General features: G+C 65.8%; 2 long non-coding RNA genes across 6 annotated transcripts; both read left to right on the top strand.

Moving 5' to 3' along the window:
• The first annotated feature begins 23849 nt into the window (after window positions 1-23849).
• Window positions 23850-26715, top strand: LOC138846235 (uncharacterized). 4 transcript variants are annotated; one of them, XR_016212196.1, is made up of 4 exons: window positions 23850-24373; window positions 25451-25629; window positions 26201-26307; window positions 26482-26715. It is a non-coding gene; the product is annotated as an uncharacterized LOC138846235 (long non-coding RNA). The 4 variants fall into 4 exon arrangements; XR_011383706.2 differs by having other exon boundaries at window positions 23852-24373; window positions 25451-26307; XR_016212195.1 differs by having other exon boundaries at window positions 23853-24150; window positions 25451-26307.
• Window positions 26716-47535: 20820 nt separating this feature from the next.
• Window positions 47536-51065, top strand: LOC149128241 (uncharacterized). 2 transcript variants are annotated; one of them, XR_016212194.1, is made up of 3 exons: window positions 47536-47639; window positions 50084-50129; window positions 50921-51065. It is a non-coding gene; the product is annotated as an uncharacterized LOC149128241 (long non-coding RNA). The 2 variants fall into 2 exon arrangements; XR_016212193.1 differs by having other exon boundaries at window positions 50896-51065.
• The last annotated feature ends 17337 nt before the right edge of the window (window positions 51066-68402 follow it).

The raw sequence follows: 68402 nt of genomic DNA, 5'->3' as shown, positions 1-68402 counted from the left end.
TCGGCTGGTCTAGGGTTGGTGAAGCCCCGAACCCAAGGGCCAAGGATGCCCCCAGAAGCTCGCTCGGGCTGGGCAGGAAGTGACAAGGCCTGCTTGCTCTCACGCCTGCCCAGCTCCACGGCTGGAGAAGGGGTGCGAACCAGCGGCAGGACTCAGACCCGCAGCCGGGAAGGGGAGGGCAGGGCGGAGACGGGGGCCGCACTGCCTGGTTGAGGGCTTTGGGTGCGGATCTTGGCTGCCCCTAGAGACTCTGCCCCTAAAGGCCATGGACCAGGCATGGCTGAGTCCCTGCGGCCTGGGGTGACCATCAGGCCCAGTGGCTGGGGAGTGGGGTGCGGAAGACCGGAGACGGGGGTGCAGGACCTGCTACCCCGTCAAGGATCACCGAGGCTGGTTTGATGGATGGACGGCTCGATGGACACGTGGAATGACAGAAGGATCCCAGGTGTGGATGGACGAAGAAAGGGTGGGTGAGGGGATGGGTGGGTGGGTGGATGGGTGCAGAGATGGACGGATGGGTGGACGGACTGACGGACTGGTGGGTGAGGGGATGGGTGGGTGGGTGCTGAGTTGGTAGACAGTGGCAGAAGCTCCAGCGTCCGTCTCGCGTGTCGGGGGGGCGTGCAGTGTGAAGGGATGGTAGGAGAGAATTTCGGGGGTCCAGCAGGAGCTCACGGGTGGGATCTCGGCGTGCACGGCCCCACGCCCGTGTCCCACACCAGCTGAGAGGCCGGGGATCCAGGCCGGGACCAGGCACTCGGCCCTTTTTCGATTCAGCTTTTTGAACGCCTTCACCTTGGCCGGTGCTCTCCGGCCCAGGCCTCCTGCTCCCTGCTGGGGCAGGCAGATTGCTGGGGGGGCCAGGCCTCTCAGGAAGGCATGCGGGGGCTCCAGGGCCCGGCCCCTCCCCCGGCTCCCCTCCCCCTTCCCCTCCCCCCAGTCCCAGGTTCTGTCTGGCACCTACCATGCTCCCCCATCCCCGCCATTTTCCAAACCTGTGGGCACAAAGCCAGCTAGGGGGCTGGGCTTGGGGAGGGGACCTGGCCTTGCCCCAGGGAGGGCAGCCTGGGGGGCTGCTGCAGCCAGACACCCCCCCCCCAGGCTCCAGCTGAGTCACCTTGTGTCACCACCGTCACTTCCTGCCACCTCCCGGGAGCTCTCGGGCAGCCTGCCGTGGCTGGGGACGGAGCTTGGGCGCGGGTCCCTGGCGGAGACAGAGGGCAAAGCTGGACTGAGCAAACTTCCCCTCCAGCAGAGCCTCCTCCCGCCCCAGAGCCGGTCACCCCTGGCTGAGAGGGGCCGGTCCTGCCTCTGAGAGGCCCCTGAGCTGCTCTATCGGACTTGGGGACCCGAGGGACCCCTTACTTTCTGGGACTCATGAGAGCAAAGAGCAATGACCCGCCCATCCCTGCCCACGCCCTCACTGTCCCCGCCCCTGCAGGCTCTGCCTGTCCCCAGGGACCAGGCCGGCGTGAGATGGGCGTCCCTGGGCCTGTCTGTCCCTGTGGCTCCCTGCTGAGCGGTGAAGGGGCAGGCCATGCCCAGCTCCAAGCCCACAATGTCCCCAGGCTCTGACCGGGACCCATTTATGCACTGCCGCCCTGGGCTGTGTGAGCACCTTGGCCCCCTGGCCCTCCTGGGACCCGGGGGTGGCCCACAACTCTGTCACCTGCCCGTGTCACCTGTGGGAGGAGCCAGGCCCCAGTGCAGGTGCAGCCGGGGGACAGCACTGGCCCTGGGTGGTGAGCACCCCCAAGCTGTGCTGGGGTCACTCCTCCCTTCCTGTAGCTTCCCCGCCACGCTCCTGCCTGGCACCGAGACCCAGCCGTCCTACGCTCTGTGCCGCGCAAGCAGCCCTCCCGCCCCAGCGCCGGCTCCCACCGGGGCGACCGTTCTTCCCTGTTTGAAACTCCACTGCTTTTTCCCTGGCTTTGCATTAATGATTCCTCTTTGCACATCAAAGGCGCCACCGGCAGTTTCTGTTCCTAGCAGTTTGGTACCGGGAGGCCGCCGATGGTTAGCCCACGGCTCCGATGACAGGCTGTGCTCCGTTCGGATTCCCAAGATTACACGAGGAAATTCGGCTAATTATAGTGCAATCGAAATTACGGGGCCGCCCGCTCCTGACGGACCCGGCCGTGTTCTGTGATGAACGTGCACCTCGCCGCAGATGGAACTCCTCGTGAGTCCCTCTCCCACGGAGGCCCCGCTGGGTGCCGGGAGGAGCCGGGGCGAGGGTGGGCAGGCAGGAGCCGGAGCAGAGCCTGCTGTGTGGCAGCCAGGAGCGGCCGTGTGGTCTTCGGCACTGCCCTGGTCTCTCCGGCCTTTGCAAGGGCTCCAGGGCTGTGGCACAGTGGGCTGCGCCTCTGCCTGCAGGGCCGGCATCCATATGGGCGCTGGTTCGTGTCTGGGCTGGCCCTCTTCCAACCCAGCTCTCTGCTGTGGCCTGGGAAAGCAGTGGAGGATGGCCCAAGTGCTTGGGCCCCTGCACCCGCGTGGGAGACCTGGAAGAAGCTCCTGGCTCCTGGCTTCAGATCGACCCAGCCCTGGCCGTTGCAGCCACTTGGGGGAGTGAACCAGCGGATGGAAGACTCCTCTCTCTGTCTCTCTCCCTGTCTCTCCGTCTGTAACTCTGCCTCTCAAAAAAAAAAAAAAAAAAGAGCGAGGTTCTGGGCTGTGATGTGAGGACTGGCTGCCTGCTGGGAAGGTGGCCCCTTGCCCACAGCTCCCTGGAGAGGCGGGATCTGCCAGGGTCAGGGGCCCGGCTCACAGATGGGGAAACCGGGACTTGCTTGGGGTCACGCGGGCGGCAGGAGGCCCACGAGGGGTCCAGAATTTCTCCTCTGGACGGCGCTGCTCCACGGATGTGGGACGTGGGGGCTGCAGGGGTCGCCGAGGCCTTCTGGCCCTCGTACGGTCAGGGCACTGGGCCCAGCGGGCTGCACTGGCATGGAGAGCGGGCCAGCGGCGGGCGAGGATCAGGGGCCGCTCCCACCTTTCCTGAGTCTGAAACCGCCCCGGCCCACGGGGGGCTCCCTCAGGGGCTCTGCAACCCCTACCTTCCCGCCACGACACCACATGGCCGCAGCCCTGCCTCCAGCCCACCCTCTCGTGCTGGGTGGCACTGCACGGCCAACTCGTGGGGTCGGCGCAGGAGAGGGCGAGCCGGGGACCCGTCCGTGCAGCGTGCTGGCTGAGGGGCTGCCGCCTGTCCCACCTCTCCCCTGCCACTGCTCGGTCTCAGCACGGATCTGCAGGCTGGCCGCCCACCGCCCACCGCCCACCGCCCAGCTCCCAGTCTGCCTGTGACTTGTCGAGACTGGGGGCGGGGCGGGAAAGACCAGTATGAGAGGGAGGGTCTGGTCCAGCCCTGAGCCTGGGACGAGGGTCTTGGGGAGGCGGAGGCTGAAACCAGGCCTTGGGACAGGGGCATCCAGGCTGCGAGACGGCCAAGAGACCCCGCCCAGGGTCTCTGCGCTGGGGCACCGTCAGCTCCGAGGCCAGGCGTATGGGTGTGGGGACCGTGGCCCGAAGGACGGAGCTGAGTGCCGCCGCGCGCTGGCCCCGGCACCCCCATCGTGTCCCTCCGCGGCTCAGAGACGCTTGGTCACTCGCCCGAGGCCACTCGGCAAGGAAGGCTGAATCCCGGGCCGAGCAGAGCGGCCGAGCTGTGAGGGGCGACCTCGCTCGGCTGTGGCCCTGGGGCCGGCCCCGCCTTCCTGACCCCACACCCTCGCGAGCCCAGCCGTGGGGCGTCCTGCCCGTTGCTGCCCCGAGCGCCATCACGGCCATTTCACAGCAGGGGGCAGGGAGGCCAAGCAAGTCCATGGACATCCAGGACTGGAACCCAAGCCCGCTGTGTCCCAGGCGTCTCCAAGCCCCCTGCCCCGGGGGACCGCAGCCCACACCCTCTGCGTCTCTGCCTGTGCCAGCTCAAGGCTGCACCGTACACGGTCCCCGCACCGTACAGGGTCCCCACGCTGCCATCGCTCCCTGCCCAGGAGTCCCCACAGAAAAGCCGTGGCCAGCTCTGGGGCGTGAGGTGCGAGGCGGCGGCCCTGCTGGGTTCTGGACCCAGGCCGCCTGCAGGCCCCTGCCCCCGCCCAGCACCTGCGCTGCCGCACGCGGAGAAAGTGGGCGCCGACAACTCCACCTTCCCCAGTGCGTTTCTTCCAGGAACCTGAGCGGGGAGGCCTTGACAGTGACTGAGGGCCTACTACGTGCCTGTCAATTGCACACCATCACATTGAGGGCCTACTATGCGCCTGTCACTCTCACGTCACCATGTGGAGGGCCTACTATGCCACTGCCAATCACACACCGTTACTCTGCAAATGGAATCTTTTAGAAGCTGTGTATTTATTGAAGACACATGAGAGAGAGAGAGAGAGAGAGAGAGAGAGAGAGAGAGTTCGTCCATGGTTGAGTTCCCAAATGCCTGCCATGGCTGGGATCGGCCCGGGGCTGCAGCTAGGAGCCAGGAACTCCACGCTGGCTTCCCACGCCCGTGGCAGGAGGCCGGCTGCCTCCCGGAGCGAGTGTCCCAGTGGGAAGTGCAGTCGGAGCCAGATCAGGACGGGCTCCACTGCGAAGTGAATTTTGCTAATCGCGTTTTACCGGCAAGGAAGTGAGACCCAGAAGGCAACACGCTCGCTCCTGGTCACCCAGTGGGCGGGGCTGGGGGCCGGGGGTCGGGGAGCGAGACCACCCCCAGCCCGGGACCCCGGGGGCCCAGGGGAAGACGCCCAGGCCTGGCCTGCAGGGGGTGACCGCCCCTCCCTCCCTCCCTCCGGGTGAAGGCTTTCCTAGTCGCTGTCAGGAGAAAACAGCGGAGGAAGGAAACGCGCGATTAGGAGCTTGGGAGCCTGCGAACACGCGGAAGGGGCGGACGCGCGCCCCCTGCCCGCTTCCTGCGGGGCCCCAGCACCCAGGGGAGTCGGGGGGCCGCCGCTCTGGGACGCGGGGGTGCCGGGGGCCGTGGGGAGCGCCCGTTCCCAGGAGAAGTCTCTGCGGCAGAGTGTGCCGCCTCACGGGAAGGAAATATTACCATTGCAATTAGAATTCCGTTTATTTAATTAAGTTATTAACCAGGCCCAGCCTGGGGAAGAGGCAAAAAGGAAAAAAAGAGGCCGGGAGTTTCGTTCTAATTGCTTCTCCCAGGCTGTAATTAGGGCCTTCGAGAAGGGCTCGCGGCCAGCAGCCGTGGGGCTCTGCCAGGCCTGGGGGCCGGGCCAGGGGTGCGGGCTCTGGGGGGGCAGGGGCCCCAGTCGGAGGCTGTGCTCCAGGGACGTGGCCTCTGTCTGTGTGCCCAGGCGCAGCGCATAGTAAGTGCTCAAGAAACCGCCGTGGAAGTGTTGTCGGGCCAGCGCCGAGCGGGCTGGAGTGTGACCCTCGGCTCCCTAACGGGCTCTGCAGATGGTTTTTCTACCGGGGTGCGGCACCCTCACTCTGGCCGCCCTGGAGGCTGACCCCGGCCTCCGCGCTGCTCATGGCCGACCTCGCCCAGCCCAGGGCAGACCCTGACCTCCGCCCCTACCTTTAGGCTCTGCCTGGCCCCAGGGCTTGGCCAGTGAACCCCAGCAGCCCCCAGACTCTGGGGGTCCCCTGATCGCCAGGCCCCCTGATGGGACGGGAGCTTCGGGGCCCCTGAAGGCTCAGGGAGCCAAAGCCCCCGCCGCGGCCCCCTGGCCCCCGAGTCGGGCCGGCAGGACCTCTCCCGAGGGCGCCCAGGAAGGCCGCAGATCCGGCTCTGCGCCCCCGAGCGACAGCTGCCCGCAGGCTCCGTGCAGAAGCGCCCGTCAGACGGGAAGCGGCTCGTTCCAGCTGGCACGGCCTTATCGAACAGTCTGGGCTTTGTGAGTGCGGACAGCTGCGGGGACGGGCGCTGGCTCCGCGTGGGGGCAGGGGCCACGTGGGGGCTGCGTTTAGGAAGCTGGGTGGCGGGGGGAGGCCAGAGCGGGCGGCCTCTGCAAAGGGGAGTGAGGAGGACAGAGGTTTGGTTCAACCGGACGGCGGGTGGGGCCGTGACCGGCAGGGAGCCGGGGGTGGGGTGGTCTTGCTTGTCTCTGGAGCAGCAAGGGGTCATCTGTGTATGCGTTACTCCGAGACGGCCTTGGAATTAACTACTTCTGGGGGATGGGACAGTGTGGGGGCATTTTCCTACAACACCAACCTATCCATCATCCGTCGTCCATCCATCCACCATTCCATCAGTTAGTCAATCGATCCATCCATCATCCATCACCCACCATCCATCATCTATCATCCATCCATCATCCATAATACATCACCCATCATCTATCATCCATCCATCATCTCATCAGTCAACTGATCCATCCGTCATCCATCTATCCACCCATCCATCCATCCATCCATCCACCATTCCATCAATTAGTCAATTGATCTATCCATCATCCACTCATCATTCCATCCATCATGCATCACCATCCATCCCTCCACCCATCCACCCATCATCTACACATCCATCCACCAACTACCCACCCACCTGTCTAACCATCCACCCACTCCCCTATCGTCATCCATCTGTCCACTCATCCATCCGTCCATCCATCCTTCCGCCCACTCAACACTCACAGGAGGCTACACTAGGCCACCTGCTCCTCTGGACTCCAGGAATCCAGAAAACAGCCCAACTCCTCCTGCCCTGGCCGCGCTCCTAGTGTGTGCTCAGGAAGGCAGGAGACAAGCGCCCCCACCCCCGGCAGCTCGGGGACATTCTGGAACCGGCGAGGTGTAGAGAAAGCTGGGGTGGCCCCGTGACTCAGCCTGAGCCCCCGCTGCTCGCTTGGGAGTGGGAACGAGGTGGTGCAGTGCCGACTTGCTAAGGTGTCAGCAAGAGACACAGGGCACTCAACGCAGTGCCTGGCCCGGGGGAGCCCGGTTACTGGCCCGGGGCAGCCTGGTGACTGGCTCAGGGGCAACCTGGTGACTGGCCCGAGGGGAGCCCGGTGACTGGCCCGGGGACTACCAGCTGCCCCGTCGCTGTGAGTCTGTCTGGGGTGGGAGGGGCAGCGTGGGGCGTGCAGGGTAGCCGAGGCTGGGTGTTGGAGGGTGAGCAGGAGTCGCCGGGCTCCAGGCCGGCACTCCCACGAGCGTCCTGCGTTCACTCGGCACCCACTGCGGCCTCTGCACCCACCTCTCCCTGCTCATCTCCTCCCAGGGCCCTCCTGTGGGCTCCAGCTCCAGCCCTGACTCCTCCAGGGAGCCTTTGGGGGAGCAGAGGGGACGGGGGCACGAGGCAGACGGCACAGCCTGGTCATCTCAGGGCCCCAGCACCCTCCGCCTGCGGACGTCCAGGTCGGGGGACGGGAGGGTGTGTGGGTGTCCGTGTGTGTGGCCGGAGGAGTGGAAGGATGGATGGACAGATAACGGGCAGAGGGGAGATGTGGGTGGACAGACGGGTGTGCATGCGTCCATGCGTGTGGCTGAATGAGTAGAAGGATCAGTGAGTGAGGCGTGGGTGCATGGAGAGGTAACAGGCAGATGGGTGATGGACAGGATGGGCGGGTGATGGCTGGGTGGATGGCTGGGTGGGTGACGGACAGGAGGACGGGGTGCAGGGTGGGTGATGGACAGGATGGGCGGGTGATGGCTGGGTGGATGGCTGGGTGGGTGACGGACAGGAGGACGGGGTGCAGGGTGGGTGGTTGCATGGCTGGGTGGGTGATGGACGGGTGAGTGATGAAGTCGAAAGTTAAGCCGTAGAGCCGGAATCTGGGACCAGCATGAACCAGTGCGCCCGATCAGTGTTCCTGAGGGATACCACAGGGGAAGGACACAGCCCGGGGCCTGGGCTCTCAGAGCCTGGGAGTGACGGCTGCTTGACCAGGCGACGGATTGGGTGTGAGTGGCGCGTCAGCGGCAGCGGGCAGGGAAAGACCCGAGGAGGGGCCCGTTGGAGCTGAGAGCTGAATGGCGAGAACTCAGCTCTAGGAAGCCCTCGAGGAGACGCAGCAGGTGCCAGGGTCCGGGGCAGGAACACGGGAATTTAAAGAGGCCCAGGTACTTGGGGGAGAACAAGGAGGGCGCGTGTGTCTCGGGGTGGTGAGGAGGCAGGAGTGGGGGACCGTCCGGGGCTCTCGCCGCAGCCAGAGCCGTGGGTTTTGTTCTCAGCGGGCCGGGGACCCAGGGTGGCTGCCGACAGCACGGTGACCGGTCTGAGTGGGGTCTGTCACAGACTCTCCTGGCGGCCTCGGGGGGCTCCGGCAGCCGGCAACAGGGGTCTCAGCCTCTGACCCTGCCCCAGGGCCACTCTGGGCACAGGGAGGGGTAGGGGCTTGAGTCCCACGCTCCCCGAGTCTCCCAGTGTGAGTGCACCCATCCTCGCCAGGGGTCTCCCCCAGCGCAAGCCCCCCGCCCTAGGAGGGCCCACGGGAATGGCCACTCCTCCCCTGCCTCCTGCAGGCAGGGCCACAAGCTCCAGGCAGGGCCCCTCCCCCATTCGCGGAGTCTGGGGCTGGTGTCCCGCCCACCTGGACCCCTCATCCGAGCCTTCCGAAGCCAGCGTTTCCGATGACGTCTCCCAGCGTGGGCTTCTGTACCTTTGGGCACACGTTGGTAGCGGCTGCTTTGCGAGCTCCGTCTGGGTCTGGAGCCCCCACACGGCCTCCCCGTGCCCCCCCCAGGTCCCACCCTGCCAGTCCCAGGTGCCTCAGCCACCCCCAGCCCTCGACCCTGCCCCTCTGACTGTGGGCCAGCTGGGACCCCCACTCCCTGCACTGTGGGGGACGTCTCCCCCAGCCTGTGTCCCTCTCCCTGGGGGGCGGCTGTCCTGCGATGCTGGCCTCGATTTCTGTCCTGGGTGTCAGCTGCCTGGGCTGGGGCCGACCCAGTCCCAGGTCCTCTGCCGGCACCAGAAACGAGACGCTCACTCCCTCGCCCCAAACCGCGCCCTGCCGGGGCCTGAGCCTGGCGCCCTCTCCATCGCCCCTAGGGGCGCTCAGGGGCAAGACGCTCCGCCGAGGTTCTCTGGGGTCTGCCAGTCTCCCCTGCCCTGGTCCGAGCCATCGTCCGTTCTCCCCGGGACCCCGGGGAGGAGCAGGACCTCCTGCCAGTCCTGCTCCGATCCGCCCGTTGCTGGTCCGCAGCCGGCGAGCCCCTCCCAGACCTGTCCTCTGACCTCAGCACTGCCTCAAGCAAACCCTGCCTTGCCTGAGCTGGGACAATTCTCACGGGCGCTCCCACGTCGTCCACACCCTGTCACGGCCCCTCCCCTGCTGCCTGCCTCAGGGGTCCGTGTGCAGCCCCTGCAGGGTGTCAGGCCCGGTGTGCTGTCCCCAGGTATCCGGTCCAGCAACCCGTCACATCCTTGCTCATTGTCGCCGCCTCCGAGGAGCCTGCCGAGACTAAACAAGATGTTTTCCTCCCGCGTAAGCACAGTCCCCCCCCCGCCCCCCCCCCCCCCCGCAGGCCTGGAGGACACGCCCCTGCCCGCGCCAAGGACGCATCCCTCCCAGAGCTCCCGGGGCCGGGAAGGTGGAGCCTAGCATTCCCTCCCCAGCAGTGCGGCCCCGTTCTGGGCGTCCCGCTGGTCCCCGGCGGGGGCAGACACAGGAGCTGCTTCCCGGAGCAGAGCGCGCAGCCTGGGCAGACGGAGGTGAGCAGGCGGGGCCGTGTGCGCACTGGCGCCCACTGAGTGCGTCCAGGAGCCCCGGGCCTGCCAGGCGGCCAGGGACAGGATGAGTGCCTGTGCCACCTGCCCACCGCCCACCCATCTTCATGCCTGCGGCTCCCCCCGCCCTGCCCGAGCTGCCCCATGCCACGGGGGGGGGCGTGATAACTCCACTTCCGGTGCCCTTTTACCTCTGACCTCAGGCACGCTGCACCCCCCCCCCCCACAAGCCCGGGATGTTTCCTCCTCACCAAGGTCCCCATTCGCGGGCCAGGCCCTCGCCCGGGGGCGTATCGCCTTCCCCCTGCAGGTGGGTTCCGGGGCAGAGCGGGGGTTGGAGAGGCTGTGGGTGGCCGGGGTCTTCGTCCCTCCAGACCCCCACTCTGCCTGCTCCCCCCCATGAGACTGACCCTGACCCCCGACCCCCGGGCTCCCCACGCTCGGGCTTCGGAGCCCTGGCGGGAGGCGGGGGGGGGAGACAGGTGAGCAGGGCGCGGCCTCCCACCCCGCTCACCCTGGCCAGGCGTGACCCTGGCGGGAGGGTCACGGCGCCTCTGTCCTCCCAGCTGTAGCCACCTCTTCCCTGGTGGAACCCTGACGGACAACCAGCCCCGCCCCGTATTCTGTGGCAGCCCGAGAGAGGCAGGAGGCTGAGAGGGGACTCCCCAGGCACCCCCGGGACCACTCAGCCTCGCTTCTGGAAAAGGGTGAAGGCCGCAGGCTGCCCGTCGCAGAGCCGGGCTCCGGCGGGCAGTGCTGGAGGCCAGCTCGGTGTGGTGTGGTGTCAGTGGGGAGCGAGTGGCTGGGGTCCTGCGTCCCCCGGTCCTCGCCCTTGACCATGGCCCTCCCTCTCTCTGCTCCGTCCCGAGCCCCTGGGGAAGACCCTGACCGCCCAGCCCCAGCCCGGCCCCCAGCGACCGTGCGGACGTGAGGGCTGGCCCTGCGTCCCTGGCCCGACCGCCCGGCCCAGTTGCTTCTGAGTCAAAGGCAGGGTCCCCAAGGTAGAAAGCGCGTCCCTGGGATCACTCCCTTGTCTGCTCCCAGAACCCGGCCACAGGCCTCTGCGTCCGCTCGGCCACCCCCGGGGACGTTCTAAAGCCGCGAGCAGGATGCTGGGTTAGGCCACGGAAAGCGGGCCCAGCCTGGCCGTCCAGAGAGGAGCCTGCCTGGAAAACCTGATTCCGCCATGCCTCTGCTCAGTGCCGGCTCCCGCTCCTCCGCCACCGTGCTGGACTGCCCGGGACGGGCGAACGATGTTTGTGCCGTTGCCATGGCAACGGTGCTGTTGATGGCCCTGAGCCTGGCAGTGCTGCCGGCTACGTTAGATGGTGCCGCAGGGAGGTGGTGGTGCCGGTAGGGAGGTGTGGTAGTGCCGGGTGGTGATGGCAGTGCAGGAGGTGAGGATGGAGGTGGAGGTGAGGACAGAGGTGGAGGTGAGGATGATGAGGTGGAGGTGAGGACGGAGGTGGAGGTGAGGATGGAGGTGGAGGTGAGGACGGAGGTGGAGGTGAGGATGATGGAGGTGGAGGTGAGGATGATGGAGGTGGAAGTGAGGACGGAGGTGGAGGTGAGGATGATGGAGGTGGAGGTGAGGATGGAGGTGGAGGTGAGGATGGAGGTGGAGGTGAGGATGGAGGTGGAGGCGAGGATGATGGTGGAGGTGAGGATGGAGGTGGAGGTGAGGATGGAGGTGGAGGTGAGGACGGAGGTGGAGGTGAGGATGGAGGTGGAGGTGAGGATGGAGGTGGAGGTGAGCACGGAGGTGGAGGTGAGGATGGAGGTGGAGGTGAGGATGATGGAGGTGGAAGTGAGGACGGAGGTGGAGGTGAGGATGATGGAGGTGGAGGTGAGGACGGAGGTGGAGGTGAGGATGGAGGTGGAGGTGAGGATGATGGGGGTGGAGGTGAGGATGATGGGGGTGGAGGTGAGGATGATGGAGGTGAGGATGGTGGAGGTGAGGGTGGAGGAGGTGAGGATGATGGAGGTGAGGGTGGAGGAGGTGAGGGTGGAGGAGGTGAGGATGATGGAGGTGAGGGTGGAGGAGGTGAGGATGGTGGAGGTGAGGGTGGAGGAGGTGAGGATGGTGGAGGTGAGGATGGTGGAGGTGAGATTGGCATTGACATCACTGGTGACTCTGACACGGTTGGTGTGAAGGTGGCAGCAATAGCGGTGATGACTGTGACAGTGACGGTGGAGGAGGTGAGGATGGTGGAACCGGTGGTGTGAATGTGGTGAGGGTGGGGATGGCGTGCTGGCCGGGGGACAGGCTCTCAGCGGTGCTGGCGACTCCTCACAACCCGAGCCCGAGGGAAGCTTTGGGTCGGGACCTACTCAGCCTGGCGACCTGGGTCCGAGCTCGTACCCCGGTTTTCCCATCAGTGAGGGACTGTCCCTCCCTGGACGGCTGGGGGCTGTGGTGGCACAGGCCTGTGACCGCCCGTGGCCATGCACCTGTGGTCGGAGCGGGTCTCCGAGGAGGGGCGGGGGCAGGGCCCGGGCACCTGGACACCTGAGCAGCTGGCAGCGCCTGCCTCCCTCCGAGGCTCCGCCCCCCCTTCCCCTGCCGCAGGGACACGCGTGTGGCACTGGCCCGGGGCGAGCGGCGTCCTCCCTGGGCCAGCAGGGGGTGCTGTCATTCGGCCCCAGGTGGCCGGAAGCCACTTGGCTTCCCCGGAGAGAGAGCCCTTGTCCGCTTTGCAGGGGGAGCAGAGACGGGGAGACCTGGAGGAAGAGGAGGGCGAGGGAGGCGGCAGAGGAGCCCGTGGCCTTGCCCGCACACCTGGGTCCCGCACCCGAGCCCCCACGCGGGGTCCTTCCCTGCACCTCTGACCTCCTTAGGCTCCCGGGACCCCAGCGCCTTCCCAGGAAGGCAGGGCTGACTTCCGAGTCTGGGAACGGAAGACCCTTGTCCTGCGAGACCCGAATCCGGGGAGCAGGCTGGGACTGACCCAGACCCGCCGCCCTCGCTCCCCACCCCCGTGGCCCCACGGTGCCCCCTACGGGGACCACTTCCAGGGATTCCATCAACCTGGGAGCTGATTCCGGTGACCTGGGGGTGCACGGAGGACCGAGTGACCACCCGCAAGAGTCCTGCCTGCCTCGGGGAATAAGCTGGGCGGGGGTGAGGGAGGCCGACACGTGCTCTGTGTCCAGGCAGCGGACACTGTTCTGGAACATTCTCTGACCCAGCTCTGGTGTGTTCTGGAATCTCTCGGAGCACAGCTCCCGGCACTGTTTCTGTGAACGTGCGGTGTAGACCACGACCTGGGTTGTTTCCACTCCTGGTGGTGTACACGGACCATCTCTGTCCTGAGCGCACGCACGTGCCCGGAGCTGGCACCTGTCCCCTCCTGCCCCTCTGTGGGGCAGATCCTTGGAAGGACAGAGGCAGAGTCGCGGCCCACTAGGCACGGGCTGTGTTCTGCTCGGTTCCCCGGGGTGTCGGGGCTGGCCGAGGAAGCCGGTGGCCAGCGCGGGGTTTGCTCACGGGGAGCTGTCGGGGAGAGAAGGCGGGGAGGGGGTCCCGTGTCCTCGGGGCTCAGTGCAGGCGCTGCCCCGTCCAGGAGGGACCAGGGAGGGGAGGAGAGAGCAGGTAGCTGGGTCTGGTGGCCCACCCTGCTGCCTTGTCCCTGACCGGCCCCCACCCCAGAAGCCTGGCCGCTTCCTGGTGGCTTCTGGGACCTGTGTCCCCGAGCCCCGGTGGCCCGGTTGGTACACCATGTGCCTGCCGCTGGGACAGCGGGTCCCGTGGGCTCTTCCCACGCCGGCTTCCGGGAAAGCGGCTGCTGGGAAGTGGCCAGGCCGAGTGCCCAGCAGGCTTGGCCTCTGGCTACCGGGGGCTGGCAGCACAGGCTGGCCCCGGTGCCCTGCGTCCCGGAACCCAGGCGAGCAGCTTGGTTCCCACGGAGCAGGCTCCGCTGGGCTCCACCTGGGGAGGCTGCTGGCCGCCCTGCCGAACCTGCTGTGCGACGCTATGGGCCAGGTCCCCCGTCCCCCACGACAGTGGCCGCTCCCTCCCCAAGCACGGCCCCGTGCACACCCCGGGGACACGGCGCCCTGTGGCCTGAGCACCCCCTGCGCCCTGGCCCCGGGACCTGTGGCTCCTCTCTGTGAGTCGGGGCGCCCGAGGCCGGCCCCCACCCTGAGACCAGACTCCAAGGAGGCTCCACCCCAGGGAGGCTGTCGGGGGGCTCTGTCCTCGTCCCTCCTTTCTGATCAATTGTGAATGTTTTTTATTTCAGTTACACTTTATTACATTAAACAGAAAAGCAATGAAATTTCCCCCTCCCCTCCCCTTCCCCCTCCCTTCCCCTCTCCCCTCCCCCTTCCCATTCCCTCCCCCTCTCTCCCTCCCCCCTTGCACCCGTTCCTGCACTGACAGGGATCTCCACAGCAGGAGTCTAAATACAGGTGGTGAGAGACGATGCCCCCCTCCCTGCCCCATTCCGTCTTTCGCTGTTGGCTACGATGGCGGCTGTGAGGTCTTTGGAAGACGCCCTCCTCCGACTCTCGGTTCGCTGAGACCTCTCCCTGGCAGTGGGTGCTGGATTTGGGGGCGGCTCTCTCGGCGTCGGGGCCCCGTCGGTGCTGGGCATGGTGTCTGCCCCCGCGTGCTAAGCCACCCTGCACTGCAGCGCGCGCGACGCCGGCGCCTGCGGCTCATTCTGCTTGGGCATCGCCAGGCTTGGCCGTGGGCAGCTCACTGAGACTTTTCCACGGGGAGCACCAGCCCCGGGCTTTCTCCCCGGGGGTGGGGTTTGTCTGGTTTGAGGTTAGGCGGCCCCTGCTCGATTGAGGACGGTGCACAAAGCCCCTTCCCTTCAGTGTTCTGAAAAGCTTAGGGGCACAGCGGCTCTGATTTCTCCCTTGGGAACGCGGCGTGGGTCACCAGGGAGACCCTGTGAGCCTGGAGCTCCTCCAGGGTCAGGTTTGCGCTTCTTCCGAGAATCCGGGACACTGTGGGTCATCTCCTTTTTGGGCGAGCCCCTCCGTTGATGTGGGTCTCTCGAGGAACCCGCCCACTGCAGCCAAGCGTAGAAGTGAGACTCGTCTTGCTTCCACCTTGCGCGGTCGCCCCGCCGCCCCCACCCCGGCTCTTACTTCTTACCTCGGTCATCGGCTCCTTTTCTCCGGCCGTGGGGCAGGACACAGGGTTCTCGGCTGTGTCTTCTGTCCTCTGCTTTATTGCCGTCCACCCCCACCTCCGTCACTTCCCTTCTTCTTCGCTCCCGTTCGGGGCTGCTCTCCTGGGTTCCCGGAGCGAGAGCTGCATCACGTGGGGCCGCCCGCACCGCATCTCCCGGGCTTTCCCGGCTACAGCTGCGTCTGCATAGAGTCCAGTCCTCTCCAGTGCACACCTCTGTCTTTTTTTTTTTTTTAATTTTTGAAGATTTATTTATTTATTTGAAAGTCAGAGTTACACAGAGAGAAGAGAGACAGAGAGAGAGAGAGAGAGAGAGAGAGAGAGAGAGAGAGAGGGGCTTCCGTCCGATGGTTCACTCCCCAACTGGCTGCAATGGTCGGAGCTGCGCCAATCTGAAGCCAGGAGCCCGGAGCTTCTTCCTGGTCTCCCACGAGGGTGCAGGGACCCAAGCACTTGGGGCATCCTCCACTGCTTTCCCAGGCCACAGCAGAGAGCCGGATCGGAAGTGGAGCAGCCGGGAGTAGAACCGGCACCCATATGGGATGCCGGCGCTTCAGGCCAGGGCGTTAGCCCGCTGTGCCACAGCGCAGGCCCCACACGGTCTGTCTACACCTTGGGCTACGGAGCAGGTCACTCAGTTCCCAAGTATCTGAGGATTTTTCCAGCTCGCTTTCTCTCATTGGTGCCTAACTGGACTCCGTTCTGGCCGGGGAGCACGCTGGGCTGGAATGCTTCCTGACACGCTGAGAAGCCTTGACGCCCCCGCACCCCCCCCCGGACACGGCCCGGATTCGGCAGCACTCGGTGTGTGCTTCAGAATGTGTGCTGTGCTGTTGCTGGGGGGAGGGGCAGTTCCGTCACCACGCCGGTGAGGTCACGCGGGTCGACGTGCGCAGGTCTGCCCAGAGCCAGTCACTGAGAGACGCTGCCGACATCCGTCACCGCGGGCACTGGCGCTGCGGCCACTTCCCACCCAGCTCTCGGCTGTGGCCTGGGAAGGCAGTGGACGATGCCCCGAGTGCTTGGGCCCTGCACCTGTGTGGGAGACCTGGGAGAAGCTCCTGGCTCCTGGCTTCAGTCTGGTCCAGCCCCAGCTGGTAGGACCATCTGGGAGGCCGGCACCGCGGCTCACTAGGCTAATCCTCTGCCTTGCGGCGCCGGCACACCGGGTTCTAGTCCCGGTCGGGGCGCCGGTTCTGTCCCGGTGCCCCTCTTCCAGGCCAGCTCTCTGCTGTGGCCAGGGAGTGCAGTGGAGGATGGCCCAGGTGCTTGGGCCCTGCACCCCATGGGAGACCAGGAGAAGCACCTGGCTCCTGCCATCGGATCAGCGTGGTGCGCCGGCCGCAGCGCGCTGGCCGCGGCGACCACTGGAGGGTGAACCAACGGCAAAGGAAGACCTTTCTCTCTGTCTCTCTCTCTCTCTCACTGTCCACTCTGCCTGTCAAAAAAAAAAAAAAAAAAGACCATCTGGGGAGTGAATCAGCGGATGGAAGATCTCTCTCTCTCTCTCTCTTTCTCTCTCTCTCTCTAACTACTTTTCAAATAAAATAAATCCTTAAAAATATTATACAATTTTTCTTCTTTTATTTTTTAAATATTTAATTTTTTATTTGAGACAGAGAGAGAGAGAGATAGAGATTTTCCATCTGCTGGTTCACTCCCCAGATGGCTGCAGCGGCCGGAGCTGAGCCCCCTGCCCGTGGCTGGCCCTCCCCAGGCACCCGCGCCAGGCAGATGCGGCTCTGGAGCGGCCTCGGGGCCTCTGGGGCGAGGGTCCGGGGACTGTACACAGGCTCGGGGATCAGCGAGGCGCGGTCTGCACTCTGGGCCCCGCGCTAGTGGGTGAGAAGGAGCCAGCCCGGCCGGCATCTGTGTAATGGGGATGCTGATGGACTGGTTCTGGGACAGCAGAGATGGACCAGAGCAGGAGACGCTGGCCAGGTCCCGGGGCAGGCAGGAAGCGTCCCCCACCCAGCCCTGGCCGGGCAGGGAGCCTCTGTCCGTCCAGCCTGCCCAGCCGTCCCCGGCCCTGAGGTCTGGGCTGCCAGGACACCGAGCGGTCTCAGTGTGGAGCCGGGGGCAGGTGTGTGCTGCGTGAGCCCACAAGTCGGGCAAGGGCAGGTGGCAGCTCCTGTCACTCAGCTGTCCACCCTGGGAGGCTGGAAGCCGAGTGAGGCGGGCAGGGGGTCAGTCCCCCAGGGAGACACCCCCAAGCCCTGCACGTCCCACACCCCTGCAGCAACCACGAAGTCAACTGCAGCTGACCCAGGCAAAAGGGGCGTTTGCTGGGTGGATCCAGAGTGGCTCGGCCGCAGCGGGGGATGGAGCTGGCTGCAGGTGCACGGGGGGGGGGGGCACCCAGGGGTCGCCAGGCCAGGCCACGCGAGCACTGCCCAGTTCTGTGACCCTTCGCCCTCCCACGCCCAGCCCAGCCGGCACCCTTGGGACCTCAGTGGTGAGAGTCCACTGCCACCCACAGGGATGCGCTCTGTGTGACAGAAGGTTCCGGACCGTCGGGAGCAGCTTTGGCTGATGGGCACGTGAGGCGGCTTCCTGTGGCTGCCGGGACACACGGGCACACACGTGTTGCATGATGTCATCAGTCCCCGTGCGTGGCGCTTCCCGCACCCAGGGGCCACCTGCCCTCCTTGGGCTGTGGCCCCGCCACCCTCTCCCCCACCCCGCACACACGCCGCTCCTGCTGCGGTGTCGCCACCTCTCTCTGACCCCCTTCTCTCTCTCTAAGCACTCGGTGATGGCCTGGGGTTGCCTCTGCCTTGTGGGGTCGCAGCCCCCCTGCTGGGCGTCGGCAGCCTTCCGCGGTCTGAGCCCCGCTGGGAGACTCACGGTGCACGTGGCTGGCTTCCTGTCGCGACTCCTCCCATGCTGGCCAAGCACACGCGGTGAGTCCCGTGTTCTCTCTGCGGCCAGGTGCCCACAGCTGGAGGCGGAAGCTCCTGTATCTTGGGACCGTGATGGGGGCGATGCAAGGATCAATGCCTGCGCCCCGGCTGCACAGATGTCCCAGTGGTCAGCCCCCCGTGGTCAGCCCACCATGGTCAGCCCCCCGTGGTCAGCCCCCATGGTCAGCTCACCATGGTCAGAACCCTGCGGTCAGTACCCCATGGTCAGCCCCCTGTGGTCAGCCCCCCATAGGTACAGGGAACGTAGGCAGAGCTTCCCCTGCCCCCTCCCTTCCCCTCCCTGCCTGTGAGGACCCAGGGCCAGGGGCACGACTGGAGGAGCCAGAGCTCAGTCCTGGAGGGTTTTTTTTGTTGTTGTTTTTGACGGGCAGATTTAGACAGTGAGAGAGACAGAGAGAGACAGAAATGTCTTCCTTTTCATTGGCTCACCCCCCAAATGGCCGCTAGGGCCGGCGCTGCACCGATCCGTAGTCAGGAGCCAGGTGCTTCTCCTGGTTTCCCATGCAGGTGCAGGGCCCAAGCACTTGCGCCATCCTCCACTGCCTTCCCGGGCCACAGCAGAGAGCTGGACCGGAAGAGGAGCAACCGGGACAGAATCCGGTGCCCCAACCGGGACTAGAACCCGGGGTGCCTAGGATTAGCCTAGTGAGCCGCGGCACCAGCCAGGCCTGGAGTTTGAAGGAAGGGCCCCGCTCCCTCCTCCGTCTCCCACCCTGCCCGACCCCATGGCTGTGGTCTGACTGTGCAAACGAAATCCCCTACGCCTGCCAGAGGGGCCGCGGGCATGAGGCTGTCCCCTCCGCGGTGGCCTCCGATGACATCAGAGAGCAAACTTATGGCAGAAGCGAATCCAGTGCCCCCTGCCCCCCTACCCCGTCTTGTTCTTCTGCCGTCGGCGTGGGCGCCACAGCCAGAGGCCCTCGCTGGGGCTTCTGGAATTCTGAGAACTGAATCTCCACTCTTTACCAGGCTGCACAGGACAAGCCGGGGACAGCCCCCAAGGAGGGGGAGACACGGAGCCCACACAGGCCGTGACCGAGCCCTCCCTCGCCAGTGCCCATGGGCTGGGCGCTGACCACCGCCCATCGGGTGTTGGGGGACAAGGTGGCCCCTCTGCCCGAGTGTCCAAGTGAAGCGTTGGGGGCTAGTGGGCGTGGCCAGGAGCAGCCTGTGCCTCCCTGCCGAGCCCACGGAACACAACCCCGAGGTTGTGGGCACCTAGGACGGGGCAGAGTTTGTCGCCACGCAGAGACCGTGGTTTCGGCTGGCCGCGCGGCTCTGCGGTCAGCGCCGGCTGCAGCCGCCTGCACCCAGGGATCCGGCCCGGTCTGGCCGAGCCCCAGAGAGAGGAGGGCTCGGAAGACCAGACACCAGGTTCATGCCAGGGCTTTGTAAAGGAAAAGCGGCCAGCTCCGCAGAGGGGAACTAGTACTCAGGGCGTGGTGTCCAGCTCAGCTCCGTGGGGGTCTGATCTGCCTCCAGTGAAGCCCTCAGGGCAGGCGGCAATCCACGCTCGGGTAATCACCACCTTCACCAAGACATCCGGCACTTCCAGAAGGTTCTCCCGGCAATCCATCAGCGCCCCACGCAACACTCGCAGGTAACACACCTGCAGCAGCGGGTGCGACGCCATCTTTCGCGCTCAGCGCCATGCTGGGGGCGTGGTGTGGGGGGTGGCGTGGGGGTGGGTGTGGAGGCGTGGTGTGGGGGGTGGTGTGGGGGGTGGTGTGGGGGTGGCGTGGGGGTGGGTGTGAGGGGTGGTGTGGGGCCGTGGGGCCGTGGTTTGCTCTCCCCCATTGCAGAGCCCTGGGCCGTCCACCCCCTCGCCTGTGTCCCCTCTCCTGCTGCCGTGGACGTGTTGGGTCTCTCAGGCACCACTCTTGGGAAACACTGAGGGGTGCGTTACGTAACAAAGTGCATTTAACGCGACATCCCATGTGGGCGCGGGTTCGAGTCCCAGCGGCTCCACTTCTGATGCAGCTCCCTGCTGTGGCCTGGGAAAGCGGTAGATGGCCCGAGTCCTTGGGCCCCTGCACCCGCGTGGGAGACCTGGAAGAAGCTCCTGGCTCCTGGCTTCAGCCCGGCCCCGCCCTGGCCTTTGAGACCATTTGGGGAGTGAACCAGCAGATGGAAGACCTCTCTCTCTCCTCTCTCTCTGTAAGTCCATCTTTCAAGTAAATAAATGAGTCCTTTTTTAAAACAAACCATTGTCGAATGATTGCTGGGTGGGGTGGCTATGCCCGGTGGCGTGGGATGTGGGTGCCCAGTGGTGTGGGGGTGTGGGTGCCTGGCAGTGTGGGGGTGTGGGTGCCAGCGGTGTGGGGTGTGGGTGCCCAGTGGTGTGGGGTGTGGGTGCCTGGCAGTGTAGGGGTGTGGGTGCCGGCAGTGTGGGGTGTGGATTTCTGGTGGTGTGGGGTGTGGGTGCCGGTGGTGTCAGGTGTGGGTGCCCAGTGGTGTGGGGTGTGGCTGCCTGGCAGTGTGGGGTGTGGCTGCCTGGCAGTGTGGGGTGTGGGTGCCGGCGGTGTGGGGTGTGGATTTCCAGCAGTGTGGGGTGTGGGTGCCCAGGGGTGTGGGGTGTGGGTGCCTGGCGTCCAGCCAGCACGTGGTGATGCTGCTGTAGTGGAGCCACCGGCTCGGGTGAAATCTCCCTGTGACGTGATGATAACGTGTGAGCGCGGTGAGCAGCAGCCCCTCACCGGCCGCCGAGGCGTCCCCAGGGGGCGTGTAGGGCCACGTTCGTGCCCTGTGCACAGCCGTGTTCGTGCCCAGGTATCCTCACATCCACGTCTGTGTGCACTCATGTCCATCCATGTACACTCGTGTCCATCCATGTGCACTCGTGTTTGTGTCCATATACACTCGTGTTCGTGTCCGTGTGCACTCGTGTCCATCCGTGTACATTCGTGTTTGTGTCCGTGTACACTCGTGTCCATCCGTGTACACTCGTGTTCGTGTCCGTGTACACTCGTGTCCATCCGTGTACATTCGTGTTTGTGTCCGTGTACACGCATGTCCATGCGTGTACACTCGTGTTCGTGTCCGTGTACACTCACGTTCATGCCTGTGTCCTCCACGTTGATATCCATGTACCTCACGTTGATATCCATGTACTCACATCCATGTCCGCGTGCGCCCGTGCCCATGTGCGTGTACACCCACATTCATGTTCATCCGTGCTCACGTCCACACCTCACTGCGTGTTTCCCCACGCCTGTGATCGGCTCACCGCTCTTGCTTCTCAGCCGTGGGCTACGTGTTACACAGGATGGCAGCACGCAAGTTCAAGGGTGGGCGTGTGTGCAACCCGGGGTCCCAGACAGGCAGGGCTGCAGCTCAGAGACCTGGGGGCCAGGCAGCTGGTAGTGTAGACGCTAACCCAGGTCTGCACAGTGTAGACTTACCCAGGTCTCAGCAGTGTAGACTTACCCAGTCTGGGCAGTGTAGACTTACCCAGGTCTCAGCAGTGTAGACTTACCCAGTCTGGGCAGTGTAGACTTACCCAGTCTGGGCAGTGTAGACTTACCCAGGTCCCAGCAGTGTAGACTCACCCAGGTCTCAGCAGTGTAGACTTACCCAGTCTGGGCAGTGTAGACTTACCCAGGTCCCAGCAGTGTAGACTTACCCAGGTCTCAGCAGTGTAGACTTACACAGTCTGGGCAGTGTAGACTTACCCAGGTTCCAGCAGTGTAGACTTACCCAGGTCTGGGCAGTGTAGACTTACCCAGGTCTGCAAGCTGAGGGCAGATTGGCCCCCGAGTGAGTTCACCCTCCTCTGTGCTTCTGTCTCTGAGCCCCCTGGGTGGCGGGGCGCCCTCTGCAGGCAGGGCCATTGGTTACCCGTGCACAGCCGCCCACAGCGGCCCGAGAAGCGGGGTGGAATCTGGGCCCCGGCCGGCTTCTGTCTCTGACAGCCACCTGCGAGAGGCCACTCAAGGGCAGGGGGCCCCGTGGCCACAGCCACTGACTCGGACGCCCGCCGTGCCACGGAGCAGCTGGGGGCCTGGGGCGGGCGACTGCGGGGAGGGGGCTGCTCTGCGGGTCGGCTCCGGGTCCTGATCTGGATCCCAGCTTCCGTTTAAATGAAGTGATCCTTACAAAGCCCTGCACACAGGGCCGAGCGACAGCTCCCGTGTGCCATCGCCGTTGGTGTTGGGGAGTCACGTTCTAATCGCCCCGACCACCTTCCCCCGGGAGACTTGGCACTTCCCCGAGGCCTGGGGTGCCCCTGGTCACTCAGCAGGACCCAGGGGGCTCTGGGGGCTGGCTCTGAGGCTGGGGGGCCCTGCCCCTCCCAGGCTGCCGGCCCAGGCCCCTGCAGCCTCAGCTTGGGTGTCCGTGGGCGGTAGGACGGCACCTCCCGGGCTGGCCTCTGCTGCCTCCCAGCCCCGTTTCTGCCCTCCTGAGTCTGTCTCCACGAGACCAGTGAGGACATAGAGCCCCGCCCCCATTCCATGCCCCGCCTACCCCACACCTGTCGAGACTCCCTTGGGGGAGTGCTTCTCGCCAGGGGCTCCCATCTGCCCACCCTGCCACGGCAGCCGTCGTGTGGTTGAGTGGGTTGTGCACTACACAACTCTAGGGGCCACGGCTCTTGGCGCCGTCTTGGTGTCCTGGGGCTCCCTGGGGCTCCTCCCCTGGTCACAGACCCCCCGCTCCCCCTCTGCTTCCCCAGCACTGGGTGGTAGCAAGCTTGCGGGGGACGAGGCAGAGCCTGGGCAGGTGCCTGGGGCCGCGGCTCCCGTGGGTACTCAGACACACGGATTTTGTGAGGGGTGCCACGTGGGGGGTGGTAAAGGCAGACGGGGCCCCCCACGTGACAGCCAGCTCGGCGTCATGAGCCGTGTGTGGCCCAGGCCTGGCTTCTGCCTCCCTCTGGGCCTTGATTTCTGCACCTGTGAAGTGGGAACGCAGAAACGCCTGCCTCCAGGGGCTTTGTGGGCTCGAGGTGGCCCAGGGTCAGGGAGGGGCCACCAGGGCTGCTCAGGGGCCACGAGGGCATCTGAGAGGGGCCGAAGGCCTCGGGGGCACATACCAGCTGCCACCCACACAGCCTGGCGTCCATGCCACCGGGCAGTGGGGCTAAGGTCACTTGGAACCGTGGAGGGGAGCGGGTGCTCCAGCGTGGGGCGGGAGCCTGTGTCAGCACAGAGGCCCTCGGGGACCCTGGGCTGCCCCACCCCTCCCGGGTCCCCAAGACTGCACCAGCCCCTGCCACAGGTGGGGAGGGGGCTGAGGGCTCTGTGGTGGCCCCAAGTGTGGGCAGATCTGCACAGCTGGCTGGGTCCCTGGGATCTGCACAGCTGCCTCCAGCTCCAGGCTCCGGGCTCCCGGGCTAAGCTGCTCACCTGGCCCAGGCCAGGTCCCAGGCCCTGCACCCTGGGTGCTGTGAGCCGGGGCCCCGGGGAGGCGGCCGGGCCTTCAGCCTCCGTGGGCGGGAGCAGGATCTGGAGGGGCCTGGCTGCGGAGTGGAGAAAGGCGGAGTCCCCAGCCTCACGCCTGCTGGGGCTGACAGCGGGCGGGCGAGCGGGCGATTAACTGACAGCGGGCGAGCGGGTGAGGGTCGCAGCACCGGGCTAAGGAGCCGGGGAAGCAGGTGCTCCCGCACTGCCCGGGATCTCGCATAAGTGGTCAGAGACGCACCCGCCAGGCTGGCCAGGGGCAGGACGGTGCTGGGGGTCCCGGCTCCTGCTGCCGCCTGTGCGGCCTTCCACGGCAAGAGCTTCCGATTGGGTCCACGTGGTGGGTGGGGCGGGGAGCGCGGTACGGGGAAGGCGCCGGCAGCTCCAGCTCCCGCGGCCTCGGCCAAACGGCGCTCGTGGCCGTGATGCTGCCAGGGAGGCGCCGTGTGGCTGTGAGGCATCTGCTCCTGCGCTGGCCGGGGTAGGGGCCGGGACTGTGCCGGGACCCCGGAGTCCTCCCTAGGCCACCTGGGAGACAGGATGCAGGGGCCCAGAGCACCCCACACCCAGGCTCCAGCCCTGCTGTCCCTGCCCTGGGCCCTGCACACTGGGCACACAGGACGGGCCACCCTGCTGGGCTGGACTGGGCCAGGAGCCCCCGTGCCCGTGTGGCCCAGCTCGGGGAGGTGACTCAGCAGTGGGCCTCCGTGGCTTCCCGGCCTCTGGCCCCGACCCGCTGGCCGGCTGGGCACTCGATAACCTGTTTTGAAAGAAAACAAACTCTTTGGAAACTGCGGCTGGGAGTACAGACAGGAAGTCTCACCCCCTCCCCAGGGGGCGGTGGACATGGGAGTGGGGGGTGGTCTCACGAGGCCACACCCCGCCCTCGTGGCCCTGCGTGGAGCCGAGGTCTAGGCTGGGGCAATGGGGAGCCACTGAAGGTTTGGGCGGGAGAGTGGCCTTCGGGGAGCCGGGCAGTGTGAGCTGTGCTGGGGAGGGCGGGGGCCGTAGCTGACCTGAAGGTTGAGCTGGGGCCAGGTGAGCAGGACAGAGGTGAGTGACACCTTCAAGCGGGAATCCGTGGCCACCTGGGTCCCGGGCCTCCCGGCCTGCTCAGCCTCAGGTTCTCATGGCAGGAGTTGGGGGCCCCAATTAGGGGGGCTCTGGGAACCCCAGCAGGGCAGAGGGTTTGCCCTGTGGAGTCTGCATGGTCAGGAAGCCTGGATCCCTGGTCGGGCACCGGAGGGGAGAGCTGACCCTGGCTTGGGCGTGCGCTGTGAGTAAGAGAGCAAGGGAAATCCCTCTGGGGCAGCCGGGTTGGGAGGGGGCTGCTGGCAGCCATGAGGGGCGGGGCGAGGGGCTGCAAGCCCAGTGGGACACGGCGGGAGCTGGAGACCCTGGGTGCAGCCGGCCAAGAGCCCCGACGCTGGCTGCGGGTCTGACTCGAGGCTTCGTCCAGCTCTCACACTGGCTACGGGCGCTCTAACCTCCAAGTTCCCATCGAGAGCACCCGAGCTGGGGACCCCAGGGTGCCCGGAAGAACCCAGCCCCAACCTGCCCATCCAGCCTCCAGGATGTCACCAAAGAGGTCGCACTGAGAATGAGGCCACGGTCACGGCCGCCGATCCCGAACACCGGGCGCAGCGTGACACGTTCCGCAGGGGACACAACGAGGCAGATTCTGGGGGAGAAGGAGGAGGGGGCGGGACCCGTGCGCGGGGGAGAAGGAGACAGAAACCGGGCTCCGGGGGGCTGGGGTCTTGGGGGGCTGGGGTCTTACGGAGCTGGCCGAAGGGGCTTCTGCTCAGCAGGTGCCTGCCGCCCCGGGAGCGCCGGCGGCCAGGTCCTGGAGGCCAGCTGGACCCCGTCCTGCCCAGCGCAAGGCTGCGCGCTGCACCCTGGAGGGGGAGGGTAGAGCTCTGCTTAAAAGTTCTCCCAAAAATCAGAAGGTCGCTAGACAAAGTAACAAAGTAACAGTTGCCAGGCAAGTGATCTCCGGGAAGACGGGTCGGGGCTGAGATCAGCAGGCTAATCCTCTGCTGGCGGAGCCAGTGCCCTGTACCAGCGCGCCAGATCCAGCCCTTGGCTGCTCCACGTCCCGTCCAGCCCCCTGCCCTGCCCGGCCCACACCCTGCTTCCCAGCCCTGCTCCCTGCACGCCCAGGCGCGGGCAATGCAGCTCCACTCTGTAGACACAACCCAACAGGTGCACCAGCCCGAGAGTCTATGAAAACCGCGCCAGGCCCACGGGGTGCACTGTGAGGGATCCGCCCGGCCCCGCGCCTGCCCTTCTCCTGACGCCCCGGGAGCTCCCTGCGAGGCCTGACCGCAAGCTCCCTGTCCCTCCACTGCAGGGGCGCGCGGCCACCGCGGAGGTCACGGCCACAGAGAGTCCGTGGGACACGCCTCGTGGCAGATCAGCCCGGAGAAGAATTAGGGGGAAGCCGGGTCTCTGGGGTGAGACCCCACCTCTGCGGTGGCCGGGCCTGGGGCTGAGAAAGGAAGCCCCTCCCAGAATCACTGCTGAGCGCGGGTGAGGTCCGACCAGGCGCCGGGGACGCCGGGCGGTAAGGTTGTCACGAAGGAAACAGCTCACTAGGAAAGACCCGCCCCCTACACGCACACATACGTGCACAGGCACACAGACACATGCAGGCACACATGTACATGCACAGATCCACATGCACACACACATACACAGAGGCACATACATGCACATGCTTGCCTGCGTGTCCATACATATATGTGCTCATGTGTGCACACACACACACTTGCACCCACACACCTGGACCACCCATGTCACTCCTCAGCGGAGAGTGACCAGGAGAGCTCACTGTGGGCAGGGGAAGGCAAGGCCTGAGCCAGGTGTGAAAGGGGCGGGGCCAGGGGCGGGCCAGCCAGCAGGCCAAGTCGGGGTGACTGGAGTTCACCCCTCCCTTCCCCAAGGGGCCCTCTTAGACTGGAACTTGGACTTCTCAGGGCAGTTACAGCCTCCTGCCCTCAGCCACGAGGCCTGCCCCACAAGTCATCCAGAGTGGACGCTGTGAGCTGGCTCCCGCCCAGCCCCGTCCAAGGCAGAGGCCCAGAGATGCACCTATCCCCAGGACCCTGTCTCAGGCGCACCCCAGGCACGGTGAATGCGGGAGGACACCCAGCTGCAGAGGTCACGCAGAACCACGCAAGCCCCCGGGAGCCCCACCCTGCCTCACAGGTCAGTGCTGGCCAGGGTGCTGAGGGTTCTTCCATGAGTCCATGGAGGATGGGATTAGAAGACGGTGCTCAATAGGGCCGGCGCTGTGGTGCGGTGGGTTAACGCCCTGGCCTGAAGCACCGGCATCCCATATGAGCACCGGTTCGAGTCCTGGCTGCTCCACTTCCAATCCAGCTCCCTGCTGTGGCCTGGGAGGGCAGTGGAAGATGATCCAAGTCCTTGGGCCCCTGCACCCACGTGGGAGACCCAGAAGAAGCTCCTGGCTCCTGGCTTTGGATCAGCTCAGCTCCAGCCATTGCGGCCAATTGGGGAGTGAACCAGTGGATAGAAGATCTCTCTTTCTCTCTCTCTCTCCCTCTCTGTGTAACTGTCTTTCAAATAAATAAAATAAATCTTGAAAATAAAAAAAAAGACGGTGCTCAAAAAAGGCAATTTTAGATCCTTGCGGCTGTGGGACCCGCCAAGCCCTCTTGGAAAACGTGTGTTATAAAAGAGCTGCGCCCAGATCTCAGAAATGCTGGCACCAAACCAAACTGCTCACCCCGTTTCCCCAGAAGCTCCCCAGGGCGCCCTCAGAGGTCACCTCCTGGGGTCTGGGCGCGTCCAGGGCCAAGGCCAGTTGTCCAGGATGCTCGCAAAGCCTGCAGGGTCCCCAGTGCCCACCAGCAGCTTCTGCACACACAACCCCCTTACGAACCACGAGAGCACGGGGACTCCATGCTCGGGCTCACCAGTCTGCCCCGTGGTCTCAACATCATGGGGTCAGGACACAGGCACGGGGCCATGGTTCCCTGCTTCTGCCTTCATTCTGCATTGCTATTTATCCAGGGAAACGGCACGAGGGGTGCACCATTGTCCTGTGGTGCACACACTGTCCTGGGGTGCACATGCTGTCCTGGGGCTGCACACACTGTCCTGGGCTGCACACACTGTCCTGGGCTGCACACACTGTCCTGGGGGTGCACACACTATCCTGGGGGGCACACACTGTCCTGGGGTATACACGCTGTCCTGGGGTTCAACACTGTCCTGGGTGCACACGCTGTCCTGGGTGCACACACTGTCCTGGGGTGCACACGATGTCCTGGGTGCACATGCTGTCCTGGGGTGCACACGCTGTCCTGGGATGCACACGCAGTCCTGGGTGCACACACTGTCCTGGGTGCACATGCTGTCCTGGGGGTGTACACACTGTCCTGGGGTGCACACGCTGTCCTGGGTGCACATGCTGTCCTGGGGGTGCACACGCTGTCCCCTGGCTGCACACACTGTCCTGTGTTGCACTCGCTGTGCTGGGGGTGTACACACTGTCCTGGGGTGCACTCACTGTCCTGGGTTGCACACGCTGTCCTGGGTGAACACGCTGTGCTGGGATGCACACTGTCCTGGGGTGCACATGCTGTCCTGGGGTGCACACGCTGTCCTGGGTGCACACGCTTCCTGGGTGCACACGCTTCCTGGGTGCACATGCTGTCCTGGGATGCACACGCTGTCCTGGGTACACACGCTGTCCTGGGTTGCACTCGCTGTGCTGGGGGTGTACACACTGTCCTGGGGTGCACACGCTGTCCTGGGTGAACACGCTGTGCTGGGGTACATACGCTTCCTGGGGTGCACACACTGTCCTGGGGTGCACACGCTGTCCTGGGTGCACATGCTGTCCTGGGTGAACACGCTGTGCGGGGGTACACACGCTTCCTGGGGTGCACATGCTGTCCTAGGGATGCACACGCAGTCCTGGGGGTTCACGTGCTGTCCTGGGGTGCACACGCTGTCCTGGGTGCACACACTGCCCTGGGGTGCACACACTGTCCTGGGGTGCACACGCTGTCCTGTGTTGCACTCGCTGTCCTGGGGTGTACACGCTGTCCTGTGGTGCACACGCTGTCCTGGGATGCACATGCTGTCCTGGGTGCACACGCTGTCCTGTGCATGGGCAGGCCAACTCTCTCAGAGGTGCAGTAGGTGCTGCAGGGCTTTCCTGTGCCTCTGGTCGGTGTCCTGTGCAGAGGCCCTGGGGCGGGGCTGGAGCAGGGAGCAGCAGGGGCCGGCCACTCTGCGTCGGCCGCCGTGGGGATGGACGTTTACTGCGACAGAAGCAGCGACCCGGCTGGGATAGTGCAGAACAGAGACGCAGTGCAGTGCGTGGCCTCTGGGGCTGCGGGAGCTGTGCTGAGCGGCCGGGCGCCGGGTGCAGGGCCCAGGCCACGGCCAGCACGGAGGCTCAGCAGCAGCAGGGCACGGCCGCCAGGTCCTCCAGCAGACACGGGGGAGCAGAGGTGGCGAGGATGACGAGAGGTGACGAGAGGTGACAAAAGGAACAGAGGCGGCGGGGATGATGAGAAGTGACAAGAGGACCAGGTGGCGGGGATGACGCCCAGCGCAGCCGAGCTCCAGCCGTGAGCTCCTTGTCCCCCTCCGTCTCCCCTGGGCCTCTGTCCACCCCGCCCATGGCGCTGGAGGGCTTCAGCATCCGTGGAGGACCCTGCAGAGGTCCCGGGGTGGGGTGGTCGTCCCCAGCTTCATGTGCAGGGGGTCCCCAGCCCAGGCCCCGGGCCCGTGAGCCCAGCTGCAGCTGGGGCCGTCCCAGAGGGCATGAGGGTAAACCGGGCCCTGGCGGCACGGGACAGGTGTCCTCCTGAGAAGAGCAGCTGGGGACGCAGTCACACGCAGAGGGGCGGCCGCGGGAGGGCACGGGAGGAGACGCCGCCCGCAAGCCCAGGGCAGAGTCCTCGGGAGCGGCTCGCCCTGCCTCGCGGGACCCGCCAGGGCTTTGCCTCCTGGGGCTGGGGCTGCTGCTGCCACTGGGGGGGGGGGGATGCAGGGCGGGGCAGGGGGCAGGGCAGGGGGACCCTTGGCAGCTGAGCTGGCTGAGACTGGCTCCCAGGCCCACACCCACAGAGGGGGCATCGGGCGGGACAGGCACGTGGCCCCTGCAGGAGGACCTCCTGGACAGACAGGAACTGCGGTCAGCAGCTGGCTGAGCTGGGACGATGTGTGTGTGCGTGTCCACGCGTGTGCATGCGCCATGCTGGCTGTGGGTGCATGTGCGCAAGCGTGTGGGTGCATATAGAGGAAGCCAGGCCTGGTGTGTGTGGCCTCCCCCCAGCGGCCCTGCACTGCTCAGGAAGACGGGGGCACCCTCTGCGCACAGGTGGGCGGGGGCGTGGCTTCCTCTGGGTGCCTCTGTTTCCTGTGGCTCCTGCAGCCCGCCAGGGCCCCCATCCCGCCCGGGACCTTGTGCACGCCCTGTGCCCTGGCTGAAGGGCAGGAAGCAGGTTCCCAGTGCCCTGTGCTGGCCTGGCCGGGCAGCCCCGTGAGGGAGGGGGGAGGTTCTGCTCGGAGCGCACCGGACGGGTGGAGGCGCTCCTCGGCCTTTCCCACAGCTCCCCCACCACCCCGCCCCGGGAGAGGACTTGGCTCAGGGCGGCTCCAGTCCGGGGGGCCGGCACTGGGGCTGACCTCACACAGGCAGGGTCCTGCGTCCATTTCCTGCCCCTGTGCGCTGCCCGGGGTCAGCCTGCAGACGCACATTCCAGAAAGAACAGGTGGAGCCCGGGGCAGGGGCGGGGAGGGGTCTCCACCCCGTGTGAGCAGGGGCGGGCGCCACAGAGGAGTGAGCCCTCAGCAGCAGCAGTGTGGGGGCAGGGGGCTTCCGTACCCACTCCCCGGCTGGGCAGGGGCCGGGGGCCTGGCAGGTGCTGGCCGCCTTCTCTCACCTGGTCCCCAGGTGCTGCCCGCCCACGGGGCTGGGCACAGAGGGCAGCTGGGCCTGCCCCCTGCAGATCCCCATGAGTGGGGCCAGCCTGGGGGCTCCTCCTGCCTCTGAGGCTGCGCCCCAAGTGGCTGGGAAGAGGGTGAAGGGTCGGCTCTCTGGCCTGTGCCACAACCAGGCAGGCGACAGACTTCAGGCCGACACCCTCGGACCCACGCCCAGGACCCTCCAGCCCCAGCCCGGGAGAGGGAGGGTGCAGAGAGCAACCTCGAGAGAGGGGCTGGAGGCTGCACCATGCTTGGGGAAACTGAGGCCCAAATGTGTCCAAAACCCACAGCCAAGCCCAGCCCCTCCCCCTTGGACAGACCTCGACTGCCCCACTCACGCCCGGGCTGGGTTCCAGAGCAGGCAGGACAGCCCCACGGGGAGGCCGGGGCTCGGGGTGTCTGGAGATGGCCCTGTGCAATGGGACCTCGGAGCAGGACTTCGAGGAGGGACCTGCACTGAGACCCCGGGGGGCCCCGACGTGGAGAGACCCAGGGAGAAGAGGGAGAGGGGGGCTGCGCGGGGCGGGGCCGGTGGCTGCCGCAGGCACTGGCATCCATGAGGCAGGAGCCGCCCCTTCTGGCTCTGGGTTCCCGCCCAGCGCCGGGACCTGGGGGCTGGCTCAGGGTCCCTGAAGAGGGACAGAGGAGCAGTGGCCGCAGCACCGGACACTCACCCAGCCGAGGACTCTGGCTGTGCCCGGATATGGCCGTTCGGTCATTCACGCCCCAAGTCAGTATTAGCTGAGGGCTCACAACAGCACGGCCTCTGTGCCCACCCCCCGCCCCGGTGAGATAGTGCCTGGAGGCGGGGCCGCAGGAGGTGACGAGAGCTAGCTGGGGTCAGGAGGCTGGGGCCCGAGGAGGGACTGGGGTCCTTACGAGCGAGCTGGCCTCCCTCCCTCTCTCCACCATGACCCAGAGCGTGACGGCCACCCGCGAGCCACAGCAGGAGCCCGCCCAGAACCTGCCCACGCGGGTCCCTGGACTTTGGACTCCCAGCGTCCACAGCTGGGAGATCAGCACCCCCTCCCCCGCCCCATGGTGTCCAGCTGGGACAGCCCAGAGCCTGCGTTCTAGCCACTCGCGGCAAGCTGCCCCGGGGGACCCCACCGCAGCATGGGCAGGGGCAGTGTTGTAACAGCGAGGCCCTGGCTGCCCACGCCGCACACACGGGAGACCACGCCCTGGGGCAGGGCTCCAGGACGACGTGTCCACGGGTGGGGCCCTGGCCGGGGTCTGGCTCCGAGGCGGCAGCCACTGAGCAGGGGCCCAGAACACAGTGTGTGGGTCTCCTCAGGGTCAGGCAGTCCTCGGGGCCAGCGGCCAAAGAGGAGTTTGCCCTGGGGAAGGTCCAGGTCGGGGGGCTGCGGGGGGCCCAGCTCCCGGAGGCCGCCTGTGCGCCCCTCGCCCACCTTCAGGCCAGCGCCGGGCGTCTCCCAGTCTCCGCCTCCCTCCCACCAGGACCCCTGAGACTGCACTTGGGGTCCACCCCGGTAGCCCAGGGGGACGCCCACCGCTGGGTCCTCACCCTGGTCACATATGCAGAGCCTCTGCCGCAAGGCCCTGTGCACAGGTGCCGAGGGTAGCGCACGGCTCATACACCTGCAGGAGACCCAGGGGTGTACCGGGCGCCAGCCTCCCCGCGGGCCAGGTCGTGGCCGCGCGGTCCCCTTGGCTGGGACCCTGTAGGCCTGAGCTGAGACGGCTGCAGCCTGCCCCAGGCTGACCCCGAGTCTGCCTGCGCTGGAGCCGTCAGGGGCACCTGCCCGGCGAGAGCCACGTTCCCGCTGTGGGCGCTCCGGCGTTGGGCTGCCGGGGCTCCGGGGCTTGGTGCTAACCTCTCACCCATTACAGAGCTCAGCACCGCCACACCTGCCGAGGCCACGGCCGGGACCCCCCCAACGCCCGCACCCCGATCAGCACCCTTCCCCCTCCACCCGCCACCCGTCCCTGGGAGCCAGGCAGGGGCGGGACAGCTCCCAGCCCCCTGTCCCTGTGGACCTCCCCTCCTGAGCAGCACAGAGACCAGGCGTCCCCAGAAGAAGCACACAGGGGCCCTGGAGCGGGGCCGCGGCCAGAGACCCGACGCAGCCTCAGCGGCCCCAGCCTGCCCACCCCTGGAATGGGCACGATCGTGGGGCCCAACCACCCAGGGCTGCTGAGTGGTCAGCGAGGGACGAGGCCGGCAGCCGGGGCAGAGTCGGCAGCAGCGGTGCTAGGAGCAGCTGCCCCTCTGCCGGCGTCCAGCCAGAGGCCAGGGTCTCACAGAGCCGGCCCAGATGGCATCCCCGAGCTGGGCTGCGTGCTGCCCTGGTCGGGGGTCTGCCCACACAGCAAGGGCAAAGGGACCTGGCTGGACCCACAGCTGGTGAGGCAGGGGTGGGGCCCCTCTCTGTCCCCGCCCCCCGACCGTGCTGGTCCCTGTCCGTCTGGCTGGGTTGACCACAGGGGCCGTTTGCTTGTCTTCCCAGAGACTGTGTCGGGGTCCTGGGGGGCTCTGCTTGGAACCCAGGGCCGTGTGGGGAGGGAGCTCTAGGGGCCAGGAGGCCAGACCACAGCGGGGCAGGCAGACAGGACCATGGGCATGGGTCTGGGCCTGGGCCTGGCCCCCCGGGGCGGGGGAATGAGGGCTGGGAGGGCACCATAGCCGCTGGGGCCTCCTGGGCTCTCAAAGCCGCCTTCTCGGAGCACTGCCCGCTGCGGGAAGCCCCCGGGAGGGGCGGGGGGCCGGTGACCACCAGCCCAGAGGGCCAGTGAGGACGCCTGCAGGCTCTGGCCACAGGCACTGCCTGGGCTGGTGGCATCCTGCTCCAGACAGCCCAGAGGGAGCCCCAGCCAGGGGTGGGCCGATGCCACGGCCACAGGCCCTCGGCCGCCATCTTGGAATCTGGAGCTTGCAAACAGCTGTGGGCACTGGGGGCACCCGCTGACCACACAGCAGCCGCTGCCCAGGGGCCGGAGTGGGCTTCGGATTCTGGGCTTGGGGCGGCACGCAGGGATCCCATCCAAAACCACGGCTGGCCTCCTGCTCACCGACGAGCAGACAGGAATCCCGCAGCCCCCGTGGGTGGTCTCAGGGGAGGTGGGGGGGCTTCCTTCATCCCAAACCCCCCGGGGCCAGGCCCAAAAGAGCCCAGAGGTGGGGAGGGGAGGGCTCAGAGACGCCCAGCCAGGAGCGGAGGGCGGGCAGGCGCCAGCCCGGCTGGCAGAGACCCACCTGGCCAGGACCATGCAGATGCCTCCTGGCCGCCTGGCTCCCTGCCCAGGGGTCCTCTCGACCACGCCCTCAAGGGACCCCGCCTACTGCAGGCAAGAGGAGCTGACCGGCCGGGGCGGGGGTGAGGAGCATCGGGGAGGGGTGGCGGGCAGGAAAGAGGACAGGGGGAGGAGATGGGGAGACACTTCCTGTGGCCCCTCTCAAAGCTTCCAGGCTCGGCTCTGCTCACCTGGGCGCCGGCTGCCAGGACCCCGGGTGGGGTGGCTCCAAACAGCCGAGGCCAATCCCGCCCTCCTACGGTGGCTCCCCCGCGGACCTGCGGGAAAAGCCAGAGCGCTCCAGCCGCCAGAGGCTCCAGCCAGGAAGCGGGTGCATCACCAGCCCTTGCAACCCCCAGCTGGATCCGGTCCCACGGTTTCGCCCCGAGACCCGGGTGTGTGTCAGGCGCATTCAGTGAACAGCACCAGCGAACACTGCGAGGTGAGGGTGGGGGCTTCGGGACGACCCCCAGCTGTGGCACCTGGTGACCCTGGGCGTGTGACCTCACCACTGCAGCTCGTGCCCCTTAGCCAGAACATGGGTACCGTTTGCGCTTCTGGTAGAGCTGCCGTGAGGACTGAACCAGCAAACGGGCGCACGGATTCAGCTCCGTGGGTTTTTAGCAAACGGCCTTGTTGTCAGTCACAGCCCCTCCGGAAGGGGTCACTGCATTGGGACCACCCCCTCCAGGCAGCCTTCCAGACTTTCGACCTGGGGAGGGAACTGGAACGTCTAACGTGTCGGATTTTCCCGGGAGGTTCCTGTCCCCGGTGACAGATACTCATCACACGCAGATGCTCACTGCCGTCCGGGCCTCACGGGCAGGCACCGCTGGACCCCTCTGTGCCGGCGCCCCGCCCGTCCCTGCCTTGGAGTGGGCAGCAGGCGAGTGAACGGATGACCGGGGCGCAGTGGCACAGTCCCGAGAGTGAGGGTGGTCTTGGCCCCCCCTCCCGGGGACCAAGGCCTGACCCCCACCCAAACCCTTGCTCCTTGTCCTGGGACCCAGCCCCTTGTCAAACAGGAAGGTGGCCTCAGCCGGCGTGGCCACCTGGGAGCCCCCAGGAGGGCCTGAGGGCGTGGCAGATGGCCCAGACTCCCCATCATTCACCACCTCGACTTGGCTCACGGAGGGGCCAGGGGCCAGAAGCCGGAGCCTGGTGCGGCCAAGGTGAGCCCAACCTGGGAACGGCCTCGCTGAACCACTCGGCGCGTGGGGGAGCAGCCCAAGGTCAAGCTCAGGGGTGGGGGTGGGGGTGGAGGAGGAGAGGGAGGGAGAGGGAGAGGCAGAGGCGGGGAGGGGGGGGGAGGAAGGGGGATGGCCTAGCCAGGCCAGGGGTCCGGGGGAGGAAGCAGAACGGGGTGGCCGGGGGCAGAGGCCGAGGGGTGGCTGGATGGGGGTGTGGTGGGGACGTGTGACAGCCGGGGCACTGAGCGCTGAGCCCAGCTTACGGCCCCCAGCACAAGCCAGAAAGCAAACGGTGCAGCAGGCTGACGCCCGCCAGACCCTGCCGCTGGCCACGCCCACACCGCCGCAGGATGTCCAGCCAGGATGGCACCCAGGGCCCCAGGCCTGAGCCAGGCTCCAGCCGCCCCCTCCCTACGCCGTCCTCCCTGGGCCCGGGGTGCCCAGCCCTCCTGAGCAGAGTCCAGGGGCTGTGGGCTCCGGGGCGGACACTTCCAGAGATCCTCCAGGGCCCCACGTGGCTGCAGGCTGCCCGCAGTGGCAGCAGCGCGTGGGTCCATGATGCCGGCGCTGGAACGAGCCCCTGTTTTTGCCAGGGAAGCTTTGCCCGTCCCTGACTCCCTGCCCCTGGGTGGAGCGAGCCTGCAGGGGAGGGCAGTGTGGGGACCCCCAGGGACAGCACAGGGCCCGGGGCCCGGGGGACAGGCAGCGCCCTTCTCCCCAACGGAGCAGGAACCTCAGGACTGACAGTGATGGGGGGGCACGTGGGGCCCTTTGGAGGGTGGCCACGGGGCACCTGCCCAGGGAGCTGGGAGGAGGGTGGGCTGGCACCCCCTCCCCCAGGCCTCCATTCCACGACTGTGGGTGGGTGGAGGGCGGGACAGGGTGACACACAGGACCCCAGGGGAAGCCGCCATCCAGTCCTGCATGGGCCCGGCCGCTGAGCAAATGGCTGGGGATGAGCAGTGTCCACTTGCTGCAGCCACGCGGGACAGGGTGGGCGAAGGGGCAGCGGGCCGACCTCGGGAGGGGCCGCCACCTCCAGGACCCTGCCTGGGAGCCGTGGTCCCTCCGTCCTCGCTCTGAGCCTCCCCGCCCAGGTCTGTCCGGGGGACGGGACCACGTGGCAGGAAGAGCTCCGGGAGTGACCAGGGCTCGGTGTTTGCCAGGAGAGGACCTCACTCAGTCACTCAGCAAGCGTGTGCTGCAGCCAGGAGCCCGGGCTGAGGCCCAGCAGGGGGCACCAGTCCCAGGCCCCCACCCCGGTCACCAAGTGGCAATGCCTTCGGCCTGGTGCAGGCCCTCACAGCCCCCACCTGGATTCCTGCCTCTCCTACTTCCAGTAGTGCATCCCCCCTCACCCCCAGGGCCCCCACCAGCCCCACCCCAGGGCCCCACTAGCCCTGCCCCAGGGCCCCCATCAGCCCCACCCCAGGGCCCCACTAGCCCCGCCCCAGGGCCTCCACCAGCCCCGCCCCAGGGCCCCCACTAGCCCCACCCCAGGGCCTCCACCAGCCCTGCCCCAGGGCCTCCACAAGGCCCCAGGGCCCCCACCAGCCCCACCCCAGGGCCCCACTAGCCCCACCTCAGGGCCCCACTAGCCCCACCCCAGGGCCTCCACCAGGCCCCAAGGCCCCCACCAGCCCCACCCCAGGGCCCCCACTAGCCCCACCCCAGGGCCTCCACCAGGCCCCAGGGCCCCCACCAGCCCCACCCCAGGGCCCCCACCAGCCCCTGGCATCCCCAGCAGGGTCCGGCTGCCCAGCCTGCACTGGGCCATCGCCTGCTTGGGTCAGAAGGACTCACTCACTGCCTCCACATGTACCAGGTGCCCTCACACCCCCCCACAACTCCTCCGGCCCAGATCACCTCCCTCCCCTTCTCCTGCGAGCAGCCCAGGCGCCTGCAGGGTGTTAGAGATGAGCACCGTGGCAGCTGAGGCTCTCAACGCACGGCCTGGCACACACAGCTGAAGTGTGTGGAGCGCTGAATGATGCATGAATGAATGGGCTTTGGCCTCAGCAGGCCTGGGTGTACACTTGCCCTGGACGTCCTCTGTGATGCTGGGTGGTCACGTCCCGCCCACCCAGGGTCCCCAGTGGAGCGTGGAGAGACGCAGGACCACATCTGCGCCCTAGACACACTCAGCTCTGGTGCTGGGGCAAGGGAGGTGCTAAATGCATGGAAAAACGGCTGCAGGGGACGGCTTCCTCTCCCTCGCTAGGAACAGCCGAGCCAGCTCCATGAAGAAGAACCAAAGCCGCTGCCCGACGGCACCCACGGGCGCTTGTGATCCATGCCGGCCAGTGCAGGGCAGACCCACAAACCTGGCGCAACCTGCAGTGGCCAAGGGGCCACGGCAGCCAAGCCTTCCCCAAGAAAGGGTATGAGGCCCTGGGCATCCCTACAGGAGTGCATCCTGACCGACCCCTGGGGTCCAGAGCACCAAGGTTTTAGAAAACCCACGGCACGGACATGGGCAGCTGCTTCCTCGGCAGGGTGCAGGAAGTGCCGCCTGGGAATGGGTGATGTTTCCAGGTGAGACTGTGCTGAGGGCACGGGGTCTCCTGCTCGTTACCAGCTGCAGGAGGCAGGTGACAAAGCCCGCACAGCATGGGAGAGGCTGTGTGTGATGACGCCTCCCTGATGCCCTAGGATCTGTGGGCTGCAGCAGGAACTCCCCCCCACGGAAAGATCTAAAGAATGACCTCACTGAGGCTGACCTGGTGGTGCAGCGAGCTAAGCTGCCATCTGCAATGCTGGCATCCTGTATGGCACAAGTTTGAGTCCTGGCTGCCTCACTTCTGACCCAGCTCCCTGCTAGTGCTCCTGAGAAAAGCAGCAGAGGATGGTCCAAGTCCTTGGGCCCCTGCACCTGTGTGGGAGACCTGGAAGAAGCTCCCGACTCCTGGCTTCAGTCTGGCCCAGCCCTGGCCATGGTAGCCATTTGGGAAGTGAACCAGTGGATAGAAGCTCTCTCTCTCTCTCTCTCTCTCACTCTTTCAACTAAATAAATAAATATGTTTTAAAGAGATAAGTTTCCTTTGGTGCAAAAAATTTTTTTAAAAGATTAAAGCTGAGAAAACAAGCAAGCAGACACAGAAATGGGCAAGCGTCTTGCATGGGCATTTTACAAGGCGATCTCTAGACTGCCACTCCGTCAACACATGAAGGAAGTGCTCATCTTTGTGAATCACCCAGGAGATTCCAGCGAACGCCACAGGGATGGCGTGGGTGCACGCGACAGGATGGCCACGGAAGAGGCTAGGTCGTGGCAAGTGCTGGGGGTGGTGCTGGGCATCCAGAAAACCACAAGGTGTCTGCGTGGCGTTGTCTGGGGCAACCGAGGGTGGAGGGATTCCAGAAGGGATGGTGGGGTCAGAGTCGGGTGATGCTGTGGTTTCTGGTGTGGGCCCCTAGGCCGTGCCTGGAAGCTGGTCACTCCCCTGCAGCTTGAGTCAGCACACTCCCTGGTAATCCTGGCCCACAGCAGCCAAATCCTCCCCACACCCAGGCCCACACAGCCCTGGATGCTGCCCGCCTCCGTGTCCACTGCTAATCACGACATGATTCAGGAACCAGCTTGGCTGTGTTGGTTGACACGGCCTTGTACCTAAGGTGCCACACGTGAATGAAAAAGATGTGACATTGGAACTCAACTCCTTGACCAGCCACGGGAGGCGCTTGTTTGTAGGAGGCGTGAGTTTCAAATCCTGGAAGAGTAGTGCCTGGTTTCTGAGCTACTCATGGTATGATGGCTTCTCCAGCACTTTTTCTTTCTTAATCGTTATTTATTTGAAAGGCAGAGTGAGAGAGAGAGAGAGAGAGAGATCTTCCATCCGCTGGTTCACTCCTCAAATGGCTGCATCGGCCAGAGCTGGAGTAGGCTGAAGCCAGGAGCCAGGAGCTTCACCCGGGTCTCCCACATGGGTGCAGGGGCCCACACTCCTGGGCCATCTTCTGCTGGTTTCCCAGGTGCATTAGCAGGGAGCTGGATTGGAAGTGGAGCAGCCGGGACTCGCACCGGCGCCCATAAGGGATGCCGGCATCATAGGTGATGGCTTTACTGGCTGCGCCACAGCGCTGGCCCCTCTCCAGCGCTTTCTTAAGTCTACACGGCCCACAAAGCTGTGGGGATCTGTTTTAATCTCTGCTGAAAACACTCCCCAGTGGCAAACTACCCCGGTCACTGAACACAGGGTCGGGAAGGGACACGTGGGGGTGTGGCCACACTACACATTCAGTCGATCTGCTCTTTTTTTTTAAATATTTATTTTATTTATTTGAAAGACAGAGTTAGAGAGAGAGGTAGAGATAGAGAGAGAGGTCCTCCATCTGCTGGTTCACTCCCCAGATGACCGCAAGGGCCAGAGCTGTGTCAACCTGAAGCCAGGAGCCAGGAGCTTCCTCCAGGTCTCCCACGCAGGTGCAGGGGCCCAAGGACTTGGGCCATCTTCTACTGCCATCCCAGGCCATAGCAGAGAGCTGGATCGGAAGAGAAGCAGCTGGGACTAGAACTGGCGCCGATCTGGGATGCCGGCGCTTCGGTCCAGGGCTTTAACCTGCTGCGCCACAGCACCAGCCCCAATCTGCTTTTTAAAATGTCTAATGAACTGTATGTATTTGAGAAGCAGGAGAGAGAGGAGGTGAGAGTGAGCCAGCCGGGACTCGATCCAGGTGTCCCCCAGGCATGGCCGGGCCCCACCTGCCTTGGGAGGTGTGCGCCTGCAGGAAGCTGGAATCAGGGACAGCGCCAGACCGCACCCAGGCACTGCAGCACGGGCGGCGGGCGCCCCCAGGGGCCCAGGCTCGGGCAACCTCAGAGCCTGGATAACAACTCAGAAGAGGAAGCGACGGTGCTGAGCGCGTCTTACACTTACTTTCAATCTGATTTGTGTGATTGTAAGTTGCAAGGTTTTATTTTCCACCACAGCCGTGGTTATCCAGCTTGCAAAAGTGCCTGAAGCTGGGAACCAGGAGCTGAACCCGGTGGGCAGTGGGAGCCCGAGTGCTTGAGCCGGCACCGCTGCCTCCCGGGGTCCACGTTAGCACAGAGCCAGAGTCGGGAGCCGGAGCTGCGTCTGGGACTCAGGTCCCCTGATGGGGGACGTGGGGTCTTGACAGACAGGCCAAATGCCCGCCCCCAGCTCTCTTCGAATTCATTCTGTGCTCTTCCCCTCCGTCAGCCTGGGCTGGGGGCGCCTGCTCCCCGCCACACTCAGCGCAGGGCTGACGTGTCCACCTGCCCTCCCCATCGGGAAGCTGAGGCCAGAGGGGCCGTGTGGGCCAGGGCCACACCAAGAACCACGGTGCAGCCGGGTCTGGCCTCCGGCTCTCCTGGTCCCCACACTGGTGAGCCCCGACCGTGCGGGTGCTGGGGCCCCCGCGGTGCTGCCCTGCCCCCGCCCTTCCCTCCACAGCCAGTGTTTCCTCTGTCCCAACAGGCTCTGCCCTGGACACCCAGGGGTGCCTGGGAAGAGGTTGAATTGCGCTTCCTTCCTCCCATCCCCCTGGGGCACAGGGCCCAGCAAGTGGTAGTACCATGGGGCAGGAGGGAGGTTTAGATTGTTCTAGAAATGCTGAGAGCCGTAGGGGCAGAGCCGGGCCCAGACTCCTCCCTTCCTGCCGGCTCCCTCTTGCTCTGTGCTGGGGCAGCAGGCAGTGGGCCATCTCAGAGCAGCAAAGGATGCTGGGAATATCCCAGGCAGCTGAGGATGAAGGAGGCCCAGAGAGGGTGTGCAGCCGCTCACGGCTCCCAGCACGCAGGGCCCAGCTGCGGAGACATCTCAGGCACACGGGACTGAGCAGGCCGAGGACAGGGCCAGGGGGAGCCCCAGGGGCGCAGCAGATGCCTGGCGGACTATCTCCTAGCAACCAGCCCCCTGCTCTGGGCACTGCCCGGCCTGACACCGGCGGCAAGCACTCTGCACTGTTCTGTATGAATGAGCCCCGGGCCTCGCCAAAAGGCAGCCCCGGCGAGAGCTGTTCCAAGTGGGACGGTGCAGTGCCACCCAGGCTGGCCGGGTGTCATCAGGGACCTGGGGCCCTGGGGCTCCAGGTGCCTGGCCATGGTAGCCCCGTTCACTGGCCCGCAGAACTCGGGCTGCTGCCTTCAGCAGGGAGGTGGCCGGCGAGCAGAGCCTGCAGAGGTGCAGACGGGCATGGGGCAGCCCTGGGCTTCTGGACGCTGATCTGAAGACACAGAGCCGCAGGTGGCCAGGCCAGCACGCAGAGCCCCGGAGCCCAGCTCTGGGACCCGCTGATGGTGCATCTCAGGGCGGGGAAGACAGCGGTCCATCCCCCCCATCCCCCCCCAGGCTGGTCCCAGTGCAATGCCTGCTTAGCCGCTGCCCTCAAGACCCCAGCACGGGCAGAGGAACAGGAGGCCAGGGACAGCAGGGCAGGCCCGGGCGTCCCCCCAGCATCCCACTGCCCAGAACGCTGGCCCCCTCTCAGGAGCCCCCGGGGGGGCGGGCCTTCACGGACCCCAGCCCAGGAGAGAGAGGGGCTCCCGGGAGGCAGGGCGGGAGCCGTCCCCAAAGCTGCTCTCCTTGGAGGTGAGGCCCGGCACAGGCCCCAAACGTGCGGACGAAATGGCTTCAGGGGGTGGGATGGGTCTCTCCCCTGCGGACTTCCCCCAGGGTGCACCTTGCCCCTCAGCACGGTTTAAAGGCATCTGGGTCTCGGTCTCTCACCAGGGAAACTCCGGCCTCCCCAGCAACCCACGCTGGGCTGTGTCTCTCGGGAGGGCCCAGCGCAGACGGCCACTGCCTTGGCCGTGGAGTTTCCGGTCACTCGCTCAACACAGCTCCACGCGGACACACCCACACGTCCGTCTACCCGTCCAGCCCTCCATCAGCAGGTGGACGTGGGCTCTCTGGCAGAGGCCCGGCCGCAGGGGCCTCCCCGGCACCTGGGGAACACGGCGTGGGAAGCTAAGTTTATTTGCATGCAGAACATACTTGAAACCCCTGCTTAGCTTTCTCCTAATGTGCGTTGCCCACAGATTTGTTTTTTTGAAGATTCCTGGCGCATAGCTTGAGAGCTGACAAAGTGACCGTCGGGGGGGACGCATGGGCAGGGGAGGGTTGGGAGGAGCTTTGTGGTCCCGGCCACGAGCCGGGGGAGGAGCCGGGACGTGTACTTGAGTCATGGTCACGGGCAACCACGGGCGATCCGGACACTTGCCTGCTTGTCAGCTGCACCTGGATGTAATAGAAAACCGGTTCTTTCCGACAGGCAGGAGGGAGGAGGAAGGTGTGTGGCCCACGTGGCCTGCGGAGGTGACACGAGGCTGGCAGGCGTGCAGGGGCAAAGCAGCGACTCTCTACGTCCCTCCAGAAACCAGCCGGGGCCGCAGGCCAGTGTGGGGACGAGAAGGCACTACGGCCCCCCCACCCGGAGCCCCACCTCAGCGTTCCTGGGGTCACAGCCTGGGGCGGGCACGCGGTGTGGCTGCACACACTGCCGGGCACAGGCAGCCTAGTGTCTGCAGAGCGCTGGCCAGCTGGGGACAGCAGGGCTGGGGACAGCAGGGTTGGGGACAGCAGGGCTGGGGACAGCAGGGCTGGGGACACCGGCCCAGCTCAGCTCTGAGCACTCTGCTGCCACAGTGGCCCTCGGGTGAGAGACAACCTCAGGGCCCGTCCAGGGGTGGGGGGAGGGGCTGGGGTTTTCCTGTTTTCCAGGCTGACTGTTGGTGGGACCCCCCCCAATGACCCGCCCCAAAGGCCACCCGCTGGGAGCCATGGAATGAGCCAGCTGCCACCATTCCTTCTCCTGTCCTTGTCACCGGCTGCAACCCTGCTGAGGACAATAGCTGCCCTTGGCCTTGGGCAGCTGGGCACAGGGACGGTGCCTCCCCTGGGCTCTGACAGGGGCCGGTGGCCTCATTCAGGTGCTGGGATCCCAAGACAGTGGACGTCTGGTGAGAAGAAAGAGGCCACCCCCCTGCGGACAGGCCGTCGGGCAAGCGTGGCCTGTCCCCTGCTCCTGGCGTCCTCTCCCGTCCCCCTGCGGGTCTCATGCTCTTGTCCCCCGGAGTCCTGGGTCACGCAGGCTGCAGCATCCACCCCCCAACACCGGAGGGGGCACCCCAGGACGGGTTGTCTGGGGGACACTGCCCTGCAGCCCCCACTCTTACCTGGGGCTCCGGACACCACCCCCAAGCTGGGGTCGCAGGCCTCCAGAGAGCAGGGGCCCGCGTGTGAGGGGCCGGATGAAGGGGAGGGGCGGGGACAGTGAAGGTGCCAGGGTGAGGAGGTGGCGACGGGGCCCTCGTGCACCCAGTTTTCAGAGGTGCCTGTTGGGGGTGGAATTGTGCCCGCCCCAATCGTACGTCAGATGCCTGACCCCTGACCCCCGTACTCAGGAGGTGACGTTTGGAGAGGAGTCCTTTAAAGGTGAAATGAGGCCATCCGGCTGCACCCGGTTCCATCCGGCTGCACTGGGTCCCATCTGACTGCACCTGGTCCCATCCAGCTGCACCAAGTTCCATCTGGCTACACCCAGTCCCATCCGGCCAGGTCCACGCGAGCAGAGAACTGGGGACGCAGACACACACAGCCATGGGAGGGTCACGGACAGGGGCCACCGGCCACCATCCCAGGAGTCAGAGGCCCCAGAGCGGCCGGCCCTGGACACCTGGGTCTGGGTGTGGCCTCCCCCGGGACCTGAGCCAGGGACCACCCTTGGCTGAAGCCCTGGGCTGGGGCCGTGCTGCTCGGCCTGGTGGCTGAGGGCAGCCCCAGCACCAGGCCAACAGCGTGCCACGTGGGGGCTGTTCCCAGCACCTCCCTCACCGCCTTGGCCAGGCCCTCTGAGCCACCATCCCAGGGGTCCCTGGCACCTGCAGGAGAGGCGGGTCTGGCACACACCGGCTGGGCACGCACAGTGCAGACAAATGATCACCCGGGAAGAAGCTAATTCGGCCCCCACAGCTTCGGGCAGGGCCCAGGGGCAGCCAGGGGCTCTCACCCCAGCGGGCGGCCCCAGCCCCAGGAGGGGCCTGGGGAGGAGGGGGAGCTGGCACCTGCTCTTGTTTGTCAGACACGGCCATTCTGCAGAAATACCGGGACCGGGGTGAGAAGGAGTCCAGGAGTCGAGTGAGACGCGGCACAGGCAGCCTGGGACTCGGCCGCTCCCTGATCCAGCCACGAGGCCACTGTTTACCGCAGAGACCCCAGCCAAATATCACCTTAAAGAATGCAAGCAAGGGGCTGGCGCTGTGGGGAGCTGCCGTCCCATATGGGCACCGGTTCGAGTCCTGGCTGCTCCTCTTCCAATCCAGCTCCCTGCTGTGGCCTGGGAAAGCAGTGGAGGATGGCCCAAGTCCTTGGGCCCCTGAACCCGCATGGGAGACCTGGAAGAAGCTCCTGGCTCCTGGCTTCGGAGTGGCGCAGCTCTGGCCGTTGCGGCCACCTGGGGAGTGAACCAGCAGATGGAAGATTCTCTCTCTCTCTCTCTCTCTCTCTCTCTCTCTCTCTCTCTCTCAGCAGGAGGCAAGGGCGGAGCAGCTGTGGGGCTCTGTCTGTCCTGTGGGGAGGAACAGGAAGGTGAAGCCGGAGGACAGAACTCCGGGCTGAGCTCTGGAGGGAGGAGCAGAGGCAGTCGGGAAAGGCTCAGAGGACGCGATGCGTCCGAGAAAGTCCCGGGAGGACCAGCGTGAGTGTGGAGACAGGGGTGCAGCCTGGTGGGGAGGTGAGGACCTTCCTGGAGCACAGGTCCCTGTGTGCAGCCGTGGAGGAGCCCTTGCCGGGCGACAACCACAGGCGACAGGACCTGTCCGTGCCCACAGACGCCCCTCTGGCCACGGCCCAGCCGTCCACCGGGACAAGGCAACGCTCCCCAAGGACTGTGATGGGACTGTGATGGGGCCCTGTGTACCAGGGGCCCGGCTGGGCTTCTCCGCCTGGCAGCCACGGCAGAGCTGGGCAGTTGGGCGGGGGCAGGAGGGGAGGAGCCCGCGGGCTGGGCAGACGGAGAGTCCAGCAGAGCACGGCAGGGCCCAGGGGTCTGTGGGGCGGGGGCAGCCTGGAGCTCACGACGGCTGGGGCAGTTGTGGCTGTGGGCACAGCGTGGCCGTGAGGAGTGGGAGGGTGGGGGACGTGTAACACATGGGGGCCCAGGGTAGGGCTGGGATGTGACAGGTGAGCAACAGGCTGGCGTGCTGGGTGGTGGGGGTGGGCGGAAGGGGGGAGGGCCCCCAAGCTGGGGGCTGCGCCCGCCCGCCGGTCTGCTGCCCTCACGTGCCCACGGCGGGCGTGCCCCGGGCCGCAGCAGGCTGGGCTGTGCCCCACGCTTCGATGTCTAAATTATGGGCTGGAAACATTCTTCCCTCCGCGCTCCCGCTGCCCGGCATTCCTGAGGCCGAGCCCGGGGCTCGGTTACCAGGCAGCAGGGGGACCGGAGGGCGCCCATCCCGGGCAAGCTGCCGGCTGCAGCCGAGCGAGTCCCAACCGGCGGCCGCAAGGAAAACACCCCCTGTGTGCGCGTGGGAGTGTGAGGGCAAGTGCACGTGGGTATGGGTGTGGCTGTGTAGGCGTGTGTGCACGTGTGTGGGCGTGTCTGCGTGTGTGGCATGTCTGTGTGTGCACGTGTGTGGAGGCGTGTCTGCGTGTTGTGTTCTGCCAGCACAGCTGTGTACTTGGCCCGACTCCCACGGGAGTTGGTGGATGCGTGTACACACATGTCAGCATGCGTGTCTGCCCGTGCACGCCGGGTGCGGCCCATGCTTGGAGGGTGCACCCCACACGTGCTGCTCAGCACCCAGCTGCCTGGGGACGCATGTGTGCTGTGACAGCCCCAGGCATCCGCACTGGGGCTGCGCAGGTGTTGGTGCCGCAGTCTTGGACCTGCAAAACCTCTTTAAAAATATTTAGGGGCCGGCACTGTGGGGTAGGAGGCAAAGCTGCCACCTGCAGCGCCAGCATCCCATATGGGCGCCGGTTCTAGTCCCAGCTGCTCCACTTCCAATCCAGCTCTCTGCTATGGCCTGGGAAAGCAGTGGAAGATGGCCCAGGTCCTTGGGCCCCTGCACCCATGTGGGAGACCCGGAAGAAGCTCCTGGCTCCTGGCTTCAGATCCGCGCAGCCTCAGCTGTTGTGGCCATCTGGGGAGTGAACCAGCGGATGGACAACCTCTCTCTCTCTGTCTCTCTCTGTCTCTCTCTCTCTCTAACTCTGCCTCTGCAAACCTCTTTTCCACACAAAGAATCCGGCCTCGGACATGTCTGTCGCAGCAGCTGGAGGAGGAATAAGCCAGGCCAGCGCTGTCAGGGACACCCTCTGCCCCATTCGTCCGCTGACGCGAACACTCACATCCTCATCTCTCAGAGAGGGGGTGCGGGGAGGGAGGCCAAGCGCGAGAGAGGGCTGGCGGGAGAGGGGCAGGGCCGACAGGTGTCACACCCAGCCTGTGTGAGGGGAGCAACGGGCACCAGCCAAGACTGGCGGTTGGTACGTCCTGATACGGCGCCACCAAAATCCGCTCCGCGAGCCATGTGCTGCTGACAACATCCGGGCGCGTCCAGGGTCCCAGGCCGCCCTCCTGGTACCCACACGAGGCAGGCGGGCGGGTGGGAGGTGGAGGCTCAGGCCTGGGGTCTCCTGCAGATGGCGGACCCCACTAAGTCCCACCTTCATCAAGAGCCCACGCCTCCCAGTGCCTGAGGGCTGCACTGACCTGGCTGGGAGGGGCCCTAGGAGCCCCTCACGTGGGGGCAGGGCAGGGGAGGGGGCTGGGCCCCGTGGGGAGCGGCTCTGATTTGGTGGTGTGGCAGGGGACGGCATGGAAGCGGGGCCTCCAGCACAGGGACACAGAGCCCCCCATAGCTCTGCACTGAGGCAGGCAGAACGGGGTCCCACCATGGGGCGCCTGGAGAGGACACACAGAAGTCCTGTGCTGTCCCCGCCAGCCATGCTGACCCCACCAGACGGGCTAAACCGGAAAAGCCCTACACCACCCAGTGCTGAGACCAGGCCGAGCCGCTGGACGGCCCAAACCATGCGGCCATGGCTCTGGACGAGGCCGGGGCAGAGGCAAAGCTGCAAGACGCCCACCCCACGCCTCGGCCCTTCCTCGGCTCCGAACACCCAGGAAACACACGGTGGGTCCCAAGAGACGCGTGCAGGAACGTTGCCAGACCAGAAGAGACTGAAGTCCCTGCGGACAGCGAGTGGGTGGGTCGTGGCGTCTTCACCCACGCAGAGCCTGCACGCTGCAGCCGGCACGCCGCTCCCGGGGCACAGCGTCCGGGACAGGAGCACGCGGCCTGCGTGCACCACGCCAGGTTCCAAACGGGCAGAGGTCGGCACGGCAGCAGGGCCTGGGCTGCGAGTGATGGGGCAAGGGGCCGGTGGGGGGGCTGCTCCACCGCCGCTTCCAGCTGTTCGCCCAAGACGTCTCTGTCCTGTGCTTCTCGGACCAGAAAGCCACTAGGCCGGGGCGGGGCTCCCGAGGGATCGCGCTCTCTCGCTCTCGCTCTCGCTCTTTCCCTCCCTCTCTCCCTCTTTCCCTCCCTCCCACCCTCCCTCTCTCCCTCCCTCTCTCCCTCACTCCCACCCTCCCTGTCTCCCTCTCATCCTCCCTCTCACCCTCCCTCCCTCACTCCCTCCCTCTCATCCTCCCTCTCTCCCTCCCACCCTCCCTCTCTCCCTCACTCCCACCCTCCCTGTCTCCCTCTCATCCTCCCTCTCACCCTCCCTCCCTCACTCCCTCCCTCTCATCCTCCCTCTCTCCCTCCCACCCTCCCTCTCTCCCTCCCTCTCTCCCTCCCTCCCTGTCTCCCTGTCTCTCTCCCTCCCACCCTCCCTCTGTCCCTCCCTCTCTCCCTCCCTCCCTCTCTCCCTCCCTCCCTCCCTTCCTCCCTGTCTCCCTCCCTCCCTCTCTCCCTGTCTCTCTCCCTCCCTGTCTCCCTCCCTCCCTGTCTTCCTCTTTCTCTGCCTCCCTCTCTCCCTCCCTCCCTGTCTCCCTCCCTGTCTCCTTCCCTCTCTCTCTCCCTCCCTCTCTCTCTCCCTCCCTCCCTGTCTCCCTTCCTCTCTCTCTCCCTCCCTCCCTCTCTCTCTTTCTCCCTCTCTCGCTCTCTCTCCCTCTCTCTGAGCATCGGTGCCAGTCCTCACAGCGACAGTTGTGAGTCTCTATGGCTCCCAGGGGAGCCGGGGCAGCAGGTGGAGCGGGGGGGGGGGGAGCCCCCAGAGACCCATCTGGGGAAGTAGAGGGAGCACTTCCTGGCGTGCAGATCCTGGGAGTGCCTGGTCCGGCTATGGCTGCCCCGTGGTGGGCAGCAAACACTCTAGGCTCCCTGCCCCCTGCCCCAGCCAAGCCCTGGAGCAATGTCTCCCCTCCCCACCCCCAACTTGTCACAGAGCAAGGCCCCGGCTTTCCCAGCCCTGCTCTGGAGCCCTAGGGTGCAGGGGGCCCTGAGTAACCCCCGCCCTGCGACACTGCTGCACCGGCCCCGAGGGCCTCCAGGCGAGGGCTCCTGGCAGAAGCTGCAAGCCAGGGGCGGGGTGGGCAGCTCCTGGTGAGATGAGCGAGGCGTCCTGTGTGGGTGTGCAAGTCCGGGGCGCTGGGCACCTCGGGAGTGTGTCATTGCCACCGCCACCCAACTCCAGAACGTTCCATCTTCCCGAAGTAAAACTCCGCACCCAGGGAGCACTTCCCCGGGCCTTCCCTCCCCCGCCCAGGCCCGGGCCTCGCTCAGCTTCCGGTCCTTGGTGTCAGAGGGCCCCCACGAGGCGGGCCTCTTCCCGTCCTGTCCGCGGGCCGCGCGCGTCCCTCCCTTCCCGCCGCTGCGCTGGTGGCGCCCCCGGGCCGCTCCTGCCCTTGGCCGCTGCGAACCAACGAGGCTGCCGGGAGCGAAGGAGGCTGCCGGAACGTGGCGGGCAGCTGCTTCCTCTTTGGGAGCCCCGCATCTGGAAGTGGCACCCTGAGTCACCCTGGGGGCGCGGCTGCATTCCTGAGGAAGCGCACGCACGCTGGGCAGCGCGGCCTGGATTTGCAGCTGCCCAGTGACCGGTAGTGATGCGCCCGTCCCGTAGTCCTGCGCCTGCTGGTTGCGCGCGCAGCCCCTTTGAAGAGGCGGCCTTTCACGCCCTCTGCGCTCTCCCCACGGCACCCTCGGCTGCCTGGCTGCTGTTAGGGGCTCTCTGCACCTTCCGGGGTTAATCACTTTTCAGATGAGCCTCGGCAGACGTTTCCCCTGGTCCTGCGTGGTGTTTTGCTCTGTTTATAATTTCCTCTGGTGCCAAAAAAATTCTGAATGCTTATGAACGTCAACTTATCTTTATATATATTTATTCTTTTTGGTCCGTGCCTTTGGCCTCGTGTCTGTGAAACTGTTGTGAAACCGATCACAATGATTTTTTTCCCAAAGTTTTCTTCAAAAGAGTTCTGTAGCTTAACTGTTAAGGCTAGATCTTTGATCTACGTTAACTTAAAAAAAAAAAAGACTTGTTTATGTATTTATTTGAAAGAGTTACAGAGGGAGAGGGAGGCAGAGAGAGAGGGGAGTAAGAGAGAGAGCACTCTTCCATCTGCTGGGTCACTCCCCAGATGGCTGCAAAGGCCAGGGCTGGGCTGAAGCCAGGAGCTTCCTCCAGGTCTCTCATGTGGGTGCAGGGCCCAAGCACTCGAGCCGTCTTCCACTGCTTTCCCGGGTGCATTAGCAGGGAGCTGGATCAGAAGAGGAGCAGCCGGGATTCTAACCGGCGCCCCTATGGGATGTGGCACTGCAGGCGGCGGCTTTACCGGCTGTGCCGCAGCGCCGGCCCCTCCATGCTGCAGCACTGCGTGGAGTCCCCAGCTGGGACTGTGAGGCCGGAACTGCACCCTTTTCTGGCTCTTGCTGCCTCTGGCACCGCCTAAGAATTTGCCGACAGGATTTTCCATTTCTGTGCCAAGGGCTCTTGGGATTTTCCCAGGAATCCTGTTGCATCCATTCATGGCGGTGCTGCTGTCTCTACGGGGCGCCGTCCTGTCTATGAACATGGGATGCCTCCCCATTGAGCCTCATGGCTCTCAGTGGCTGGCAGTTTTTAGCACACAAGGCTTTCACTTCCTGGGATTTAATCCTACTAGATACTGTTGCAAACAGGACTACTTTCTCACTTCTTTTCCAGATTATGCATTGCTGGGGTACTGATTTTTTTTTTTTTTTTGAAAGGCAGAGTTACAGAGAGAGGTGGAGACAGAGAGAGGTCTTCCATCTGCTGGTTCACTCCCCAGATGGCTGCGACAGCCGGAGCTGTGCTGATCCAAAGCCAGGAGCCAGGAGCTTCTTCTAGGTTTCCCACATGGGTGCAGGGGCCCAAGGACTTGGGCCATCCTCCACTGCTTTTCCAGGCCATAGCAGAGAGCTGGATCAGAAGTGGAGCAGCTGGGACTCGAACCAGCGCCCACATGGGATGCCTGTACTTCAGGACAGGGCTTTAACCTGCTGTGCCACAGCACCAGCCCCATGGGGTAGATTTTTCTGTGAACTCTTTCGGATTTTCTATGCCCAGGATCAAGTCATCTGCAAACAGAGACAGTGTTACCCACTTTGTTTACTTTTATTTCTTTTTCATGCTCAGTAGCTGTGGTGGGAGCTTCCGGTCTGTGACCAGCCCTGGGCTTCCTGTAAGTATCCTTTATCATGGGGAGGGGTCTCTCCTCTGCTCTCGGGCTGTCTCCCTCATGAAGGGCGTCGGGCACTGTCAGAGCCTTTGGCACCAACGGGGTGACAAGTCGAGGCTCCCTGCCATTCTCTTCCTGCCATGAGCTCCGTCCCTGCTTTTCTGGGGAGCCGTGCCCCTCGCCGCAGCAAAGGACCTGCTCGACTTGCAGGTTCCCCATCCATGCTACTCACCCCCCTCCCCCTCAGTGCCCCCAGCAGCTCCAGCTCCGTCCCCGCCCCTGACACCCACACTTCTGCCGCTTGCTGGCTGACCTGGGGGGGGGTGGGGGGAACTCGGCCCCACTGAAGGGGTTCTGAGCTTGCCTTGCACGGTGGCCTGCCCTGTGGGGGAGGGGAGGGGAGGGGCTTTCTTCCTGAGGGAGACCCCAGCCTTGCCTCCTGCTCTCCCCCTGCTGTGGCCGGGGTGTGGTCCGGACGTGTCACCTGCTGAAGGCTGGGGGCCCCGCGTGGCCAGGGGAGCGGGGTGAACCTTGGCGGGGGTGCCTGGGGCCTGACCTCCCCCGGTCCCGGGAGTGGGCTGGAGCCGGCTGCACCCCCCACCCTGCAGCTCTGGGAGCTGGGTGAGCCTCTCAGCTCAGGCGTCTCCTTGCAGCAGTGGAGGGCGGAGGGGGCCTGGGACAGCTCCCCCTCCCCTCTGTCCCTCCGAAGAGTGTGCGTGGGGGCGGGGCCCTCAGGGGCACTTCCTGGATGTGCAAACTCTTTTACCAGAAATCCTACCTCCACCTCCCATCAGAGCCCTGCTAATGAACCTGGGAAAGCAGCGGAGGACGGCCCAGTGCTTGGGCCCCTGCCTGCATGGGAGACCGGGAAGAGGCTCCTGGCTTCCACCTGGCCCAGCTACTGCTGCTATGCATGAACCAGCAAATGAAGGACCCCCCCCCCCCGTAACTCTGCCTTTTGAATAAATAAATAAATCTTTAATATAAAAGAGAAACTGTTATGCAAACCCTGATTCCATCACATTTAAAACCAACCAAATAATGGGCGTCGTCTTGGGAAGCAGGGGTGGGAACGGAGGAGGGGACCCCAGCCTCCACCGGGGAGCCGCGGGACCCGGCCCTGCCCTGGCCAGCCTGGCACCTGCTCAAGGGGGACAGCGGCTCCGTCCACAGGGACAACAGCAGGCCGAGAGCGGAGGGAGCTGCTCCAAGTCAGGCCTCCCCTGGCGGCCAGCGCCCGTGTCCACCCTGGGTGCTCTGAGCCCGGCCACCCGCGACATCACAGCTCCCTCTCACGGCAAAGCCTCGCGGCCCCCTCCAGCGCCTGCACTGGCACCTGCCCTGGCTTACCCCCAGGTGCACGGGGACGTGACCAACTCGGACGCCTGGGGACGGCGCTGCGAGTTCCCCTGGGTCCCTCCCTCCCTGCCCCTGTCTCTGTCTCAGCAGAAGTTTCTGGATCAGCAGTGGAAGAGGCCTGGACGCCAGGCCCGCCGCGGGGTCAGTGCGGAGTCCGTCTCCGTCTCCGTCTCGCGGACGCTGCCTCTGCCACCTGCTGGGGGAGGCAGCCCCGCCCTGGGTCCCCGCCTGTGTGTCCGGGAGCTGCACTCGGCTTGTGCACTCGGCCCGCTCGCTGGAGACTTGGGGAGGAGAAAGGACCAGACCAGGGTGTGTTGCGTGTGCTTGTACATGTGTATGTGTGTACGTGTATAAATGTACATGTGTTGTGCATGTGTGTGTGAACATAGGTGCATTGTCTGTGCATGTGCATATCCTCTGTGCATATATGTGTATGTGTGTACATATTGCACTCGTGTGAGTGTGTGTTGTGTGCATGTGTACACATGTGTGTGTGCATACATGTGTTCACATGTGTGTGGTGTGTGTGTGTGTGTTCCCCATGGCGTCCCCAGAGCCTAGGTGCCCGCCCAGTATGCAGTAGGTGCATAACACACCCCAGAGCTGGCGCTCTGATCACTGAAAGACGCAGCCCCCTCCTCATGAGTGTGCAGGGCCCCAGGGGACCTCACCCACCCACGCCTTCCTTCATTCATTCCCTCCTTCATTCATTCCCTCCTTCATTCATTCCCTTGCCAGGGGCACCCCTGGAGCCGCTGTGGAGGAGGAAGCCTGAGGCCCCCACTTCCTGCCCGGGCCCAGCTGGCCTTGCAGTTCTAGAAGCTTCTGCAGCGGCTGCGCAGCCTCCGGCCAGGAAGCGGAAGGTGCAGAAATAGAAATGCACAGTGCAGCGGGGGCCGGCGGCCAGGCTGGGGGGGGCAAAGGAGGGGCCGGGGAGGTGGGCTGGGGTCGCAGAGCCCCCGGCCCTCCATCCCACCCACCCCCGAGCCCAGCGTGCCCGTGCCGCGGGCTGCAGCTCCCAGAACCCACTTTCCCAAAGGAAACCCAGTTCCAGGAGCTCCCGTTTGCTCCCAGTGTGACCCAAAGCCGTGCCCGAGGCTGGATCCTGGGGAGGAGCCGGTCCGGCGCCTCATTAGCCTCCTGGTCACATACAGATATCACACCCATGTGCACACCCCGTGTGCACACACACATATGTACACACACCCATGTGCACACACACATCCATACATACACACCCCCGTGTGCACACACACATATGTACACACACCCATGTGCACACACACATCCATCCATACACACACCCATGTGCACACACACATATGTGCACACACCCATGTGCACACACACATCCATACATACACACACCCATGTGCACACACACATATGTACACACACCCATGTGCACACCCACATATCCATCCATACACACACCCGTGTGCACACACACATATGTGCACACACCCACGTGCACACCCACATATCCATCCATACACACACCCATGTGCACACACACACACATGTACACACACCCATGTGCACACCCACATCCATCCATACACACACCCATGTGCGCACACACATATGTACACACACCCATGTGCACACCCACATATCCATCCATACACACACCCATGTGCACACACATACATGTACACACCCATGTGCACATACACATATATGTACACACACCCATGTGCACACCCACATATCCATCCATACACACACCCCATGTGCACACACATACATGCACACACACCCGTGTGCACACACACCCACATGCATGTGCACATCCACGTATCCATACACATACACAGGTGCACATACACACACATGCATACCCATGTGGACACACACGTATCCATACCTGCCCATGCATACACACATGTACACATACTCACCTACACATGTGCACGTGTGCATGTACATATACATGTGTGCATGCACACAAATGCACCTGCATCCACACGTGCACACACACAGTTGTACACACACGTGTTCTTGCACAACCCACACATGCACACGCAGCTGTACATGCACACACACATGTGCACATGCACAGTCCGTGGGCTGGGGCCCATCACGGGCTGAGACAAGGCCTGGGGTCCCTGCTTCCTGGGTCGGTTCCACCTGCAGCTCCAGCAGGAGCCTGTGGCCCCAGGTCACCCCCGCACCCCGAGCCCTCAACAGCCGGGACCCCTGCTGGGTGCTGGCTGATGCTGGTGACTGAGCGCATGCGCTGTGGTTGGTCCCACAACCCCCGCAAAGCCAGGGTCTCCAGGGTGGGGGCCCCCGCTCGCTGGTGACAGAGCCCCAGACAGCCACGGGCGCTGGGAGACACTGGGACGAGTGGGGGCAGAAGTAAGGCCTGGGCCCCTGTCCGGGCCCTGCCCCTTGCCCCACAGTCCAGGGACAGTGCCATCCCCACCAGCCCCAGGCTCCCCCCACTCTGTGTGGAGTGACACAGGTAGGGTCCACACCCCGAGCCCCATGGCCCTGCCTGGAACCGGCACTTTGGTGAAGGACGCAGGGCGAGACCCCCAGCAAAGCCACCTGTGCCCCCCCCTGCAGCCTCCCCAGGGTGGGCGGCGGGGGCGGGGCCAGGCCGTGGGGCCCAGAGCTGCCTGGCTGACCTTGGGCAGTGAGACCGAGCACCTCCCAGCCCAGGCCCCCATCTGCATGGCCCACCTGCAGATAGGAGCAGGCTGGCTGCTGGGGGGACAAGAGGGGGCGGGGCGGCCAGCAGGTGATGGAGAGGCAGCCAGGGAGGTTTCTGCTGCGGTGTGTGTGTTGGGGGGGGCCAGGGTGCACCCCCAGGCCAGGGCTGCCCAGCGCAGGTCCCCAGGGGATTCTCAGCGCTGCACCTGCCGGTGTCTGGCTACCTGGCGCCTCACCCTCTGTCCTGGCTGAGGTGTGGACAGTGCTGGGGCACAAACCGGACCTGTGCTGCCTCTTGCCTGGGGCCCTGGGGACACTGCAGGCTTTCACTGCCCAGCAGGGCAGCCAACAGCTCCACGTGGCCACCGAGCACGGGCAGCGTGGCCGCTGGGTGCCGAGATGGCTGGGAGAACACAGCCACGATTTCAGGAGCCATCGGCCTGGGGACTGCAGTAGCAACAGTACCTGGATGTCGCATTCAGGAAAACACACTGGGGCTGGGGCCGCGCTGTGGCGTAGCGGGTAAAGCCTCCGCCTGCGGTGCCGGCACCCACATGGGCGCTGGTTCCTGTTCCGGCTGCTCCACTTCCCATCCAGCTCTCTGCTGTGGCCTGGGAAGGCAGTGGAGGATGGCCCAAGTGCTTGGGCCCCTGCACCCGCATGGGAGACCCGGAAGAAGCTCCTGGCTCCTGGCTTCAGCCTGGCCCAGCCCCGGCCATTGCAGCCATTTGGGGGGTGAACCTGCAGATGGAAGGACCCTCCCTCCCTCTCTCTCTCTCTGTGTCTCTCTCTGTCTTTCTCTGTCTCTCTCTCTGTGTGTATGCGTGTGTGTGAGTGAGACTCTGTCTTTCAAACAAACACATAGGTGAATTCTTGGTGCTTGTTCCTCTGAACAGTCCCGAAGGACGAGAAGGGACAAGCTCCAGCCCCTGTCCTCAGCCGGGGCGCCTCCACCCGCCTGACGCGGAGCTGTCAGCCCCCAGGGCTGCAGGCTGGGACCCCAGCGAGTTGGGCTCGGGGTGGGGGGACCCCAGGCTGAGGGGAGCGAGCACGCGGCTCTGCCCCAGCCGCTGGGCCCAGGGCTGCACTCCCCAGGGGCGCTCAGCTCTGCCCGCTATGATTCAGACCTTCCCGGGGCCCAAGCCTGCCCGGCCCTGGAATCCAAAACATGGCCTGTGGTCAGGCCCGAGCTGCGGCGGTGACTCAGCGAGCCGCTCACAAAACAGGCTTTGGGACGAGACCAGGCGCTGGGCAGGCTGGTCACCGCGTCCACCAGCCTCCGCCAGGCGGCTGTCACACGTGTAGGCCAGGCTCGGCCACGGGGCAGCGAGGTGGGGGTACGGCCCCAGCCCCAGCAGAGACCCGGAGGAGTCCTCCCGCTTCAGTTCTGTCCTCTCCCTCGGAGAACCTGCATTCCTCCATCGGTCAAGCTCCCGTGGCCTTCTAGAAGTTTCTCCCCATCCCGGGCACCCCCCGTGCCTCCTCCTGGCGTCCCCTCCTTGCCCAGCATCCAGTCGGCTCTGAGGACAGGATCCCAGCCCCCCAGTGAGAGCCCAGCACTCAGGGAGAGGGTGGCTGACGCTCGGGCGTCGCGGGGGCGGCTGATGAGCCCCCAGGCCCAGACCAAACACAAAGGGACGTCCGCAGGCCTCCGTGGCAATGGTCACCTCCGTGTGGGCGCGCACAGCCGGGCCGCAGGGTGCACGGGCCTGGGGGCCGGCTCGGCTTCCCTCCCTCTGCCTGAGACCCACGCGGACACAAGCTACCTGCGGCGGCCTGGGGAGGAGACTGGACCAGCAGCCGCGGCAGCAGGTGCCCAGCCCCCGGCTCAGGAACTCCGCTGTGGAGAGGGCCTTCCTGCTCAGACTGGGCTGGCAACAGTCTCAAGTCGAACTCTCATTGGTCCAAGCTTGGATCACGGTGCCACGCCTGAGCCAATCAGTGTGCCCAGAAGGAAGACGTCCCCTCTCTGATTGGCCAGGCCTGCATTATGTGGCTGTGTTTGAGGCCAATGGTTGAGTCAGCCCTACCCAGCCTAGCGGGCCGTGGTGAGGGGTGGGGGGAACCCGGGGAGGGGGAAGGGGAGGGAGAGGAGAGGGAGAGGGGAGAGGGAGGGGCTGGGGAGGGGAGAAGGGGACCTGCTCTCCACACACCACCGGGCGCCTGCTCTCCTTGCTGCTTGCCCAAAGCAGTTGTCAACTTAGGTCCAAGCAAAGACCTGCACACAGATCCCTCCCCCCTCCCCCATCTCCCTGTAACACTGACATTCAAATAAATTAATTAATTAACAAAACTCAGTGGGTGCCTGGGTTCAGGCAGGGAGCTGGGACGGGCAGGTGGAGCTTGGACAGTTCCCAGAACACGGTGACCAGCACGGACATCGCGGCCCCACCCGCGTGCCACAGCCCCCGGGCTGCTCAGCACCGGCCCGGGCCCCAGCATGTGCTTCAAGGCTGCGTCCCTGGGGAAGCTTCCGCCGTCGCTAATGGCATTGCTGGTTTGGCTCCTCTCAGCAGGGGGCCTAGCCCTGGGGGTGGGCGTGGAATCCGTACTTCCTTTTCCAGTTTTCTGTAAACCTAAAACTGCTCAAAAAACTGCCAGCTAATTTTTAAAATTTATTTATTTATCTGAGAGGCTGAGTTATAGACAGAGAGAGAGGGGTCTTCCATCTGCTGGTTCACTCCCCAAATGGCCTCAACAGCCAGAGCTGAGCTGGTCCAGAGCCAGGAGCCAGGAGCTTCTTCCAGGTCTCCCACATGGGTGCAGGGGCCCAAGCACTTGGGCCATCCTCTACTGCTTTCCCAGGCCACAGCAGGGAGCTCGATCGGAAGAGGAGCAGTCAGGACTTGAACCGGCGCCCCTATGGGATGCCGGCACTGCAGGCAGAGGCTTTACCCGCTACACCACAGCGCCAGCCCCAGCTGGTTTATTTTTAAAAAGAGAAGAAGTGGGAGGGGTGACAGGCAGGCAAAGAACCAACACTCAGCGCTGGTGCCGGGGGACCAGCCCAGCCAGCTACGCAGGTGACGCTGTAAAGACGGGCACAGGTGACAGGCGGCAGGGGAGAGGGGCGCGGGGGAGCGGGGGCCACAGGTGCTTATCTCCCTTTGCCTCCTTCTCTGCGCTGAGCTGGTTCTGCCGAACAGGTGCTGCCTGGGGACAGACACGAATGAGAGAGAGAGACGTCTGCTGTCCCCTTGCGCTCTGGGCCCCGGGGCAGCCACCGACGACTGAGGCAGGACCAGGGCTGCAGCGAGGTGAGAGGACCTGTGTTCTGTAATGACCTTCAGCGACCTTGACCCTGCCTTTTCCCAGCTCGGGTGGAGCAGGTGCCACCTGCTTTGACTGGGAGCAGCGGGAACCGTGGAGAGGAGAAGCTGGGAACGAGGTTTGGAGAAAGCAGAGTCCCCGGTCCTGCTCTCTGAGCCGCGGCACCGCCTGGCTGGGCGCTCGCTCCCCGCAGCCAGCGTCCTTCCGTGGTTTGGACGGATCCCCTCGACGGCACGGGGGCGCAGCGGGACACACACGGGGCGCCCATGTTGGAATTTGACCTTTCACTGCCCGACACCCAGCAAAATAAACCCAGGGAAGGGATCGATGTGGGGAACCACAACCCGGGCCACCCGGGGACGAGGGACAGCCTGGAGACGGCCTACGGGAGGTGGCGCTGTGGCCGCTGTGGGGATGCCCTGGGAGCCCCCACCTCTGCTGGAACCCTGCCTGCCAGGGCTGAGGGTGACCAGTCAACCCTAGAGCGGCTGGCTCGGACCCCAGACCACACAAGCAGGGGCCTTCCAGGAAAGGGACACTGGGACAGAGACATGCGTGTGCACACAGACTGACACAGACACAGAGACACACACGGACACAGACACACACACCAACACACGTGCACACATGCACACACACACACACACACACGGGTGAGGGGAGACGCCTGGACGCTGCCCCGCAGCCCTCGTGGCCCTGCCCTGGCCTGGCCGTGAGCCTCTGCGGCAGGAGGCCGCCCTGGGAGACGCTGCCACCATTGCTGTCATTCTGTGCGGTGTTTAGGGCCCCGTGGTGGCGCCTGGTTACAGGAGCTCCAGGAAATCCATCCGATGGTCCAAACGGAGGGGCCAGGGGCTCGCTCCAGGCCGCACAGCACGGTGGGGGCAGGGAGGGGTCTTCAGCCGGCCCCTTCCAGCCCAGGGGCTCCAGGGACGACAGAAGACAAAGGAAATATGGAAAGAGCCAGACCGCGGGACCCAGTCTGGAGGTCTGTGTTGGGCCTCCACTGACCGAGCATGAAATGGGCGTGGCCGCGGCTCCTGCCCCAGGCTGCGGGTATGGGGGGGCAGCAGGCCCCGGCGCTGGGTCACACGGGGGCCGTCACCACGTCCTACAGCCGAGGCCGCACTCCAGGCCACCGGGGGCTGGGCTGGGCGCTGTAAGGAGCTGAGTGGATGAAGGAGCGGGCGTGGGGCTGCCCCACGCCAGACCCCCAGGGAAACGGGCCTGGGCTGCCCTCGCGAGCCCCGCAGGTGACCAGCAGTGCCGTCGGCCCCAGGAAGGGCCTGGCTCGGTGGAAGAGGCCAGGAGCACACCTCCACCTTGTCCCATAACCGAGGGGCCACCTGGGCTCTGTGCTGGGGGGGTGCAGCTGGTGGAGCTCCCGGCTGGCCGCCAGCCCCCCTGCCCCAGGGGTCTCCACGCCTGCGTGTGGGGGGTGTGGCCCAGGGACAAGGTTGATTTCTGCACTTGGAATCATATCCTGAATCAGTTGACTGGAGGGATCGCAAACGGAGATCGGGGTGGGCCTGGGCTCAGCAGGTGAGCCCTTTAGAATGTTCTAGAAGCCAGAGACATCGTCGCGGGCTTGAAGAAGCAGCGCCGCCTGCCCCACAGCTGCACGGATGAGAATCGTTCCATCGGCATGAGAGCACGGGAGGAGTCCAGCCCGGCTGACACCCTGACGCAGACCCCTCGCCGGTCCCGAGCCCACCCACACCAGACCAGAAGATAATCCACCCTGTGGACGCAGCTCCGGAGTTGGTGACTGTCTGTTATGCAGCCGTAGAAATCCAGCCTCAGAAGCAGGCACAGGTGCCACGGAGATGAGCCCACGGCTGCAGGGGATGGGAGGGAGGGGGCTGCACCTGCTCCCCCCCCAGCCAAGTAGGGGCTGGGGGCTCCTGCGGGCCGAGTGTGGCCCTCACCCCAGGAGCTCAGAGTGTGGGTGGGTGGGCACCACAGGGGCCCACAGGGGCTGCTTCGAGGTCGCGGTGGGTGGGAGTCTTGGAAGCACCCCTGCTCTGACAGCAGAACCTGGGTGAGGGCTCCTGGGAGGCCAGTCAGGGCTGACCACCAGCGTGCAGGCCGCAGGGAAGCGTGCAAGGCGTCTGCATGCCTGCCCAGATGCCAGCCCAGGCTGGGCGCCGTCCTGCCCGCCACCTCAGGTCCCGGTGCCCCCCAGCGGCGGGAGTGGCGGCCGGTCAGAACTGTGCCTCTGTGCCCTCCGACTGCGCCACGTGACCGGTCAGGCGAGTGACCGCAGCCCTGTCATTCTGCCCAGGACCATCCAAGGGACCGCCCGCCCACGCCACTTGGACAGCCGTGCGGCCAGGAGGTATTGCCCCGGGCTCCCCCGCGTTTAAACATGGCCCCTGACCCTCAGGACCCAGGGGCCAGGGGCCGCCCCGGAGCAGAGGCATGGGCCATCCCAGTCTGGCCAGGGCTGGGGCCCTGCGGCAGCTTGGAGCCTGGCCCCACCCCCCCGGCCTCCCACTGAGCCCCCCTGCCCCGTGATGTCACGATGGTCTCCCCGCTTTCTGGAGAAGTAGGCCTGGGGGAGGGGTGGCATGGTTTGGGGTGTTGCCAGCAAAGCTGCTGTGAACGCTGGGGCACCAGCTTGCGTGAGGCCGTGGCGTTTCCGTCCCCCTCGGTGGTGACCGGAGCTGAGCCGCACGGGAGAGGCGCATGCGGCTTGGGAAGAACCTGCCAGAGTTTTCCGAAAGATGGTGCTCCCCGCGCGCCGAGGAGCAGCCTGGGGCGTCCCCGGGGCCCACCCGGGACCTGCGCTGCTCCTTCTCAGAGCCGGGGTGTGGCCCCCGGGGACCACACACAGGTGGCGGCCGTCGCAGGCTCCTCCAAGCCCCGGGTTTTCTTCCTCTTTGGCCGCTTCTCCCGGGTGCCCCACTCTGGAGAAGTCCTGTTGCCGGTTGCCAGTGCGGTGACCGCTCCCCTGCAGTGTCGGATCCACCGTCAGCCTCGCCGGGGGCCCCCTCCTCCCTCACCTGGGCAGGTGCCGGCCCCGGGACGGGGTCCTCGGCCCCCACTTGGGCTCCCCCTGGTACCCAGCGGAGTTTGCATTTGTTAAGCCCACGGTGCCCTTTGGCTCAAGAAGGAAATTCAAACTCTTCATCCGGGTCCTGGCCCCGGCTCACGCCATCCCCCCAGCACACGGGGCCCACCACACTCATCCTCTCCAGAGCAACACACACACCCATATGCATGCACACAGAGACATGCGTGCACACAGAGACACGCATGCATACACTTGTACACACGTGCAGACATACGTGTGCACAGACACATGCATGCCGTCACACACGTGTACACGGCCTTGCATGCAGACAGGTGTGCACAGACACACGTGCACACACTTTGTGCATATTTGCAGACACACATGCACACAGATACATGTCCGCCGTCACATGCATGTACACGCCCTTGCATGCACAGGTGTGCACACACATGTGCACGGGGCTGTGTCTGAGTGGCTGGCTGGAGACTCCGTCCCCAGGGTGGTGGAGCTGGGAGGGGGTGGAGCCAGAGGCGGGGAGGGCCCTGCCCTGGGAAGGGTTCCGTGGTTCCTGCCGGCTCTGCTGCCGGGCTGTGCAGTCGCCTGCTGCCCCGCGCCCTCCCGCACACAGCCAGCTCCCTCTGCTCCTCTGCCTGTGGTGCAGCCAGGGGCCCCCGCCAGGGGCTGGACGGAGGGGGCTGCCCGGCCCTGAACGTGTGGCCGCCAGGGCTACAGCCCAGTAGGCCCCTTCCCTGCCCAGGTACCCAGCTTCTGGGGTTTCAATAGAGCAACGGGAGACAGCACACACCCTGAGCACCAGAGACGCTGCGGGCACACACAAGGCTCCTGTGTGCTGGCAGGCCTGGGTCTCTGCATGGCAGCTCCCTGTTCCAGGCCGCGTCTCCGCAGGAGAGACCCCCCCATCAGGCTGTCTCCCCTCCCCCAACCCCACTCTCACACGGGGGCTGCAAGCAGGGGGCGGGGAAGCGGCTGCTCTGTCCCGAGGCAGCAGGGGAGGGCGGTGGGGTGAGGGCGAGGCCTGGGAGCCTGAGCTGCTGGGGCGGGAGGGGCCCGCTGGGCAGCCCCGCCCTCGCTGCCGGGGCTGGGAAAGCTGAGCCAGTCCCGAGGGGCCCGCGCTATGGCACTGTGACCGCTCGCTGGCCGTCCCTGGAGAACTTCAGCGTGCTCCAGGAGGAACAGGATCCGCCCGCCCCTTCCAGAGGGAGGCCGTCCACTCGCCCCACGGGCCGGGAGCTGTCTGGGAAGGGGGCCACGTGGGGCAGTGCTGGGGCGGAGCCTCATCGGCCCTGCCGCTCACACGGGGGCGGCTCTGCCACCGGGCAGGTACAGCCCACTCCCAGCAAAGGAGACACCCAGCGATTTCATTCTCAGCTGGTCACAGCTGCTCGCCAGTGCTGCTGCTGTCACGTCCACCAGGCACCAGGCCGCCGGGCCCCACGCCTGCAGGTGCACCCCGCTTCCCCCTTCCCGGGCACCTGGCCTCAGCCTGGCACCGCGGCCTCCTCCCTGGGGCGTGGGCGTGCTCTGTCTCTCTGAGTCCTGGGAGGGGCTTCCCACAGCGCGCGCCCGAGTCCCGTCTCTCCCAGCAGTGCCCGCCGGGACCCCTCCCTTTGAGGGCTCCCGTGCGGGGTTCCCTGGCCTCTCTCGGGACCACAGCAAAGTTGGGGTTCACAGGGGCCGTGGGGGAGCTCCCGACGGTGGACACAATGGGGAGCGTCCAGGAGGCGAGGAACGCGGAAGCTTCTGGCGGGAGTTGTGCAGGGGCTGGGGGTGTCCTGGGGCTGGGAAGACCCCAAAGGGAGTGTCAAGTAGACGCCGGATACGCGGGCCCAGAGTTCAGGGGCAAGGTCACGGCGGAAGATGCAAATGTGGAAGCCGTCAGCCAGCCGTAGGCTCCCATCCATGGGAACCGATGAGCTCATGGGGGCGGCAGGGGACCCGCATCCCACGGGCTCGGCAGCCCCCAGAGGTCAGGGGTCCCGGTCTGTGAGGCACCCAGCAGATCCTCCAGAGTGCTGGGGAGGAGGGCGGGGCCTCCCGGCCAGGCTCCCAGGCTCCAGCAGGCAACACCAGAGTAGAGGCTGCTGGGAGCGGTGCTGGCGGAGCTGTAGGGCAACCTGGGCGTTGGCACGCAGCAGAGCGGGGGCGGGGCCGGGGGAGCAGAGGTGGGGAGCAGCCCCGCCCAGGGAGGCACGCCTGGGTTTGTGGGCTTGGGGCCAGAGGCAAGGCATGGCCTCCATGCTCCCATTCACCAGACAGGCAGGCTGTGGCCCGGGGGGATAACCGGGCTGCCGGTGAGGAGCTGAGGTCGCACCCTGCAGCTCGGCCCCGGGGCCCCCTTGTGAGGCTCGCTGGCCGTCTCTGATCCTGAGGTTGGCGTTAATGTTGCCCAGCGGGTCTGGATCCCTGCGGGCCCCCGGTCCTCACTCCGGCGGACCTTCTGTCCCAGGTCCGGGGGAGGGAGGCCCAGGCCTGAATCCCTGAGGCCTGCTGGTGCGGCGCAAGGCGGCCCTCCCTGGAGGGCACTGGTTCATGAATGAGCAGAGGAGCCTTCCTGCAAGGGTGGCACCGGGGACCAGGGGCCGGGCCAGGCACGGGCGCCGCAGCCGCGAAGCCGGGAGGGGTGGGGCAGCTGAGTCAGGCCCCCCCGGCTCTCAGACCCCAGGTGCCCAGGACGCACCGTTCACAGCGCGCCCCAGAATAAGGGGCAGGCAGAGGGGGGCTCTGACCCCACCCCACCCGCCAGTCAGGACCTGGAGGCGGTGGTCCCACCCTGAGGGGGCAGGGCTTACCCTGGGGGCCCCGGAAACAGCAGAGGCCTCTGGAGGAAGGCTCTGCGCACCTCCTGCGAGGGGTCAGGCAGCACCGCGTGAGCCCTGCTGGGCAGTCCTGGGCAGCTCTCTCCCCCTCTCTGAGCCTCCCTGTGCCGTGTGCAGACCCAGGGCCCAGGAGCGAACGCCCACATAGCCAGGGCACTCTGCCTTCCATAACCGCCCAGAACCTTCTCCTGGGCCAGATGTTAGGGGCTGGGGCCGCCGGCGGGCACGGGTGGGTGGGGGCCAGCTCCCACGGCCTCTGCCGGGGTGGGCATCGGGGCGGGAGGGCTGCTGGGAGCAACCTGCGTTCCAGGCGGCTTGTTCTGTCCTCCTGGGCGTCCCCTTTGTGTCTCCACCTCTTGCAGGCTTTTCCGGGCCTGGGATTCAGCAGGACACGGGCAGTGCGGGCCTCGGGGGCGCCCAGCCAGCGTTAGCCTGGTCGACTCTAGACGCCCCCCCGGGCGGCTCCTCCTGTGCAGCCTGCTGGCACCTGCCAGGCAAAGGCTGGTGGGAGCTCATTCAGCCGAAAGGTGACAGCGACAGAGGGTGTCCCCCGGGGGAAAGATGGATCTGCTACGCTGCGGGCTGGAGAGGTGGGGGTGTCACAGCAGGGGTCAGGCCACACTGAGGCCAGCGGGGACTTTGAGAAGCTGAGCCCTGCCCGCCTGGCTCCCGCAGGCCACGGCCCTCTCCCAGGTGGGGGTTGTCTGGGCTCCCACGTAGACCCCACCCACCGGGCCGCACCCTGACAGGAGCTGGCTGTGCTCAGGCAAGGCGGTGGCTGGGGCTCCGAGGCCCACATCCCCCGCGTCCCCTGTGACCGAGCTCTGGCCGCCGACTGGCAGGTGGTCCACTGATTCGTGCTTGGCCTTGTGCACCTGCAAGTCATGTCACTCATTCATCAGCCTCTCAGCGCCAGCCCCTAGGATGATGGATGTGTGGGAACTGGGGGCGCAGCGGCCCCAGAGACAAAGACCCTGCTCCCAGGGGGGCCTGTGTCCCAGTGCAGGAGACGGCGACCCCCCCAGACCATCCCAGAGGTAACGCAGAGACGGAGGGCACACTGCGCTCCAGGAAAGAAGCAGCCCTGCCCCAGCCCAGCCCAATTCCGTGTTAGTGCCCAGGACCCCAGAACGTGGCCTGGTGCACAGGGTCATGGAGTTAGGATGGGGCCATAGGGATGGGCCCTGAGCCCACGGAGCTGGTCAGAACTGGACCTGGCCACATGGACGCGGCCCACAGAGGGCCGGCGAGGCCGTAAGTCACCCTCGTGTGAGCTGCAGGTCTCTGACCTTTGTCAGAGCGGGGGGGGGGGGGGGGGGCAGGGAGGTGACCCTGCCCGGTGGTCCAGGGTGGCCTCGCCGATGAGGCCTACATGACAAGACCCCCACCTCGCGGACGGGCAGCGGGGAGCTCCCGGCCTGGGGAAGAGCTTGGCCTGACCCCATCCGGGTCTCCCCCGCGGGCAGCAGGGACCCGAGGACCCTGGGCCGTCGCCTGCCCCCACTCAGGGTGTGCGTTAACAGGAGGCAGGGGCTGGGACCGGGCGTCCGGGGGGCTCAGCCCCTGCACCGGAGCTTTCTGCTTTCATGAAACGAAGCAGGCGTCTCCCGGGCACAGCAGGGGCCTCTGTGCCGGTGAGCCCCGTGCTGGAAGGAAGGTTTGGGGTCCCCAGCCCCCAAAACCACTTCCCAGGATCTGCCCCAGTGCTGAGGGCTGGGGTCGCAGGGGCTTCTCTTTGGCGTTGGAACTGCACCTGAGCCCTGCCCACACCCCTCGCACCCCCACTCCCATCCGGTCTCGCCCCCCCCCAGCACCGTCGGCGCTGATGTCACCGCAAGGTGCCTTTCTCCCTCCGGCACCCAGCCTGGGCGTCCAATGCTTCGGGAACATTGGCTCGGGGTTCCGGGCCCTGGCGGCCTAGCACGCCCCCAGGGAGAGCCCGGCACCTGACCCCCTACCCGGCGGGAGCCGAGGTTCTCAGAGAAGTCACTCTGATGGCTGAGCACACACCCCCGGCCTCCCCAGTGCAGGCTGAGGCTGCTGGACCCCAGGGCCGGGCCCGGCCCTTACACGGTGAACAGTCCACGTGATGCAAGGCTCCGGCGTGGTGGCCCCAGAGCTGCAGGGTCCCTGGTGGCCTTTCCCACAACCCATAGGGGACGACAGGTGTAGACAAGCCGCCGCCCAGCCCTGCCCAGGCCTGCATCCCAGGCATGTGGTCAGCCACCCGTGCTGCTGACCCCACCCCGCGGGCCTGCTTCTGTCTGCCCTGGGCCCTCCCGCCCTCCCACCCTTCCCTCGGCGCCCCTCCGAGCCTCCCTGTTCCCAGGGCCACGCCATTCACTGTTAATTAACCAGGGGAAGAAAGCCTGGGCGGGGGCTGCGGGGGGCTGCCGGGGCCTGCGCTTCCCGGGGCTCCCATTCAGAGGGCCCGGGACAGGTGCTGCGAGCCTGTCTGGGAGACAGAGTCCTCCCGCCCACCTGTTCTAGTGCAGGTAGGGGCAGGGCTGCAGCCCCCCGTCGTCGGCTTCTCCCAGTCCTCTGTGGAGCCCCGGGCGGCGCCCCAACCCGGCCCCCCTGTGCCAGGGCCCCCTGGCCGCCTTGGATTCGGAACAGGAGAGGCAGAGACAGAGGAAGGCAGGCGGGGGGGGCCCCCTGGGGGCTGGGACCCCCAACTGGCCTGCATCTGGGGGCAGGGATGGACAGGTCAGGGAGGGGCCTCTCTGAACAGCCCTCCTCCCCTCCCGTGCTACACAGGGGTCTGGGAGGGGCCCCTTCGTCTTACAAAGCAGACTGGCCTGAGCCGCAGGAGAGGGCCTGGGGCAGGGGGAGGGTAGCGGTTCTGAACACAAAGGCGTCCCCAGAGGGACCCCAGCCCCCCAGCTCCTGAGGCTACCCCCACGCTGGCCCAGAGCTCCGTCCGATGGCAGGGAATCCCGGACGGGCTGCACTCCCCCCGCCACTCCCTCCACCGATTCTACAGAGAAGGCGCCAGCTCCATTTCACAGATGTGGAGACTGAGTCACAGCGGCCCAAAGGATCGCACCGGATCCCCGTGCATCCCTGGGTGGGTGTGGCGCTGTCAGCCCCGGCAAGACCAGAGACAGAGATTCCCCTCAGGACACAAGCAGGTACCCCCTCCTCCAAGAAGCCCCCCAGATGTCCTTCTACTCCCCCCTTCCCCGTGAAGCCCTGCGGCGGCTGGACACTGCTCCCACACCCCCGAGCTACGTCCGTGGCAAGCCTGCAGACGCGACCTCTTTGCCCGTGCACGCCGGGACCCTCAGTGCAGCGTCGGTGTCTCTGCGAGCCGAGGAGAGGACAGAGGGAGACGGGCAAGGGGGCCGGTGGGTGAAGCTGGCTTGGTGTCCCAGCCAGGAGCCGTAGACTCGTGGGCACCTTGGACTGTGGCCACCGCCCGGGGCTCACCGCCCTCCCCATCTCGGCCTCTCAGAGAGACGCCCGCAGGACCGGGCCGTGTGACGGAGAAAGCAGAGCCGGCAGTGGTGAGGCCACGAGCCAAGGCACGTCACGTGTGGCTGGCAGCCGCTCGAGGCCGCGGGAGAGGCGCCCCTCCCAGCGAAGCCGCCCTCGCCGCCGCCGCAGGGGCCCCCTCACTTCTGAGGGCTGGAGCCACCCAGGGTGCGGCCATCTGTACCACAGCCCCTCCTCCCCGCTGGCCGGGACCTCCACGCCGGAGCTCACGGGGAGTGGAGGGAGCAGTTGCCCCGTTTTCTCACAGCATGCATTCTCCCAGAGCCTTGGGGAGGCCAGGCCACGCGGGCTGCTCCCTCCTGCGGGAGCCCACGATGGATACGGCAGCGCCAGACTGGACGCCCAGCCCCTGGCCCCTGCAGGTCGCCCGGTCTGCGACACACGCCCTCGGCTCTATGCCAGCCCACGGGAGGGGGCCCTCCCACGGGACACGCCCACTGGCCAGAGGGTCTTGTGGCCGGACCAGCCACGAGGGAGACGGGCAGCTGGACCCAACCACTCTCCTCCCTGCGGTCCTGCAAGTGTGCGTGGGGCCAAGGTCGCCTCAGCTCCCGGCGCTGCAGGATGGCGAGACCAAGAGCGCGAGATGCCGGCATCCGCGGGGCCTCTGGTGAGGGCCGTGTGCCGAGTGCCGGCGTGGCGGGGGCATCACGTGGCGCGGGGGCACGCGGGGCAACCCCGTGACCCACGAATGTGTGGCGACGTCAGGAGGGTGCAGCCTGCACGACTCGGTCACCCCCACTGGGGTCCCAGGGTCAACACCGCTGAGTGGGGGCCGGAGCCTGCAACACGCGGAATGTGGGAGGCACTCATGTCCATCGAAAATGCGGAGACACGATTCTCTCCTTCACCTCCATCCCCGCGTGAACACGCAAGGCTTGTCCAGCGCCACAGGGCGGCAGGGCGGGGGAGGCGCTGTCGCCGGCAGCGCCGTGTGTTTTACTGGCTCCCGGGAGTTTGTTTCTAACGTTGTAAACAGCAGTCGATAAAATCTACACCCGCCAAGCATCCTCGGAGGAATGACGGCTGGAGACCTGGCCCAGGCCCTGGCCCCGGGCAGACGTCAGATACACCAGGGTCGGCTGGGGGGACTCGGGACAAGACAGCCCTCGGGGGTCCCGTCGCACGGCGAGGACCGAGGGCCAAGGGGCCTGTGGCTGGGCCCTGTGTGTGTGCATGCGGCACAGCTGGGTCTCAGTCCTGGCCTTGCCGCCTCCTTAAACACTCCTCAGACCTCAGTTTCGCCATCTCAGTAACGGGGCTTGCCCAAGAAGAAGCAAGAAACAGCCAGCAGAAGTGGAACGAGAGCCCCCCCCCCCTGGGCACGCACAGAGCAGGTGGATCAGCAGGGAGGCCCTGCGGGGAGGGCGCAGGCCAGAGTCCCCCCCACCCCACCCCCCCGCCTACCCAGCACCCACTCCCTCTCTGTAGCCTTTGGATGCTGGGTCCTGGGGAGCGGGTCCCCCCCGGAGGAGCAGGACCCCCGGGGCTCTGTCACTGCATCTGTGGGAGGGGAGCTGGACCCAGCCCCCGGAAGCGTTTGCAAACACACGCCTTCTCCCCCCACAGCGGCAGACAGAGCAGCCCCTGCAGCTCCACAGGAAACACAGCCGAGTGCCGGGCGCCCCTGCTCGGGCCCCA

The sequence above is a fragment of the Oryctolagus cuniculus genome, chromosome 1 (genome assembly GCF_051225735.1).
Source record: "Oryctolagus cuniculus isolate XC-2025 breed Fujian yellow rabbit chromosome 1, ASM5122573v1, whole genome shotgun sequence".
Taxonomy (NCBI): domain Eukaryota; kingdom Metazoa; phylum Chordata; class Mammalia; order Lagomorpha; family Leporidae; genus Oryctolagus; species Oryctolagus cuniculus.
Note: the sequence above shows the minus strand (reverse complement) of the source record. Positions and strands in the feature narration are given on the sequence as shown.